This window comes from Castor canadensis, chromosome 1 (assembly GCF_047511655.1).
Source record: "Castor canadensis chromosome 1, mCasCan1.hap1v2, whole genome shotgun sequence".
NCBI classification, from domain to species: domain Eukaryota; kingdom Metazoa; phylum Chordata; class Mammalia; order Rodentia; family Castoridae; genus Castor; species Castor canadensis.
The window spans coordinates 144,554,568-144,626,656 of record NC_133386.1 but is presented as its reverse complement, the minus strand read 5'-3'; the positions used below and the strand labels follow the sequence as shown (position 1 = coordinate 144,626,656).

Below are 72,089 nucleotides of genomic sequence, written 5' to 3'. Positions count from 1 at the left end.
TTCCTCATGATATCAGTCAAAGCAAAAGTCCTCTAGAAAAGTTGAGAGCTTTGTCCCTTACCAAACTCAGCACAAGAACAGTGTGTAAAAAAAAATCTATAGATGTGATTTCTGTCTGGTAGACTAAGAACCCAGTGAAATACATAGAAGACCCACAAGTTCTTGAGAAAATTAGTTCAGCAGAAATACTGCTACTTTGAACTGCAAGAGATACAGAGAGTACAAAATAAAGTAAGGCTCCTACACATACACACACACACACACACACACACACACACACACACACACAAATATATACTGCCAGGAACCACCAAATAAAACTGCTCACCTGTAAATATTTCATACATTTAATGAAAAAGAAAATAGGGCTCCAGGCAGAAATAAGGATCAGGAAATAGAACTATGACACATCAAATATTAAGCTCAGATCTTTAAATTCAATCAAGGAAGTTGAACCATAGTTTTTCCAGCTGTATTTCAAGGCTGTCATGGACAAGTGCTTTTTTTAATCTTCCATTTTCCCCCTTTTAGAATCAGAATCCCTGTAGTTGTTATACTATTTCTGTCCCATCACAATATATTTGATTTTGTGAAGATGCATAATTTGTATCCTCAGTTTCACAACTTTTGTGGCCATGATGTTCTGCCTTGTCTTAGGCACAAACCAAGGTGAAAACTCACCATGGACCAAAACTTCTCTAACCATGAGCCAAAATGATCATTATTAGTTTAAGTTGTTTATATCAGGTATTTTGTCATAATGACTAAGAAGCTGACTAACACAAAAATTTTCCAGTGTTCAAAAGTATGGGCAAATAATCTACATACAAAATTCAAGTCCTGGACATAGATTCTTAACCTGGAGACGTTTTTGCTCCATTTTTTCCTTCCCTTCCATCTATTTATCACTGGCATCTGTAATTCCTAATTAAACAACCTAAGCACCTTATCTGAAGCATATAAAGGCTCTAAAAACTTGCTTTCTACCTCTAAAAACTATGAGCAAAATGGCAATATACACATCTTAAATGCACACTCTAATTTTATGAATTATTCTTAGACAATCAGAATATAAAAGGAACACATTGTATTCAGTGAGAATATTATCTGTGATTCATCAGATCCTTCCTTTAACTGACAGTTTACTTCTTATGAGATTGCATAGGATTTCCTCAAAATCACACTGGCCAAGGGAAGAGGGCTCTAGCACATTCCTTAGCTCTAAAGTTAACTACCATCTAGAAAAAAATACTAAATTATGTTCTGGAGCAACATAGAAAATGTTTTCATTAATCCTCAGTAGAATCATTTTAGTAGGCTCCATAATCACAAGGAACTTAGTCTTTGGAAAAAACTAAATATATGAATTAATTTGTAAGTTGCTCTTTAATCTAGTCAATATAATAGCTTCCTGTTTCCATCTTGCTTAGTAATCAAAAGCAGTATCCTTTAGGGTACAAGCTAATGCTCTCAAATCATTTCTACATCATAGATTCCCTTGAAAACTATCAAAGGACTACTAGCTTACTTAAGGGAAGCTCCCCTCATCTTAAAGAAAGTCTTTGGAACCATTTCACCCTTACACAGTGTCCAGTGCCGCTTGCTAAGGTGAGCCTGAAAGTGTAATGAAAACACACTGAATCCCCTCACCCCAACAATGTTTTCTAAGGTATAAAACAAATTGTCCAGAAGAGACAAGTATCATTGAGATTCTGCCATTTTCTCTACATACTAGGGTCTATCACTTAAGGTAATAGAGCTCTAAGAATTCTAGCTCAAAAGAAAGCTTAGGAGGAAAAATTGGGTATAGCTTCTATAATACTCCCTTGATTCCTTCCTATTCTAAGGAATAAAATATAACAAAACGAAGAGGACAGTAGGTATAGTAGGGCATGGAGTATTGCATCATCAGGGTAGAGTGAATTTTCAGGTGGGGGAGATATATGAGTTAAGATTTTAGGAAAGTAAGTGAGTGAGCCACAGGAATACCTTTGAAAAGAGTTTTTCAAACAGGGGGAGCAATAACAATGGCCCCCAAAATAGAATTATGCCTTGAGTGATTGAGAACAGCAAGGAACCTACTGTGACCTGAAGCATAAGAAAGGGATGTTGGTGATCAAGTTACTGAGGAAGCAAGTTGTGATGCCACAGGTCCATCTATAACAAGTATTGTTACTTTAGCTAAGAGTGTAAGGATTATAGGATTATCACTTTAGCTAAGAGTGAATTGGGAACACTTGGAGGTATGTCTTCACAGAGCAATAACATGCTAACTTTCCATTTAAAATGATTACTCTGGCTATTGTATGATGAATAGACAGAGAATAGCAAGGGTTGAACAGAATGGAAAAACAAAGAATTGAACAGGAAACTATTGCCACAGGCCAGGAACAAGATTATGAGAGCTTGGGTGAGGGTGGTGGCTAGTGCTCTGCATGGTACTAATAGTTGGATCGTGGTATATTTTGATATAGAATATACAATATATACCAACTGATAAAGCATCAGGATTTATTAGAATTGAATACATAAGCAATCTGATCCTCCCAAGTAGCTGCCCTGCTAGTAGCTGAGACTATAAACATGAACATCGTGCTCAGCATCACAGGTTCTAATTCAACCCTGAGATTATTACAGCTGGAAAGATTCCCCATGTGCCTCTTGTTTTAGTTTGGATATGCCATGTCAGATGTGTGCTGGATAGAAGAAAAATTATTATTTGAAGATCTACTTTAGGCCAAACACTAGGTGAGATGAGCCTACATCAAATCATGTTATCCTCATGGCTGTTACTGAGGTCAATAACACTGTTGCCAATTATAAATTCATCCACCATATAGCTGCTTCTCATTGATTAGGTTGCTCTTCTTAAACCCAAGACTTAGGTAGAGATAGATACATAGATAGAATAGGAAGTTTTAAAGTTACTCTTTTCCCACTGAAGTTTTGATCATTTTAGTATATGAAATTAGTTGACACACTAACAGGGAAAATAATCATACAAATTCATTAAAGTGCCTGAGAATGGAAGCCATAAACAAAATGATAGGGGGTTGGACTTCTGGGAGAAAGTGAGTGGTGAGGCTCTGGAAGGTCGAGGGGATGACCTGCACCGTGAGCAAGGGATAACTTGTTATGCAGAGGCAGTTTCTCACATGGCAGTCACCAGTGATAGTTATTGTCTGGGACATACCCCTAATCTCTTTCTTCTGTGAAAAAATCTTTTCTAGATAAAAAAGAGTGTATTAGATAGAAAAACCTCTATTTGTGTCCACTGACTATAATATATATAAGTAAAAATTTTCTGTTTACAAAGGTGCAGCTTTTTGGAGCCATTCCTGCATCTGAAAGGTCTGAAGTTTCTCTGAATAGTCAACTCAAAGTATGCCTAAAAAGTAAATTTCAAATGGGAGATTTTCATCTCCCTTAGTAATACCATTTGGATCCTAGACTCAAGCCAATCTCTGACTGACATTAAAATCTTGCTCATTAGAAGATATGTATGGTTCCACTTGTTGTCAGAACATAAATCTTATTGGTAAGACAAGATGTCAGAGGCCTTATCATCCTCTGTTGCCCATGACAATTCACTGAAATATCTATTAGCATCATCACCCATACTTGAGTAAACCACTCAAACAGATGTGCTAATTCCTAATTCAATCATCACACATTTCTTGAACATCAATATATTTCATTCACTTTGTGTAAAACTGAGGAAATAAACAAGAACAACACAAACTTCCCCTCACAGGGAGGAGAAATGGGAGGTGCACTGCTCTGAAGATAAATTCAAGCCTCTCTCTCACATAAGTAGCCAAACCTAAGGAGTAGCTAACAATCAGCAAACTACCAACCTTGAAGAAGCCATCTCTTCTCTACGCACTTCCCTCTGGAGCAAGCAACATGAAGAAAAAAATCCTGACCTCAAGGAAATAAGGAAGTGAAATAAAAGGTGGAAAATAGGGTAGACAGCTAAGTACAACCAAAATCCAAAAATAAAATAGAAATAAATTGTAAGTACTCATTGGGAACATTCAGAGACACACAGAATTTATGAAATGCTAAAATCTTAAATATGAATTTGGTATCACCATTGTTCCAAAAGCGAGTTACAAATCTGAGACAAGAGAGAAACCATACATTTATAAACAATAAACAATTTGGCCAATTTTGATTATCAAATAAAAGCAAATCAGTCTTAGGTAGACAGGCTATTTGAAAAGGTTATGGCAATCATTAAAAAGGGACTACTGGAACAGGGAGAACAGTATAAGCATCTCAAGCATCAGGAAGAAGGGATCTACTTTTTTTATTGAGAAGAGTAACCAAGGCTAGAAAGGTCTTAATTAGGGGAGCATAGAATAATTAAAGAATGTCGTTCCTGAGGCCAGCAGATTCTTAGGAGGGGTCAAGAAGGGGGTGCATGCTAGTTCAGGTGCAAGGTCAGGTAGAGTTCTTAAGCCTTGAATAAGGAAAAACTTAACTATTGGTTGATAAAGTTAATAAGAATTTTATTTCTAACAGATCACTGGGGAAAAATTCACTTAATTCTTTATGAGGCCATGAATGGGAATTTTAATGGTCTGTGGTCTGTCAGAAGTAAAAAACAGATATACTGCTCTCTTCTAAATTATATCAGAAAAACTGCTTCTTTATTCAGTGTTTTGTAGTTTTAATCCTGCTGATCCACAAAACATGGGATCAGGACTTTCCATCAGGACTGATTCATTTTACAAAACTTTCTCAGAAAATGTGTTTCTTTAACCATAGCTATTTTCCAGGATTAAAGGACTCAAGCAAATTTAACATTGTTAATATGACTTGTGTAACTAGGAAAAGACAGTTACTCACATGACCTGGGAGATTAACAGAAGGCTTCACAGATAAAGAGAAACTTTCACTAGTTCAAGGCAGAAATGATGGAGAAGTTTTCATATAATGTAATATGCAGTATAAAAAATTACTTTAAGATGGAGAGAGAATAGCAGAGTGTAGCTTCTAAAGGAAAGGAGAGAGGGAGATGGGTAGGAAAAGGAAAAAAGGGTAGATATGAAAGGAATTATAAAAGGTGAATGTTGACAGATTATGAGGGGTCTTGAATGCCAGGGCAACATAGTTCTTGTTGTATCATAAATAATGGATCAAAATATTTGATGTGTATTCAAACATTTAAAATCAAGAAAGCAAATTATTTAAATATGATTTTCAAGATTTGATGTGAAAGAGGGACCACAGGCAGAAGAGAAAATAAATTCAAAAGCTACCATTACAGAGCAGTGTAATAGGCAAAAACACTGTCCAATATTTAATAGGTATTTGATAGGGAGCACAGTTAGAGGGGAAGAACTAGAGAACAGGGTTTTAAGAAATAAAAGTAAATATTTCACCCTTTCCTCATAAAAGCTGGATGAATCACCCCATCCTAATTTTCCTAGAAGAAAATTTGGACAAATGCTTAATGCTGGAAATTCGGATTGAGTTTCAGACTAAATAGGCTATTCTACATGGTTAATTGAACTTATACAAGAACAATTCCAAATCCACAGAAATAGTATCTAAAATAGGAGGCAGAGAATTACAGGCAGGTTAAAACTGAATAGAAACTAGAAAAGGCCAAAAGATCTTAAAGCATCTTGTGATTAGCAGCAGACTCACTACTCCTCAAAGATGTGTTCTCTAAACTCGTCATTGAAAGCTGGGTCAAGCTACTTTCTACCTCATATCCTGCTTCTTAACTTTCTTAGCACTTAAAATATTCTGAAATAATTTCACTTGTTCTCTTGTTTACAAGTTCATGGTCTTCCTCTATTAGAATGTAAACTCTTGAAGCCAACTGTGGTGTCTCACATCTGTAATCCCAGCTACTCCACAGGTGGATATCAGAGGCTAGCACTAACAAAAATTAGCCCTTATCTCAACTGATAAGCTGGATGAGGTGGCATTCACCCGCCATCCCAGCTAGCCACTCGGCACAAATGTGAGACCCAATCCAGACAAAAAATAAAGCAAAAAGGACAAAGGTTTAGCTCAGTGGTAGAGTGCATACTTAGCAAGCAGAAGGCCCTGCATTCAAACCCCAGTATCACAATTAATTGATCAAAATTAAAAGAGAATGTAACACCCTGTATAGCTATCTTAAACAAACAAAAATGACTTTTTTCAAAAAAGGAAAACAGGAAGGCAAAACAGGTCCTGTCTGTGGGTTGGTACCAATAGGAGGGAAGAAGATATAAGGAAAGGATGAAGGAGGGTGAATATGGTAGAAATATTATGTACTCATGTATGAAAATGAAAAAGTAAGACCTGTTGAAACTATTCCAGGAATGGGGGGAAGGGAGATAAAGGTGAATTATGGAGAGATGAATTCAACTATGATACATTTTAAGACTTTTGTAAATGTCACTATGTACCTCCAGTACGACAATAAAAGGATTTAAAAAAAAAAAGAATGTAAACTCTCAAAGAGCAGAGATCTAGTGTGCTTTATTCATTCATTAACCCAAAACACCTAGAACCTATCCTAGCACACTGAAAGCCCTCAATAAATATATGTGGAATTAAGTCTGGGCTTTTAGAGTGTCCTTAACTAAATCTCTAATACGTATTCCTTGTATAATCAGGTTTGCTTAAAGGCTCATTATGATGAAGATATAGTTGACAAAGAAAGGAACTCAGGATGAATATGATAGAAGAGTTGGAGTGACATCTTACTATATTCATACATTATAGTATTATGAATGTGTTGGCATGAGAACTTTGTTTTGGAAAAAGTTAACAACAGAAGCGAGACAACACAATGAGACGTCACTGACATGCATTCAATTCATTTTATCAACAAAGTTTTATTGAGTCATATATGCTGAGTTCATAACTTTTTTGAGGAACTTAGCAATAAAATAAATGCAAAGATGGTAAAAACTTATAGAGGAAGCAGGAGCCAATCTGCATTTAAATAGAATGGCAAGACTTGAGTATGTTTTCTTCTCCAAAGTGAAGCAACCAAGAAAGTAAAATGCTCAGAGTATAGGAAAGAAGATGTAAAAGGAGAGAAATAGGACAACAACTATATTTTATTGCACAGATTCAATGTAAAACTGTGAATATGTGATTCTGATTTGGAAGTGAAGAAAGAAAGGAGTAAAAGATGTCACTCTTTGGGGCCCCAGAGACTGAGAAAATAGGACTATTATAAGTTATTTTTGTCTGTTCTTTTCCTTTTCTTATTTGTTTTACATTTTCATTAGCATATAATAGTTGTATAGGGGTTTTCATTGTGACATTATTTCCATATGTGCATAGAATGTACCCCGGTCTGGTTCATGCCCTTCATTATTCTCTCTCTTAGCACACAGTATGTATTCTTTTGTATTTGGCTTCTTTCTCACTACTTAATATTGTGATATTAAATCATATTGTTATGTGTGAGTATGCTCCATGTTCTCATTATTGCATAATATTCTACTGCATAAATATGCAAGTTTTATTCAAGCATTGGATGTTCAATTAAATTAATGAATGCAGATGGACATTTGAGTTGTTTCCATTTTGTGACTTTCATGAATAGTGCTGCCATAATATTTTCCTAGATGTGTCTTGACGCATACAGGCACACATTGGCATATACCTAAAGATGAAAATCTTGGCATATTTTTCATTTCATGTTTTGGATACCAATGATATTTTGTGTTATTTGGTTTATTTCATTTCATTATCCCATCAGTTGCAATGTAATCACTTTATTTTATGTGTGTCATAAGTACACTCCATTGTCCAATAAATTAAAAAATAATTTTCCATAAACTTTGTATATATTCACTTTGACTTCTACCATCACACACACAGACCACTCCATCCCTTCTATCCCCCCACCCCCAAACCCACACACACACAACCTTCATCCATATAACACCATCTCCGATACTGAATCAGCAGGAATTTGAATTAAAGACTATTTTTTGTCTTTAGCATGATATAACAATTGTCTACACTATGTGTTTTTCTTGTTCCCTTACAAATATAATGTCTATATAATCTTAGTTTCCAAATCACATTCCTTAAAAATAGTGTTGTAATATCATGTAGTATTGAATGTTTCTCTTGAGACCCTCAATACTCTTTAATTCTGTCTATAAATAATATAGTTTCTTCTTGCATTTACCTATTATACTCCATACTCTTTATTCTAAGACTATGGAAAATTGCTCAGGATATATCTAAAAAGATAACAATAAGATTATTATTTGTTATGCTGAACATTTGATTATATTTCCAATATGAAGAATCAGATCATTTTGCAGCTGTAGGAAAGGTTCTTAAACTACTCTTTCAATGACCATTTATCTCCCATATTCTTTCTGATCTCTCTTTCTCAAAATCACACTGGAGTCAGTCAGAGTTGTCAGCATTTCTGGATTTGTGCTTTATGCCTCTTTATAATTAATCTTTTCCAGTTTTTAAAAAGTAATATTTTAGCTATGTATTATTTATTTATTGGCAATAAATAAATAAATAAGTTGGGGATTGAACTCAGAGCCATTTTTTGTAACGGGCCCTACCACATGTTCCTAAGCATTTCCATTTCTTATCCTTGGAGGCTAGATTATAAATACCACTCAGTCAAAATATTTAGCATAGTCTTTGAAGTTTCAGATTATTTGTGCACATATTCTCTGGAAAGAATAATTCAGTTGGAAATTGGGATGGGAATTGTCACAAATGAGAAGTTTCATGTCTAGACTGTCCAGAATGGCAAATTTATATTTTATACAGACATATTTCCTCCATTGAAAATATTATAGTACATTTCTAAAATGTAATTGATCACTTAGAATCATTTGTCAAATCAAATTTGTAGTATATACAAAAATAATGAAGTTTGTGAACAATATCTTCTAGACCTTCCTTATCTGAATGTCTGTGGGTAGGGCTTGGAATTTACATTTCTAAAAGTATCCCCACATGAAAATTATCCAAAATAAAGAGTGACAACAAATTCTTTGAAACACTGTCTCATATTTTAACTCTGTATTAGCTTCAAACCAAATGTGTTTCATATACAAATCGACTGGTTAAATAAAAGAATTGAGGACAATACAATCTCAAACACCACCATTAATTTCCTGAAATTTTTTTCCTTTCCACTAATGAATCTTGCATGTTCTGAATCTATATCCATAATAGACCAAAGATCTTTGATAAAGTAGGTGGCACTTGCCTTGCATGTGGAAGGCACAGAAACAACAAATAAGCAAACAACAAAAAACAGGAGTAGAAGTCCAGATCAGTTTTAAAGTGCTGGCTTACAAGGAACAACCATGGTCTAAATCATTATATAAAATTATTATGGGTTGGATCTTAAATATCCCCCAAAGGTCACATGTTGAAGGCTTAGTCAAAAGTTGATGGTTCTATGGGAGATAGTGGAAGCCATAGGAAATAGGTCCAATTTGGAGAGAGTGAGAGCATTGGGGCATACTGTTGAAGGCTATAGTGGGAACCCTACCCCTTTTTCTCTTGCTCGCTTTGTTTGCTGACCATCACAAGGTGAGCAGAACAAGTTGCCTGCAATGTTGTTTTGCTTTGCCACAGGCTCAAACCAAGGTGGCAAAGTGAACATGGACTACATCTCTGTAACCATAAACTAAAATAACCATTATTATTTTAAGTTATTTATATCATGTATTTTTGTCACAGTAATGAAAAAGCTGACTAATTCTAAAATAATACAGTGTTCAAAAGTATGGACAAATAATCTGTCTGCAAAATTCAATTCCTTTTTTTGCAGGCCACATTAGTGTTCGCATTTTTTTTCCTTCCCTAACATCTATCACAAGGCATCTATGCTTTCTGATTTAACAGTGCCAGCACCTACTCTGAGACATACAAGACTACAAAGAAAGGCTTGTTGCCTCTGGAAACTATCAGAACAAATGAATATGTATAGTTCTTAAATGTACACATTAATTTATATGCATTTTTCTTAGAGTAAAAAGAGAACACACGATCTTCAACAAGATCATGTGACTCATCAGATCATTCCTCAAACTGATGAAGTGCATTTCTTCAGAGATTGCAGAGAATTTATTCCCATAAACACTGCCCAAGGAAGAAGATTCCTGGTACATTCCTTAACTCTAAAGTTTTTCCTTCTTGGAAAAAATACTAAAGGGTGTTCTGAAGCTACCTAGAAAATATTTTACTTTAACCCTCAGTAGGATCATCTTGGTGGGCTCCATAACTATAAGGAAATCAGTCTTTGGAAAGGACTAAATATGTGAATTAATTTGTATGTTCCTCTTTTCTCTAGTCAATATAAGCTTACACTTAGCCAGGTGCTTGTGGCTCATGCCTGGGATCCTAGTTACTTTGGAGACTGAGATCATGAGGGTAACAGTTCAAGACCAGCCTGGGCAAGAAGTATGCAAGATTCCATATTGAGTAACAGCTGAGCATAGTGACCTGCCATTCCAGCTAGGGCCTAAAATAGGTGGATCATGGTCCAGTCCAACCTGGGCAAAAAGTTAGACCCTATCTCCAAAATAAGCAGAGCAAAAAGGGCTGGAGGATGTGCTCAAGTGGTAAACTGTCTGCACAGAAAATACAAAACTCTGGTTTTAAAAAAAGAACAGTACCACCAAAGCAACAACAAAAAACTCTGTTTATCTCTTGGTGATCAGAAGTGGTATCTTATCATTTAAGGTATGAGCTGATGTTCCCAAATGTTTTTACATTATAGATTCCCCTGGAAACATATCTTAAAGGGCTGCCAGTTTAATAGGAAGTTCCCTTCATATTAAATAAAGTCTTTGGAACTATTGCAGTCTTACAGTTTCCAACACAGCTTGCTAAATACAAAGTGCAGTGAGGAGGCAGGAATCCTCACCAGGTCCTAGAGAAAGAACAGTTAATCTAAATATGAGCCAGATTGTCCATGAGGGGATAAGTGTCATTGAGATTCTGCCTTATTCTCTGCATATCCTGGTCTATCATGTGAGGTAAGAGCTCTGAGAATTCAAGTTCAATAGAAGGATTATGAAGAAAAATTAGGCATAGTTGATATCCTACTCTATTGGTTCCTTCTTAATCTAAAGAGAAAAATAGAGCATAGCATAGGTAAAGGATGTGGAACATTGGTACTTAATAATGCATCATCAAGACAGGATGAATTTTCAGGTAAAAGGGATGTATGAGAAGAGTTCTGAATCACTGTGAAGAGATTTTCAAACAGAAGAAACAATAAAAATGACCCCAAAATGGGAATGAAACTAGGATAACTTAGGAGAGAAAGCAAGCACAAGAAGGGAGAAAGAGGTCAAAAGTAAAGTTGTAGAAAGAGCAGGGTGGGATAGCACTGGGCCTCTGGGATCTTGTAAAAATTACTACTTTAGTTAAGTATAATGTCTTGGCAGAGGAAGGACATCCTACTTCCAGTTTTAAAGGATGACTCTGGCTATTTATGAAGAATAGTCATGGAGGAGTGGGGAATAGAACAGAATGGAAAAACACAGAAAAGAGCAGGAAACTATTGCTATAGGCCAGGAAAAGATTATGAGATCTTGGATGGCGGTTGTGGTCAGTGCTCTATAGTGCTATACCAGAAGTCTTGATCAGATTATATTTTGATAAAGAATATACACAAGTTGATGGTAGTACCAACAGAATTTGCTTGAAATGACTATGTAAATAATATATCTCATTTCCTAAGTTTGAGAATTCAGAAACATTCTTCCAAAATAGTATCCCAGATTACTTAAACTACCAGTCTGATTTCAACAAACAACAACAAAAAACCCTGAAATTATCATCATCCTCAAATTTTCTTTATTATTCATTTATTCTCATGCACATATATTGTTTAGGTCATTTCTCTCCCCTCCCCCACCACCCTCTCCTCTCACCCCCTCCCCTCTTAACTTCCAGGCAGAACTTGTTCTGCCCTTATCTCTAATTTTGTTGAAGAAAAGACATAAGCATAATAAGGAAGACAAAGCATTTTTGCTAGTTGAGTTAAGGATAGCTATACAGAAATATTCCTAGCATTGCTTTCATATACAAATGTGTTACAACCCATGTTGATTCATCTCTAACTGATCTTTGCACTGGTTCCTGATCTCCTCATGTTAACTTCTGTCACTTTAAGGTTTCTGTATTAGTTCCTCTGGAGTGGGGACATCAAATGCTTTCATGTTTTGGGTTTTCTACCTATTCTTATATTTCCGGTATGGGCTCTCCCCTTGTCATGTGATCCAAGTCCAACCACATTGCTGTATTTGTCCTAGATCTAAAGTCCGCATATGAGGGAGAACATACAATTTTTGGTCTTCTGAGCCTGGCTAACCTTGCTCAGAATGATGTTCTCCAATTCCATCCATTTTACCTGCAAATGATAAGATTTCATTTTTCTTCATGGCTGAGTAAAATTCCATTGTGTATAAGTACCACATTTTCTTGATCCACTCATCAGTAGTGGGGCATCTTGGTTGCTTCCATAACTTGGCTATTGTAAATAACGCTACAATAAACATAGGTGTGCAGGTGCTTCTGGAGTAACCTGTGTTGCATTCCTTTGGGTATATCCCCAGGAGTGGGATTGCTGGATCATATGGTAGGTCTATGTTTATATTTTTAAGAAGCCTCCAAATTTTTTTCCAGAGTGGTTGCACCAGCTTGCATTTCCACCAACAGTATCTGAGGGTTCCTTTTTCCCCACATCTTCACTAACACATGTTGTTGGTCATGCTTTTGATCATGGCTATTCTAACAGGGGTGAGGTGGAATCTTAGTGTGGTTTTGATTTGCATTTCCTTTATGGCTAGAGATGGTGAGCATTTTTTCACATGTTTTTTGGCCATTTGAATTTCTTCCTTTGAGAAAGTTCTTTTTAGTTCAGTTCCCCATTTCTTATATGGTTCATTGATTTTGGGAGAGTTTAGTTTCTTTAGTTCCCTGTATATTCTGGTTATCAGTCCTTTGTCTGATGTATAGCTGGCAAATATTTTCTCCCACTCTGTGGGTGGTCTCTTCAGTTTAGAGACCATTTCTTTTGCTGTGCAGAAGCTTTTTAGTTTTATGAAGTCCCATTTGTCCAGACTTTCTCTTAGTTGTTGAGCTGCTGGGGTTCTATTGAGGAAGTCCTTGCCTATACTTATTAGGTTCAGAGTGTTCCCTGCTCCTTCCTGTACTAACTTCAGAGTTTCGGGTCTGATATTAAGGTCCTTGATCTATTTTGAGTTGATACTAGTACAGGGTGATAGACATGGATCTAGTTTCAGTTTCTTGCAGATGGATAACCACTTTTCCCAGCAACATTTGTTGAAGAGGCTGTCTTTTTTCCATCGTATATTTTTGGTCCCTTTGTCAAAAATGAGGTGGGTATAGTTGTATGGCAAATACAGCAACGTTGTAGGGCTTGGGTCACATGACAAGGGGAGAACACGTATGGGAGGTATGAGGTTAGATAGAAAACCCAAAACATGAAAGCATTTGATGTCCCCACTCCAGAGGAATTAATACAGAAACTTTAAAGTAATAGAGGTCAACATGAGAAGGAAATCAGGAACCAGTGTAAAGATCAGTTAGAGATGAATCAACATGGGTTGTAACACATTGGTACATGAAAGCAATGCTGGGAATCTCTCTGTATAGCTGTCCTTATCTCAACTAGCAAAAACACTATGACTTTCTTATTATTGCTTATTTCTACTCTTCAATGGAACTGGAGAAAAGCACAGAACCGGTTCTGCCTGGAAGCAAGGGGGGAGGGAGGGAGAGTGTGGGGCAGGGGATAGGGGGAGAAATGACCCAAACAATGTATGCACATATGAATAAATGAATAATTTTAAAAATCATCAATCTTGATTCATCAAATGCACATTGATGTAAAACCTTTGTACTTTCTTCTTCCTCCCTGAGGCAGCAAAAATATAATGTGTCATGCTCAGAGAAGTGATTTTATCATTCCATTTTCAAAGGGCACTATTTCAATTATGAATTTAACAAAGGTTATCTGCAAAATGCATTATTTACTACCTCTGCTTTTAACACTCTTTGTGCATTTCTGAACATCTAAAAAAGACTAGATGTTTCAAATAAGGACTTAAGTTTGTTCATTATATACATAGTAATGTTGAATAACTACACATATGTAACAGGGGTTACATCTGAAACTGTCTTCTAAGTAAGAACATTCTGTCCTAGAACTCTTCATTTCTACTAATCCTCTCCTATATCATATGTGATACAGATAACAGTCACTTATTAATGTTACAATTTCACTTCCAAAACTCCATTTCAGTCATTCTCATTCTCTCTCTTGAGATGACTATCAGTCTATTGAAAGTGTATGCCTTTCCTAATAAATTTTACTTTCACTAAAAAGAAAACTCCTTTTCAGAAGACAACCTATACATGAATTTTAAAACAAAGTAAACAAAATGTGTTAGTTTACTAACTGTACTTTTGTCATACAGTGGAAACCTCTTTAATATCTGGAAAGATATTATAAAATTAGGACTCATTTGTCAACTATATACACAATATATAGAGTAGAGCAAAATTAAATAAAATGTGCATAACAAACAAGGTTATGGATGTGCTGAAATTTTCTAGCACATACTAACAAAACCTCCCTCAAACCAATGAACAAGTCCAGACATTACACTGTTCAGAAGTGGTTTAACAATTCTATTTCCAAACAGAAATAGAAAAGCTAATTGCACATACTACTTGTACTTTTTAAGTACAGGTACTTCTAAATGTATAATACTACATATTTCGTACATAAACTTGTCTGTTATGCACATAGCACTGGTAAATAAAATTGCACACATAGCAATGGTTATGGTCTGAGGTATCTTCTGAATGTAACATGCTGGCCTTGAACCATTCCCTCCTCAGTCCTTTTCTCTGCCTTCAAACCAGCAGACATGTACAGGCATTTATAATGCTTAGAGATAATTAATCAAATTCAATCCCACAGTCTTATCCATTTCAATATTGCTCAAAAGTTCAATTCCAAAGACACTTCTGAGCTCAAGGCAAACTCTTTCTGTTTGGGTTAATTCATGGACAGTTTGGACATAATGGTCTGGATTATCAGTGTAGCTCCCAGATCCTTTCTAATTTCCTTAAGTTTACCCAATCTAAAGAAGATGTACAATATTGGGACCATGCTTCCCAACTGGCATGGCCCACAAGGGAAATATGCCTGAGTGAGACTGCAAAGGCCCTTGTTGTGGAAACTGAGTAGGACCTGGATAGAGAGGCAGAGGTGCAATCAGGGTAGGAGTCATTTTTAAGCTTCCCAAATGTGGATGTAGGTCGAGATTTTCCTGAACAATTGGGACTTTCATGGGAGGTGATATGAGCTGACTCTGAGCCCCAGGAAATGGCTTCCCCAAGGTGTTGGCTTGGGATCCAGAGGAACTTCTGGATCCTGCCATTCTAGGAGTCTAAGGGAATCAAGATTTGTCCCACAAAGAGTAGCAAATGTGTGGGTATCTAATTTTCATTCTTGTATCTCTCAGATAAAAGAAAAACTGCACATAGGGAACCACTGCCCATTTTCTCTCCTTTCTACAGAACAAATCTAGCTGTAAAATGGTATTGTGATTAATGCTTCCTCCTTCTGGTCAGTGCTCCTGGTGTAGGAGAAATCATCTGGTAAAAACTTTCTTAAGTCAAGTATTTTCACTTTCTAATTTAAGACTACAATATCCAAACTTATCTTATTTACTCTAGTCCCTGAAAGAGTAAAAGTTGTGTCATCTATAATATGCTGAGTTGGTGCACTGATTATTTAAAGTCACCTGGGAAAAAAGCCAGCTTACAAAGAACTTTCATTAATCAACAAATATCGTTGATATGTTTATTGGAAATAAGCATTTCTGGGAACTTGGCTAAGACAGAAATAAAACTGAAAGTCTATGTTTGGTATTGGGTTGGCTTGAGTTATAGGAGGACTCTAGATAGTACAAGAAAGTGCTTTAGTCACATTATTAGATTACAAACCATTTCCTAAGATTCCATCTGTAATTTTTCCTAGCTAGCTTTCAGAATGGATGTGGAAAAGTGATTTCTCTTTACCATTCATTTCCCCCCTTTTGAATGAGAATGCCTATAGCTATTATACTATGTCTTTCTGATCATTATGTGTAAGATTTGCTGGACACATATAACTTATATTGTTATTTTCTCAGTTCTGTAGATGCAGATTAACAGAGCTCCAGGAGATATAAACAGATTCCACACAGAATACATATTTGGTCTTGATTTAGACAATGAGATGCTGTAGTTGAAGCTGAGAAAGTAAATAATTTAGTATGATTTTCAGGATGTATGTGAAAATTAGAGGACAGGGAGGAGGAAAAATTGATTCAAGTCCTACTGGTCCTGAGCAGTTAAATATGAAAAAATAATGTTCAATATATAGTGAGTGTCCATCAGTGAGCACAGTTATAGGGGAAGAACCAGGAAAGCAGGATTTCAAATCTTTAAAAATACTCCATTCAGCATTACCCAATCAAACTGAATTGATTCTCCAGTCAACAATTTTCCTTGGCTGGGCATGGTGGTACACTGCAGTATTCCCAACACTCAGAATGCTGAGGCAATATCTATGGAGACAAATGGAAGTTCCTTGGTCTCACAAAAGAAAGAATTCAAGGACTAACAGAGGTGTCAGGGGTAGACAGAAGATTTTTTTAGGATCAAAGCAAGTGAAAAGTGAGATTTCCTGGAGCAAAAGCAAAAGGACACCCTCAAAGGATTGAGGAATAGACACCTTTATCAAGCAAAGTATAACTACCTCTTGGTTCTTAGGTACTTTTATGGATAGAGTTCAATGACTATGTTAGGGATAAATGTACCTTGATGTGGTGCTGTACTTGCCCTCTGGCTTCTTTGTATTATTGTTCCTTTTTTTTACTTCCTACCCCATATCAGCAAGAGGATTGTGAGTTCAAGGCCAGACTGCACTTCATAGTGAGTTTGAGGCCAGTCTGGACTGCATAGAAAGACCCTGATTCTCTTCCCCCAAAAAAATTCCTCTAAGAAAATTTAGACAAATGCCTAGTGAGGGAAAATTAAATTTGCATTCTAACTAAATAAGTATTCCACATAGTTAATCCAAAAAGTAGCTCCTTATCCAAAAAATAATACTAGGATAGGAGGAAGAGAATAAGAGGCCAGCTATAATTTAATACAAACCAGAAAAGGCAAGATCTTAAAGCATCTCATGATTCATAGCAGCCAGCACTCCTTAAAAATGTATTCTCTAACCACAAAAAGCAAAGTTGCCTCCAGCTACTTTGGACCCCATTCCTTGCTATTACTTTCTTAACACTTAAAAAGTTCTGAAATTATGTCAGTTAATCATGTGTTTACAAGTTCATGTTATCCCTCTTCTATTAGAATGTAAACTGTCTAAGGAATGGGTCTAGTGTGTCTTACTAGATCAACTCAAACCATCCTGATCAACTCAAACCATCCTGAACATTTCCCAACACACTGGAAACCCTTCATAAATATGCAATAAAGTCTGGGATTTTTAGTATGTTTTCACTGAAACTCTAATACATATTACTTTTGTGGTCAAGTTTGTTTAAATGCACATTATCATGATTCATAGAAAAAAGAAGAGAGAAATGACAAATCAAGTTATCAGGGAAGCATATGCTAAAAGAGTTGGAGAGATATCCTGATGTTAGTATGAGTATATGATAATAATAGAAAACTTTAAAAGAAAAGATGAGGGCAGAAGTGAGGTTACAAATGAGAAGTGAAGCCAGATATGCTGATTTCAATATTTTTGAGAAATCCAGCAATAAAGGAAATACAAAGAAGGTAATAATTGCAGCTAGCACTGCCCTGAGAAGTAAGGAGAAAAGCCCACTGAAAGAGGAACTCATTCTCTGTGTCCTTCCCTGATTTAACAGATTTTTTTTCTTTCTCTTCTTCTTTCTTTCTTTGTTGGCACTAGATTTCAGAAGACATTAACAGAGACCCTATAAAGAAATATTTTCTTAGCCAAACTTTGTGCCTGCTTAAAGCAAAGGTTTAAGGGGAAAAAATCCAGCAAGAGTGATAGTGATCTCAGCTGCCCTAACTCTAAATAAGTGATTGAAGATGTTTTGGCCCAATGCACAAAACTTTCAGTTAAAACTGGGCTAGGGTGGGAAATAAGGGTAGCTAGAAATAAGGTGGAGCTGAGGCACATAGAGTACAAATTTCTGCAAATACTCTTAGGTTTCCCTGAGCCTTAGGTACCTCTCTTACCACATCCTAGTCCTAAACTTGGGTGGTCCTTGGTTTTTTGGACTCTTACTAGGTATTCTGGAGGGAAATCAGGGTGAATTCTTTTTTCCTCAATGTATCATTATATAAGGCCTGATTTTTCAAATGGACCTTACATTAGGAAACTGACAGGAAAAAAAAAAAAAACAAAACATTGGAATGCCTAGATAAAAGAACTTACACAGAATATTCATGAAACATCAATCTCTTATTAAGGCTAAGCATTTCTGGGAATTTCGTTGAGAATGAGAAATGGAATTGAAATTCTGTATTCATGACTGGGGGTGGGCTTGACTTAGAGGATGAAACTGTATGGTGAAAGTAAGTGGTTTACCAACTTTACAAACTTATGCAACATTTACTGAGGTTCCACTGTAACAGGTCCTTATAAAGTGCTTTTATTGAAAAGCACTTAACCTGGGCTTACAAAATCCAAAGGGTGTCTAAAAACAGGATAAAATTTTGGTTTATGTGTTCATGTTCCATCTGTCTCCTGTGTTCTGAGTCATTCTCCTTTGCAGTGACCTTGGATTCTGTGAACTACAGGACTGAATGATAAACATTCTGTGACAACTGTGGGTTTACCACCCAGACAGTAATGCCTTATGGTGACAAGTCCCTGACTTGCCACTCTGGAGATAATGATCAACAAGGATCACACTTTTGACCAAGATTGCTTAACTAGGCATAACTATAGTCCTTCTGCCACCAGTACTTCCTCTACTTAAAGTTCATGTCAGGAACTCAAAGATGTGCTGACATGATTACTTTTCTCCCTCCTAGAGCTGAGTAACATTGAAAAAACAAGTTTCCCTTCCCTGCTCTTCAACACTACTCATCTCTTTAATTGACATATTGGTGTGGATGACTGAACCTAGCCTGTTGGTAGTCTCTGATCTGGGGGTTGTGCCTTAAACTCTGGTAAGACCATCACATATAGGCAATGTCCTCTCACTGTGAAAACTTTTTAGGTAGACCAGACATAGACTCTTCTATCTGTGGATTTCAAAGCATACAAATAGAAAACACAGGCACTAATCAAAGGCTCAGCATGAGAGTGCAAAAAAATGCCCCCAAACAATTTGTAGGGCAAAGGAAATTTCATCTCTTCCCTCTCAAGTCTCACAGGAATGAGCTAACAAAGAGTATTAAATAGAAGAAAAGGCATATGAATTTATTAACCTGAAAATGGAACAAACCACAGTGTGAGGGAAAATCTCAGGAGTAAATGTACTCAACTTACTTATATTATTCATGCACATCATATATGGAAAGAGGAGGTGGGGGCATGAAGACAGTTTGAGGACTTATGCATTACTATTAGGTAAATGAATTATATCAGGCAAAGTTTCTTTGGACTATGAATTACCCAAGGGACAGAATCATTGTAAGGGATGTCAATGCAAGTGTTGTTACATGTCTCTGTCCTCTTTTCTGAGATGATAATGTTATTTTAGGATATTCCCTATTGCAGTCTGGTCTAAATGTTAATACAAGGAATTCCAAACTTCTCAGGGTACATAAAACAGTCCATATTTTGGGGATGTTATTCTCTGAGCCCCAAGATCTGTAAGGTGGTGGCAGTTATAGGGTATTTCTCAGAGGTTCTTTTTGTTTTCAGACTATGATTCTCATATTCTTGCCTCTTGCCTCGCTGGCATTATAGTATACACTACCATATCCAGCTTCTTTGTTAAGATTGAGTCTTCCTAACTTTTGCCCAGGTCAGGCTTGTACTATGACCTTCTCAATGGCTGCCCTTCTAGTAGCTGAGATTATAGGCGTGAACATTGTGCTCAGCATCAGAGGTTCTAATTCAACCCTGAAACTATCACAGCTGGAGAGATTCTTCATGGTGCCTCTTGTTTGACAGTTTGGATATGCAAAGTCAGTTGTGTGCTGGGCAGAAGAAAAATTCTTATTCAAAGACCTGCTTTAGGCCAAACACTAGGTGAGATTAGCCTAAATCAACTCATTTTGTCCTCATGACTGGGACTGAAGCAGATTATACTGTTGCCAATCACAAATTAATTCATCATTCAGCTTGTTATTGACTACATTTCCCTTCCTGAACCCAAGACTTAAACATGTATAGATAGTATAGGGAAGTTTTAAGTCACTCTATTGCCACTGAAGTTTTGATCATTGCAGTCCACGAAATGAATTAGCACACTAACTGGGAAAATAATCATACAAATTCATTAAAGTGCCTGAGCATGGAAGTCATAAACAAAATGACAAGGATAGGACTTCTGATGAGAAGGTGAATGGTACAGGCTCTGGAAGGTCGAGGGGAGGATGTGTACAGTGAGCAAGGGATGACTTGTAATGGTAGTCACCTGCAATAGTCATTGTCTGACCACACTTCTCATCTCTTCCTCCAGTGAAAAGATCTTTCCTAGATTGAAAAGGGCGTATCAGTACCTTGTCCACTGATTACAATATAAAGAAATAAAAATTTCTGTTTACAAAGGGGCAATTTTCCAGAGCTATTCCTGCATCTAAAAGGTCTAAAGTTTCTCTGAATAACCAATTAAAATTATGCTAACGACAGATATTTTCATCTCACTCACTAATACCATTTGGATCCTGGACTCAAGCCTATCTCTGACTAACATTAAATATACTGCTCATTAAAAATATATATTGTTGTCAGAACATAAATTTTATTGGTAAGATATGATGTCAGAAGCCTTATATCAACTGTTGCTCATGATAGTTCACTGAAATAGCTACTAGCATCATCATACATACTTGAGTAAACCGTTCAGACAGATATGCTAATTTCCTAATTAAATCATCACACATTTCTTGAACATCAATATATTTCATGCACTTTGTCTAAAACTGAGGAAATAAACATGAACAACAGAGAACATATTGGGTCTGCGGGATCAGATCGGAAGACAAAAAAACCCAGTGCTCCCATCCCCCATGAGAGTACTGTGGGTGCCATATCCTGTAAAGGCACAGGTGGCTTCACAAGTCTTGGCCCTCTGGGGATATCTCAAAATGCCTCAAGGCTGATAAACAGGAGACTTTCACAGAACTGTGCATATGTTCCTGCATAGACATGATAAGAGACCACTCCTAACTCCTGACTGTCCTCCCCAACAGTGTTCTCACAGAAATATGTCAAAGGACCACTCCACCCCTGACTTTAACTCCCCTCCCAACAAAATGGATCAAATAACCCTCCTCCCCACTGCCTTGTGAATGACAGATAGCTACCAATCTTCCAGGATCCCTGTCTGTCTCTAAGGGCAGCTTTTCCTTCCTCTCTAACAAATCTTACTTGTGTGCTGACCTTGTCATCCCAAAATCAAGCAAATTGAGTCAATTTGCTTGCTGCCTCACAAGCCAAATTCTTTGGCTGGTGAAGGCAAGGATTCTCAACACCAGCCTGTAACAAACTCCCTCCCCCCACAGGAAGTAGAAATAGGCAGTGTACTGCTCTGAGGGTAAATTCAGGTCCCTCCCTCAAATAAGAAGCCAAATCTGAGCTGCAGCTGACAGTCAGCAGCCTCGCAAACTTGGAGAAGACATCTTTTCTCCATGCAGTTCCCTCTGGAGCAAACAACATGAAGACAAAAACTTGACCTTAAGGAGACAAGTAAGTGAAATTCAAAAATGAAGTATAAACAAATTGGTACAAATAGTCATAGGGAACATTCAGAGACACATGGAGATTATGAAATGCTAAAAATACAAATAGGAAATTAGTTACACCATTGCTCCAAAAATGCGTTACAAATCTGGGACAAGAGACAAGACATAGTGTAAATAGACAATAAACCATTTGGCAATTTGATTTTTATCAAATAAAAACAAACTCAGTCCCAGTCTTAGGTAGACATGCTATTTGAAAGGATTAGCACAATCACTAGAAAGGGAACAGGGAGAACAGTACAAGCGTCTCAAGCAACAGGCAGAAGGGATCTACTCTTTTATTAAGAAAAGTAACAAGGCTAGAAAGGGCTTACTAGGGGAGCATGGGATAGTTAAAGAATGTTTTTCCTGAGGCCAGCAGATTCTTAGGAGGGATCAAGGAGGAGCTGCATGCTGGTTTGGGTGCAAGTCAGACAGAGTTCTTGAGTCTTGAGGAAGGAGACACTTAACTATTGATTGACAGAGTTAATAAGAATTTTATGTCTAACAGACCAGTGGGGGAAAACAAGTCAATTCAGGTATTCTTCTAGGAGGCCAAGAATGGGAATTTTAAGGGCCCGTGTCTGGTCTGTCATAACTAAAAAAAGAGACATTGGTCTTATGGGAAAGACTGCTTCCTTGTTCAGTGTTTTATAGTTTTAATTCTGCTGATCCACAAACATGGGAGTTCTTTCCATCAACTGATTCATTTTACAAAGCTCTTTCTCAGAAAACATGTTTCTTTAAGAGTAGCTACTTTCTAGGAGTAAAGGACTCAGGTAAGTTTAATACTGTTAACATGACTCATATAACTAGGAAAGAGAGCTACTTACATGACCTGGAAGATTAACAGAAGGCTTCACAAATAAAGAGAAAATTTTCACCAGTTCAAGAGCATACAACCCAGGCAGAAATGATGGGGAAGGGCTCATGTAATGTAAGATGCAGTATAAAAACAAATTACCTTAAGATGGAGGGTGGATGGCTCCTAAGGGAAGAGAAGGGAGGTGTCTAAGGGACAGGTAGGAAAGGGAAAAAAGGATAGCTATGAAAGAAATTAAAAGGGTAAATGTTACCAGATTGTGAGGGGTCTTGAATGCCAGGGTCAAGTAGTTTTGATTGTATCACAAATGATAGATCATAATGTTTGAAGTGTGTTCAAACATTTAAGATCAGAAAGAAAATGATTTAAATATTGTTTTCAAGATTTGATGTGAAAGATTTACCACAGGCAGAAGAAAAAATAAATTCAAAAGCTGCCAGTACAGAACAGTGCAATAGGCAAAACAAATCCCAATATTTAACAGGTATCTGACAGGTAGCCCAGTTTTAGGGTAAGAAGTAGAAAAACAGCCTTGTAAGAAATTAAAAGTATATATTTTACTCTTTCCTCACAAAAGGTGGATGGATCAACCCATTCAAATTTTCCTAGAAGAAAATTTGGGCAAATGCGTAATTCTGGGAATTTAGATTGACTTTCAAACTAAATAGGCTATTCTACATGATTAAACGAACATGTGCAAAGAACAACTCCAAATCCACAGAAATAATAATATCTAGAATAGGAGGCAGAGAATAATAGGCCGGTTAAAACTGAATATAAACTAGAAAAGGCCTGAGGATCTTAAAGAATCTTATAATTAGTAGCAGACTTACAACTCTTCAAAGATGTATTCTCTAAACTCAAGTCATAAGCTGTGTCAAGCTAGTTTCTACTCCAGACCCTGCTTCTTCCATTCTTAACACTTAAAACATTCTGAAATCATTTTGCTTATTCACTTGTTAATAAGTTCCTCTATTAGAATGTAAACTCTTGAAGCAAATCACGGTGTTTCACGTTTGTAATCCCATGTACTCTACAGGCAGAGATCAGAGGCTAGCAGTGACAAAAATCATTGAGCCCCTATCTCAACCAATAAACTGGATGTGGTGGCACGCACCTGTCATCCCCACTACCCACATGGCACAAATACAAGTCCCAATCCAGGAAAAAGACAAATCAAAAAGGATAAAGTGTTGTAGAAATGTTACAGACAGTATGACTGACCAGCAAGAATAAGATTCCAGCCCAGGTAGTTGGAGGAAAGGAAGGTTTATTATGCTAGTGGGCCAGCACCTGGATATCTCCAAAATGGCGCAGGCCCCGAGCTTGGGGTGGTTGAGGTTTTTATACTAAGAAAAGCAGCAGCAAGCAAGCAGGGAGTGCCAACGCAGACTTGGCAGTTAGCTGTTCAAGGTTACAGTATATCATGTCAGCACAGCTGTGGACGAAGGCCATCCATAGTTTCTAAGGAGATAGCTGGATGCAGGGGCCCCAGCTAAGGGGAAGGGCTTTACTCATCTTTGGCTCTTTTTCCAGCTTTGATCTTTCTCTGGATGTTCCTTCCTCTTTTACATCATAATCCCTTATGACTGTTTCTGGGAAGTTATTTAAGGACAGTCTTTGGTACTCTCTCACTAACTGTAATTTAACAGCGTTTATCCAGTTGCAAATGAACCTGGTGAGGAGATTTATCATACAAGGCCCTAGGAGCAGTGGTAAGAGTAATACAGTGAGTGGGCCCGCCAGGAGGTATACCCACAGAGTCCAGTTTTTATCCTGTAAAAGACTTTGTCTAGAATCTCTTGCAGGAGTGGAGGAGTTTTCTTTCCTCTTCTGGCAAGTATGTATCACCCAGGTTACTTTGGGAAAGTTGGCATGAGGCATTACCATTTGAAATGGGAACTCAGGATAGAAACAACCAAAAACAGTATCACATTCTGTTAGTAGGAAAGAAAGATTGTCAGAAAGAGCCTCTTGATTTAGGCTGTGTCCTGCTGGGGCAGTTACTGTCCAAAACAAGGTTATAATACCAAAAGAGAGATAGGCAAGGGATGGCAGAATTTAAACATCACCATAGAACATTGTCTGTGACAAACAACAGTCCATTAACTGTCTGTCCAGTTGACTCCTCAAGCTTCTGCCATGTGTAGACTAGTCAGCTTCCGGTTTGTGACTAGGGCAAGGCTAAGGTCCCCTCCTCAGGGTCAGTTTGAGCGTATGCTGGAGTCCTGGTTTTGGGAGGAGTCCCTGTTTGGGGTTATTTTTGGCACATGTTTTATACATTGTTTATAAATATTGTTGGCTAGGCTGGTGAAGTGCCTGGTTACCAAGACCAGGGCGGCTTAAGAAGACCTCATTAATCACCTTAACACAGCCATGGTCTGGAGGCCCCACAGCCGACAGGAGGAGGGTTGCTGGGTTTAAAGTCTAGGCAACTTTTAGCTTTGCTTGTGGATTTTTATAGAGCATACCCTGGTATCTGACTATCTGGTATCTGACAGTATTGTCAGCCAATACTGTCCCTTGTATTTTATTAGAGTCATTACAGAATGTGGGACCCTTAGCAGTTATTTTTCCCCCCAGTGTTAACTTTTTGTCTCTGATACGAAGAAGGCTGTGCCTGTGAGAGCTTGCAAGCAGGAAGGTCATCCCTTTGCCATTGAATCCAACTGTTTGGAGAGATAAGCCATTGGCTGATGTCATGAGCCTAGGAATTGGGTCAAACTCCAATTGTTACGTTGTTTCTCTCATGTACATGGAGGAAGAAAGGTTTTTTTCCACCTGGGAGTCCCAGAGCAGGAGCACTAACTAATGTCTCCTTGATGGCACGAAAAGCCTGTTGTTGTTTAGATTTCCAGATTAGGAGCTTCCTTTTGTATCCCACCTTTGTGGCTTTATATAAAGGCTTTGTTAGCAGTGAGAAATTACATATCCAAATTTGGCAGAACCCAGCCATTTTTAAGAACTCACAGATTTGTCTTTTTGAAGTTGGAATGGAGATTGAACAAACAGCTTGTTGTGTGTGTGTGTGTGTGTGTGTGTGTGTGTGTATCAAGGTTGACTTGGTCTTGACAGATCTGAACCTTTTTTAAGATATTTTGTATCCAGCTTTTATAAAAAACAGAGTGGGATCTCTGTCTCTTTAAGAAAGTCTTGGTGGTTAGTCGCTGCAAGGAAGAGGTAAGAGTGTGTAGTCAGCTTTCTTTTTGCTGGGTATGCTCGTAAATCTGATGTCAGAGCAGTTCCAAAGATGGTTGGGGAGTTCTTGAAACCCTGTGAGAGATGGTTCCAGGTTAACTGTTCTTATCTCCCTGACTGGGGGGGGGGGTCTTCCCATTGGAGAGCAAAGATGGGTTGGCTCACAGGTGCCAACAGGACGCAGAAGAAGGCATCTTTTGAGTCTCGGCGTGAGAAGCAGGTTGTCTCTACTGGTATCAGGGCCAGCAAGGTGTATGGGTTAGGATCCACAGGGTGCAGAGCCACTGTTGTTTGATTGACTGCCCGGAAATCCTGCACTGGGCAATAATCATCTTGTCTGCTTCTGAACTGGCAGTAAGGAAGTGTGCCAGGCAGATTGACAGGGTCTCAGGATTCCATATTTTAAGGTCTCTGGAGATGATGAGATATCTTTGATCACCTGACAGACAAAAGCAGGCCCCATGTCTGACCCGATGCTGCTAGGTACCCTAAATTATTGAATAATTTTTTTTTGCTAGTGCCCTTGATATCTCTGCAGCCTTTTCTGTGTGGGTGGGGTATGCTTCCATTCAGCCTATAAAAGTGCAGACCACCACCAGAAGGTACTGATAAGTTTTGCTTGGTTGGATTTTAGTGAAGTCTATTTCCAGGTGTTGGAATTGGTAGACTCCTTTTTTTCTGGATGAGTAGTGGAGGCTTGGGCCCCTGTCCTGGGTTGTGTTGGGCACAGTTCAGGCAAGCCTTGCTGGCCAACTGAGTTAGAGTTGCCAATCGAGGAATGACGAGATGTTTTTTAACAGTCCTTGTAGGGAGGTTTTGCCCAAATGAGTGATGTCATGTGCCAGCCTTACCAGGCCTGTGGCTGCTTTTTCTGATATCAGGATCCTTCCTTCTAGGGTGATGAACCAGCCTTTTGAGTTTTCTTTAGCCCCTGTTTTATGGGCCTGTTCTCTTTCTTGTGGGCTCTGGCTTCCATCAGTGAAGAGCTCCAGGTCAGCATTGGAAATAGCAGTGTCCACTAAATTGGGCCGAGAAGAGAAGACTTCGTCTAAACCTCTTCACAAGAATGGAGGGGTTCCCCCTCCTCTTCTGGTAAATATGTGGCTGAATTGAGAGTCCTCATCGCTTTGACTTTTATCTGGGGGTTTTCACCAATAAAGCCTGATATCTGGCCACTCGTTCCCCAGTCATCCACCAACTGGCAGTGCTGTTGAGCAGAGAAGTTACTTGGTGGGGACCCGGAGTGTGATGTTTTGTCCCAGACTCAGTTTATCTGCTTCTTGCATTAAGAGGACTATTACTGCCAGTGCCTGGAGGCGTGGGGTGAACCTGAGGCCGCATGGTCTAACTTCTTGGACAAGTAGGCTACCGGTCGGTTCCATGGCCCCAGTGGTTGGGTCAGGACACCTAATCCTATGCCACCCTTTTTTAAGACTGACCTCTAAGGTTAACACCGGCAAGGCGTTGTCCCAAGTCCATAGCTACTGTGTGCCCAGTTTAGAAAGTAAGTCTCTTCCCAGAAGGGGGTCTGGAGCCTCTGGTACATACAGAAATCAGTGTCTGACCTGGTGTCCACCAACTGTGCATTCTCGGGGCTTGCAGAACCGGTACTTCCTGGTGTTCCCAGCGGCCCCTATAATGGTAATTAAGTCCTTAGTGAGTCAGCCAATTGGAATGGCCATGGTGGAAATGGCCACCCCAGTGTCCAGAATGAAGTCTACTTGGCAGCCCTCTATATCAATCTCGAATCTGGACTCCTGAGGGCCAATCAGAAAGGAACCTGGTCTCCCTGAGTCAGACTCATTTCCCAGGCTGCGTTTGTCTCTAGTTGCAGGTTTCCTTGGATTTGGCGGCAGCCACTGTCACCTTTTCTTTTTTTCTCTTGTTAGGGTACTCATCTTTTTAATGTCTTTTTTTCTTATAGTATATGCATTGGTTTTTCACAAGAGGATTTTTCCATCCTTTCTTTTTGGGCCCCCCTCCAGCCTTCAGTCCCTTTGCCTCCCTCCTTGAAGGCCATGGCCAGGATATTTGCCTTTTTCTCCAAATACATATATTTTTTCTCTTTTTTTAGCCATTTCTTTTTGGTTTACCACCACCTTGACTGCTATGCTGAGTTGGTCAATGTTGGCACCTGCAAAGCCCTCCATCTTTGCAGCTTTAGATGAACATCAGGGGCAGACTGCTGGATGAAGGTGGTGTTCATCATGGATCGGTTTGCAGGGGTCTTGGGGTCGAATGGGGTGTACTGACGGTAGGCATCATATAACCGGTCATAGAACTGGCTAGGCAGCTCATCAGGCTTCTGTGTGACTTCACTGACCCTGGCAAGGTTGGTATCCCCTCTTGCCCCTTGGTGGGCTCCCTCCAGGATAGCTTGTCTCATGCGTTGGATGGACTGGAGCCCATCTGGAGTGTTGGGGTCCCATTCTGGTCTGGTGTCTGGGATTCTCTCATCTGCCCATTGCTCTGGATGTGCAGTCTGCGGTGGTGCTTGTGTGACTAGTCAAGCTCTGGCTGCCTGGTATACTGGTCTGTGCTCATCAGAAGTGAAGAAGGTAGACATGAGTGGACGACAATCATCCCAGTTGGGCTGGTGGCTGTGCATGATATTGACTAGGAGCTCTATCACAGCTTGTGGCTCCTCTCAGTATGCTGGGGTGGGCTGCCGCCAGTTCAGGAGGTTAGTGGTGGTGAATGGCTGATACACATATTGCATGGGTCCAGCCGTGTATGACCCATCTGCCTAGAGTAGTGGTGGCCCGGGAGCCTGACGGAGGGGGCATGGGACTCCTGCTGGGGCCTCTTCTTTCTTACTCATCAGCCTCCCAGAGTTTGGTGACCTTCCCCAGTGGCTCTCTTCCTTTGTGGCCGTTGGAGGCAAGGGGGGAATATAATGAGGAAGCCTCTGGGTGGCATGGTTGGGAGCCCAGTGTTTCTTCCTTTCCACTGGGGTTCCCTGCACTGAACTCAAATCTTGGGGAGGCCAGAGCAGCTGAGTGCACTGAAAGGACATATGGTGGCAGATCTGATGACTCAGGTTCTGAGTTGTGGACCTCAAATTTCTTTTGCTTTGCTATTAACCAAAACGGCTGCATGCCTCTGGGGGGCATGAAAATGGAGCCATTCAAGCGAGTGGGCAGCCAGGATGTACCAGGTGTTGATGTAAGGAAACTGGTCTGGATGGCCTGAGTCCCATTCAACTTTGTCTCTGATGTGGGTGATAATAGTCAGGTCTAGAGTGCCCTCTGCTGGCCATCCTGCGTCATAGGTGGGCCATTTCCAATTCACAGAATCTCTGAAGCTTAGCTGGTTTCATTTTAACCCCATAGTCACCAGGAAAGCCTTCACTAAAGTTAGCAAGTATAGTCTAGAGCACCTTCTGGGTGCTTTGGCCCAGAGAAGTCCATTTTATATGTGCCTGACAGTGGCCGGTGTCGCAAGACAGACCAGGGAGGGGTGCCCCTCAGTGAGGGGCCACACAGATGCGCCTGTCTGCAACTCCAGACAATGGATCCCTGTGACTTAGCCAGAGTGGGTTCAGCACAACAGAGTGACTTATGCACAGATTCAATGTAAAGCTGTGAATATTGATTCTGAATACCAATGATATCTTGTTTTATTTGCTTTTTTTCCTTTTCTACCTTTGTGGCATTGATTGAGATTTATTTCATTTTATTATTCCATCAGTTATGTTGTAATCACCCCATTTTATATGTGTCATGATATACTCCACAGTCCAATAAATTAAAAAATAAGTTTCCATTAACTTTGTATGTATTAACTCTGACCTTTGCCATCAAACACACACACACACACACACACACACACACACAAACAACTTTTTTTTTTTTTGGGTAAAAAAAGATTTATTATATATTTTATATCAACCAGAGAATTTAACATAATCATGATAAAATTTTTACAACCTTGAATAACTAACTAAATGCACTTTGCTTTTTGTTATCATAATTTTCTTTTTTTTTCTTCATTTTTCTTTTATTATTCATATGTGCATACAAGGATTGGTTCATTTCTCCCCACTGCCCCCACCCCCTCCCTTACCACCCACTCCACCCCCTCCCTCTCCCCCCCAATACCCAGCAGAAACTATTTTGCCCTTATTTCTAATTTTGTTGTAGAGAGAGTATAAGCAATAATAGGAAGGAACAAGAGTTTTTGCTGGTTGAGATAAGGATAGCTATACAGGGCATTGACTCACATTGATTTCCTGTGCGTGGGTGTTACCTTCTAGGTTAATTCTTTTTAATCTCACCTTTTCTCTAGTACCTGTTCCCCTTTTCCTATTGGCCTCAGTTGCTTTAAGGTATCTGCTTTAGTTTCTCTGCGTTAAGGGCAACAAATGCTAGCTAGTTTTTTAGGTGTCTTACCTATACACACAAACAACTTTTGTCCATACAACATCATCTCCTATGCTGAACCAGCTGGAATTTGAATTAAAACTATTTTTTAATTTTAACATGATATAACAATTATTTACCCTTCCTGTTGTTTCTTGTTCCTTTACAAATCTAATGTCTACGCAATCTTAGCTTCCAAATCATATTCTTTAAAAGTATTTAAAATAGTGTTGTAATATGATGTAGTATTGAGACCTCCACTACTCTTCAATCTTATCTGTAAATCACATAGTTTCTTCCTATATTTACCTATCATATTTTGTGGTCTTTATTCTAAGACTTGTTTTTTATGCTGAACATTTGATTATGTTTTCAATATGAAGAATCAGGTCATTTTGCAGCTGTAGGAAAGGTTCTTAAACTACTCTTTCAAGATCATTCCTCTCCCATGTTCTTTCTGAACTCTTATTTTCAAAATCACACTGCAATCAGTCAGAGTTGGCAGCATTTCTGGATTTATGCTCTATGCTTTTGTATAATTAATCTTTTCCATTTTTTTAAAAAAGTAACATTTTTAGCTATGCTTTATTTATTTATTAACATGTTTATTTATTGGCAGTACTGGGGATTGATGTCAGGGCCTTTGCTAAGCGAGGGCTATGGCACATGCCCCCAGACCCTGAGCATTCCTATTTCTTATCCTTTGAGGCCAAATTGTGGAGCACCACTGTCAAAATTTTTAGTACAGGTTTTAATGCTTCAAATAGTTGTGCAAATATTCACAAATATAAAGAATAATTCAATTGGAAATCAGGGTGCAAATTGTCATAAAGGAGAAATTTCATGTCTTCACTATTCAGAATGGCAAATTGACTTATATACAGCCACATTTTCTCTACTGAAAGTCTCTGCTTAGTATAAAACATTTCCAAAATGTACATGATCACTTGAACTCATTTGTCAAATCAAATTTGTGGTGAATACAAAATGACGAAGTGGTGGACAATATCTTCTAGACATTCCTTATCTAAATGTCTATAAGTCGTGGTAGAAATCTACATTTCTAAAAGTATGCCCATGTGATAATTATCCAAAATAAACATTGACAACAAATTCTTTGAAATACTGTCACATATTTTTAACTCTATATTAGCTTCAAACCAAATCTGTTTTATAACAAATAGACTGGTTAAATCAAACAGAGAAGTGAAAACAATACAATCCCAAATACCACCACTAATTGCCTGCAATTTTTGCCTTTCCTTGAATGAATCGGTCATGTTCTGAATCCATCTCCATAACAGACCAAAGATCTTTGGTAAAGTAGGTGACCCTTGCCTAGCATGTGGAAGGCAATGAATTTGGTCCTCACAACCACAAAAGCAAATAAGCAAACAACAACCCAGGCCAGCTGGGTCATAGAGTGCTGATTTAGGAGGAACAAACATGGTCTAAATCACTGTCTTAATTTATTATGGGTTATATCTCAAATGTCCCCCAAAGGTCACATGTTGAAGGCTTAACCAAAAATTGTTGTTTCTATGGGAGATGCTGGAAGACTTAGGAGGTAAGGCCAATTTGGACAGAGTGAGAGATTGGGACACACTGTTGAAGGCTATAATTTTTTATAGTTGTGCTGGGTGGAGGTACATTGTAGCATTTACAAAGTTTCTTACAGTGTTTCAAATACATGGAATTAGAATTCATCCCCCCATTCCTTTCCTTTATCCTCCCTCCCCCTGTTCCTAAAATGGCTTCAACAAGTATCATTTTTGCATTTACATACATGTGTATGCATTATTTTCACCATATTCATCCTCCTATCCCCTTTCCCCACCACCTCACCCCCTCCCACTAGGAAGTTCCCTTGTGTTGTTTGCATGCAAATACATATTATGACACCAATTGGTTCATCTCTTCCAGTCCTCTTCATTCCACTCTAGTCCCCCACCCATGGTGGCCCTGGCCAGTTGAAGATTTCTATATTCATTCCTGTACAGTGAGCACATCAACCACATTCAAGGTTTTGGTTTCCTTCCCTTGTCCTCTCCCTCCCGTGAGTGACCTCAGCTTAGTGTGACGCATGTTCCATAATATTGCTGCATTTGTTTTAGGTCTATAATCCACATAGGAGGGAGAACATGCATCTTTTGGCCTTCTGAGTCTAACTTCCCTTGAGATGATGTTCTCCAGTTCCATCCATTTACCTGCAAATAATGAAATTTCATTCTTGTTTGTGGCTGAATGAAATTCTATTGTTCATAAATACCACATTTTCTTAATCCATTCATTAATAGTGGGGCATCTTGGCTGTTTCCATAGCTTTCCTATTGTGAATAGTGCAATAAACGGATGTGCAGGTGTCTTCGTTGTAACCTGATTCACATTCCATCAGGTATATCCCTAGGAGTGGTATTGCTGGATCGTATGACAGATGTCTTTTTAGTTTTTTAGGAAACTCCATATTGTTTTCCATAATGGTTGGACTATGTGCATTCCCACCAGAAGTATATGAGGGCTCCTTTTATCCCCCACATTCTCACCAACATTTGTTGTTGGTGGTTTTTTTTTTATCATTTTTAAATTTACTCACATGTGTATATGTTGTTTGGGCCACCTCCCCACCTCCCCACTTTCTGGGCAGAACCTGTTCCACCCTCTTGTTCTCCAATGTTGTTGAAGAGAAAACACGAGATAATAAGAAAGACAGAGCATTTTTTTTTTGCTAGTTTTAGATAAAGAGAGCTATACAGAGAGATTCCTAGCATTGCTTCCACGCACATGTGTATTACAACCCACACTGGTTCTCTACCAGACCTCTTCATTACTTCCTAGTCTGTTTCCAATAGTGGCCTTTGCCAGTTCAAGATTAATATATTCACTCATCTACAGTAAGCACATCATCCATATTCAAGTTTTAAGTTTCCTACCCTTTCCCTGTTTCTCCTGTGCTCATTCTCCCCTTAGTATGTGACCCATGTCCAGTAATATCACTGGATTTATTATAGGGCTATAATCTGCATATGAGGGAGAACATGATTTTGGCCTTCTGAACCTGACTAACTTTACTTAAGGTGATGTTCTCCACTTCCATCCATTTACTTGTAAATGATAAGATTTCATTCTTCTGCATGGCTGCATAAAATTCCACTGTGTATAAATACCACATTTTCCTTAATCCATTTGTCAGTAGTGGGGCATCTTGGCTATTTCCATAGCTTTCCTATTGTGAATAGTGCTGCAATATACATGGGTGTGCATGTGACTTTGCAATAACCTCAGTTACATTCCTTTGGGTATATCCCTAAAAGTGGTATTGCTGGATCATATGGCAGGTCTATGTTTAGCTTTTAACAAGCCTCCATATTGTTTTCCAAAGTGGTTGTACTAGCTTACATTCCTACCAGCAGTGTCTGAGGGTTCATTTTTCCCCCACAACCTGGCCAACATTTGTTGTTGGTGGTGGTCTTCATGATAGCTATTCTAACAGGAGTGAAGTGGAATCTTAGTGTGGTTTTGATTGTCATTTCCTTTATGGCTAGGGATGGTGAACACTTTTTCATGTGTTTTTCGGCCATTTGGACTTCTTCCTTTGAAAAAGTTCTGTTGAGTTCAGTTGACCACTTCTTTATTGGTTCATTGATTTTTGGGGAGTTTAGTTTTTTGAGCTCCCTGTATATTTGCTTGCCAGTCCTTTGTCTGGTGTATAACTAGCAAATATTTTCTCCCACTCTGTTGGTGGGCTCTTCAATTTAGAGACAACTCCTTTTGGTGTGCAGAAGCTTTTTAATTTCATGTAGTCCCATTTATCAATCCTTTCTCTTATTTGCTGGGCTGTTTGAGTTCTACTGAGGAAGTCCTTGCCTATACCTATTGCTTCCAGAGTATTCCCTGCTCTTTCCTGTATTAACTGCAAGGTTAGGGTCTGTTATTAAGGTCCTTAATCCACTTTGAGTTGGTACTTGTGCAGGGTGATAAACACATATCTAGTTTCAGTTTTCTGTAGACAGATATCCAGTTTTCCCAGCAGCATTTGTTGAAGAGGCTATCATTTCTCCATCATATGTTTTTTGGCACCTTTGTCAAAAATAAGGTGGACATAGCTGTGTGGATTCATATTGGATCCTCTATTCTGTTCCACTGGTCTTCATATCTGTTTTTGTGCCAGCATCATGCTGGTTTTTTTCCTCTTTTTGCTCATTATTGCCTTGGCAATTCACTGGATTTTGTGTTTCTAAATGAACTTTGGGGTTGATTTTTCAATCTCTCTAATGAATGTCATTGGAATTTTAATGGGGATTGTGTTGAACATGTACATTGCTTTTAGTAGTATAGCCATTTTTACTATGTTGAGTCTGCCAATCCTTGAACATGGGAGATTTTTCCACCTTCTGTAGTCTTCTTCAATATCTTTCTTGAATGGTTTGTAGTTTTCCTTGTAGAGGTCATTCCCATCCTTCATTAAGTTTATTGGTAGGTAGTTGATTTTTTGTGGCTATTGTAAGTGGAATTGTTTTCCTATATTCTTTCTCAATCTGTTCATTGTTGATATATAGAAAAGCTATTGAGTTTTGTAAGTTGATTTCATATCCTGCTACTTTGCTAAAGCTGTTTGTGCTGTCTAAGAGGTTTTGGTGAAGTTTTTCAGGTCTTTTAGGTGTAAGATCATGTCTTCTACAAATAGGTATAGTTTGACTTCTACTAACCCTATTGTATTCCTTTTATTTTTTCTTCCTACTTTTTTAATAGTTCTGGCTAGGAATTTCAAGACTATGTTGAATAGGTGTGGAGAAAGTGGGCACCCTGGTCTCATTCCTGACTTTAGGGAAAATGATTTCAGTTTTTCCCCATTAAGTATGATGGTGGCTATAGGTTTGTCATACACAGCCTTTATTATGTTGAGGTACATTCCTTCTATTCCTAGTTGCATCAGAGCTTTTATTATGAAATGATGTTGAATTCTATCAAAGGCTTTTTCTGCATCTATTGAGATGATCAAGTGATTTTTGTCTTTGCTTCTGGTAATATGGTGTATTACATTTAGTGATTTGCATTTGTTGAACCACCCCTGCATCCCTGGGATGAAGTCAATCTGGTCATGGTGTATGATCTTCCCGATATGTTGCTGGATTTGGTTTGCCATTAATTTATTGAGGATATTTTGCATCAATGTTCATTAAGAAGATTGGACTGTAGTTCTCTTTTTTTGGATATGTCCTTGTCCAGTTTGGGAATGAGTGTAATACTGGTTCCATAAAATGAGTTGGGCAGTGTTTCCTCCCTTTCTGTCATGGAAAAGTTTAAAGAGTGCTAGTATTAGTACTTTAAGGGTCTGGTACAATTCAGTGGAGAATCTGTCAGTTCCTGAACTTTTCTTTTTTGGTAGACTCTTTATTGCTGCTTCAATTTCATTGTGTGTTATAGATTTGTTCAGGAGATTAATATCATCTTGGTTCAATTTTTCATGGTCATATGTATCTAGAAATTTGTCATTTCTTTTAGATTTTCCAATTTATGTGAATATAGGTTCTCAAAGTAGTCCCTGATGATTCCCTGGATTTCCTTGGTGTTTTTTGTTATCTCCCTTTTTCTTTTCAGATTTTACGGATTTTGGTCTTTTCCCTCTTCATTTTAGTCAGATTTGCCAGGGGTCTGTCAATCTTGTTTTCTTTTTTTCCCCAAAGAACTAGCTTTTTGTTTCATTGATTCTTTGGGGTTTTTTGGTCTTTATTTCATTGATTTCATCCCTTAGTTTTTATTTCTCTTCTTCTGCTTCTTTTGGATTTAGCTTGTTCTTATTTTTCTAGGAGTTTGAGATGTAGCATTAGGTCATTTATTTGTACACTCATGGCTATTTTAGTCCTCTTTAAGACTGCATGATGTATCTCATAGGTTCTACTAGGTTGTGTTTTAATTTTCATTAAATTCCAGGAACTTTTTATTTCCTCCCTTGTATCTTCTATTACCCACTAATCATTGAGCAACATGTTGTTCAGCTTCCAATTGTTTGCATATTTTCTTCTGCTGCTTTTGTGGTTGAGTTCTAGTTTTATTGCATTGTGATCAGATAGTGTGCAGGAGGGGGTTATTTCAATTTTCTTATATTTGTTGAGCTTGCTTTTTGACCCTAAGATATGGTTTATTTTGGAGAAAGTTCCATGGGATGCTGAGAAGAATGTATATTGTGCTGTTGCAAGGAGGAATAGTCTATTGACATCTGTCAGGTCCATTAGATGTATGGTGTCATTTAGTTCTAGGATTTCTTTGTTGCCTTTTTTTATGGATGACCTATCTATTGGTGATAGAAGAGTATAACAGTCTTCCACTACCACTGTGTTGGGGATCTATCTGTGATTTAAGTCCATAATTATATGTTTAATGAAGGTGGGCTCACCAGCACATGTTCATTAGCACATGTAAGTTGATAATTGTTATTTCTGTTTGATGTATTGCTCCTTTTATTAGTATCATGTGACTTTCTTTGTCTCTTCTGACTAATTTAGGAAAAAATTCCACTTTAATTGATATAGGTATTGCTATTCCTGCCTGTTTTTAGGAAACTTTAGCTATAAATATTCTACTTTTCACCCAAAGACACTGTTTCTGTCAATTTGGTGGGTTTCTTGTAAACAAGAAATTGTCAGGTCTTCCTTCTTAATAGAGTTTGCCAGTGTCTTTTGATGGAGGAATTGTTTCCATTAACATTAGTGTTAATATTGAAGGTATGTGGTGATTTCTGCCATTTAGTTTTTTTGTTTGTTTGTTTAAGGATTTGAGTGTGTGCAGCCAATTCAAGGATACTCTCTAAGTTCATGTTTGTTCTTCTCATGAGGTTTAATGCTTCCAATCCTTTCATGGTTTTGTATGTTTTTGTTTTCTGTGTTTGAATCTTTTCAGAATCTTCTGTAGTGGTGGTTTGTTGGTCATATATTGTTTTAGTTTCTATATATCAAGGAAGACTTTTATTCCTCCATCAATTCTGAATAATAGTTTTGCTGGGTAGAGTATTCTAGGACTAAAATTATTTTATTTCAGTGCTCAAAATACTTCACTCCATGCCCTTCTTGCTTTTAAGGTTTCTTTTGAGAAATCTGCTGTCAATTTAATTGGTTTACTTTTATATGTCATTTTTTCTTAATCTCTTACAGCCTTCAGTGTTCTTTCTCTCTTCTCTGTGCTAGTCATTTTAATGATAATATGCTGTTGAGAGGTTCTATTTTCATCAAGTCTGTTTGGTATACTGGAAGCTTCCTGTAACTGAATTGTCACCTCTTTCTGAATATTTTGGAAATTTTCTGTTATTATATTGTTGAATATATTATGTATCCCTTTGTCTTCCACCTCTCACATTTCTTCCTCTTCTTCAGTGGCTGTAAATATCAGGTTTGGCCTTTTGATGGAGTCCCTGAGTTCTTTCATATTCCTTTCACAGCTCTCAAGTTTTTTGTCTAAGAGTTCTTCTGGTTTTTATTTAATATTATTTTGTCTTTGAGACCTGAGATTTTGTCTTCCACTTGTTCTAGTCTGTTGGACTGGCTTTCTACTCTTTTTTTTAAATTCTTCTTATTATTTATCTAATTTAAGGAACTTTTTTTTCAGGATTTCTGTTTGATTAGTTTTTCTGAGGTTTCCACATCTTTGCTCAATTCCTCCTTCATACCTTGTCCTGTCTGCTTTATTTCATAATACCTCTTTTGTTATAGTCTCCTTTCTTTCACTTCAGAGTTTGTTGAAGTCATCTCTGAGTTCTTTTAGTTGTTTCTGTGTCTTCTCAAGTTTTTTATTTGAGTTCATGACACTTTTGAGTTCACCTACACATCCTGTTTGGCCATCTCTTATAGCTTCTCCATGAGTATCTCAATGAGCTCATTCATGATTTCCTCTTTGACAAATTTTTGTGGACATCATTGAACTCAACATCATATTTATCATTGTTCTGTTGGGGTCAGGAACTGGGTATTCATTTTCTTCATTTCCCCTAAATCTGCTATTGAATTGTTGGTCTTTTGAGGGGTGGAATTTCCTTACCTTCCCTCCATGCTTCTATTTTGTTCTGTGCTTCTATGTTATTTATTGGCTAGTTGGCAGTTTTAATCACCGGTTTTCTTTCCCTTAACTTAAATACTGTGCTGTGACAGGGTTAGTCATTAGCAAGGTTGATGTGGTATTTCTGTACCTACCAAAAATGTAGCTACCACACCCCCAAGTATTTTCTGAAATCACACAGTTTAGAAATTCTTATTTCCTCTCCTATCCATCATCTTGGATCTCTTTATTGAAGGTTATATTGGAAACCCTGCCACATACTCTCTTGCTCACTTTGTTTTCTGGCCATCACAAGGTGAACAGAAAAAATCAACTGCCATGTTGTTTTCCTTTGCCATAGACTCAAAACAAGGTGGCAAATGGAAACAGACTATATCTCTATAGCCGTAAGTTGAAATAACAATTATTACTTTAAGTACTTGGTATCATGAGGAAAAAGCTAACTCAGAAATATTAGTGTTCAAAAGTATAGGAAAATAATTTATCTCCAAAATCAAGCTTTTCTTGCAGACAACATTAGCATTCACAATCTATGGACATTTTTCTTCTTCCCTATCATCTCTCAATGGCATTTTTACTTTATGATTTAACAGCCCCAACACCTACTCTGAGATGTTCAACACTAGAAAGAAAGGATTGTTACACATGGAAACTATCAGCATGACACATGTGAAAATCTTCTTTCCTCTAGGACCTATCAGAGGAGCTGCATGATATATAGTTTTTAAATGTACATACTAATTTGTATCTAATTTAAATGCTTTTTTTCTTAGACAGTAAGAGTGAAAAGAAAACATATGATCTTCAATAAGAATGTTATCCTGTGACTCATCAGCTCATTCCTCAAACTGATGAAGTAGACTCCTTAAGAGATTGCAAAGAATTTACTTCCATAGACAGTGGCCAAGGAAGACAGTCCTGGTACATTCCTTAACTCTAAAGGTAACTACCTTCATGGAAATAATACTAAATGGTGTTTTCAAACTACTTAGAAGATATTTTGTTTTAACCCTCTGTAGGATCACCTTTGTATATCCCCAACTACAAGGAAATCAGTCTTGGAAAGGAGTAAATAAGTGAATTAATTTGCATGTTGCTCTTTTCTCTAGTCAATATAAAAGCTTACTCGTAACTGGGTGCTCATGGCTTGTGCCTGGGATTAGAGCTACTTTGGATACTGAGATTAGGAGGGTTATGCTAAGTGTAATGTGTTGGCAATGTCCTTGAGTGTTGTCTTTGCCAAGGAATGACATCCTACTTCTATTTTTAAGGAATGACTCTGGCTGCATGTGAAGAATAGAGAGGAAGGAGTGGGGAGTAGAACAGAATAGAAAACACAGAAATGACTAGGTAAATATTACTATAAGCCAGGAAGTAATTATGAGAGCTTGGATGAGGGTTGTGGACAAGAGAAAGGGAACACTTTCCTTTATGCCTCTTCTAGAAAGCAATACCTACAAATTGCACCTAGCACTGCCCACAGAAAAAGGAACTCATTCTCTGTGACTTTCCTTGAGTAAAGTTTTTTTTTTCTCTTCTGCTTTCTTTTTTTGTTAGAAGTAGATTTCAGAAGACATTAAAAGAGTCCCTTAATAACCTTATCATTTTAGCCAACATTTGAGCTACTTGAAGGAAAGGATTAAGAGAAAAATTGTGGGCAAGAGAGAACCAGTGATCTCAGCTCTTTAAAGATCCCTTGAACAGGATCCCTTTTAAAGTGATCCTTAAAAAGTGACTCCTTATTCTTTAAGGAAGGAATAGAGGAGGTTTTGGCTTGATGCACAAAACTTTGAGTCAAAGCTGAGCTAGGACTAGAGCAAGGTGAGCCAAGTGAGGCACCTAGAATGCAAATTTCAGCAAATACTCTTAGATTTCCTTGAGCCATAGTACCTCTCTTGTCCTATTCTATTGCCAACCCTGGTTGGTGTCTGGGCTTTTCACTTTCTCTCAGTATTCTTGAGTAAGTCTTTTTCTTCAATGTATTATATATGGTCAGATTGTTTCAAGTGGTACTAAGTTAGGAAACTGGAAATTTTTTTGCTGTTTCCAAATTTTTTAATTTTTATTTTATAATCTGGGAAAAAATGCTAAGGATGATCATACAGCCCAACTTTTTAGTTTTACCAAGGGAGCACATTGAAAATAGCATCAGTTATCAAAATGGTTTCTTTAGTGACAAAACAGACTAGTAAAAAGAAAATATAGACATGATATAAAAGACATAGATAATATTTTAAATTAAAGAAACATTGGCATACAAAATCACAGTGTTTATCTTTATTAGTTTATTTTAAGTAAATATGCCCATACTCCATTAAGAATTTTTAGTGGTCTAGTGTTTGGGAAGTCCTGCTGAATGATGTCAGTTTCCCTGAGAGCCTCAGACCAGCCTCATTATGCTCCACTTATATACAATGCCATTCACCTGTCACCTCTGTGGTACAGTCCTCAGAAATTCACAGACCCCTTAGTTTTAATCATTACTGTCTCTTCCTTTTATTCTTTCATTCCTGAAGTAGATGGAGTTTATCTGATACATTGGGGTTTTTTTCTGTCTTTTCTATTAGCTGGTTAATAGTAGCTGCTGCTGGCACCAGGAACAAAGCCTGCTGGTCTGTGCCTTCTGTTACCCTTGGAGCAGCGGGAGCACTGGGTCCTGCTTATACAGGTTTGCCAGTTTCCCTGGCGTTGGGGTGAAGGTAGCAGGTCATGTATTTGGTTGGAGCGTGGAGCCCTGAGTTCCCACGTGTGCCTTCAGGCACAGGGGATCGGGAGTGTTGAGCTGCAAGTAGCTCTTGCCATTCTTTTTGTGTTTAGTTTGTTCTCTATTTATGGATTTGAATAGGGTTTTATTTCTTGCTGGTTATGGGACCCCATTGGTGCCTTTTGGGATCCTCTGATCTTCCTTCTTCAGGGAAGTTAGGCACCACTGGGGTACAAGGATGTCAACAATTTGCCATCTTGCTTCTTCTCTGAAATTTTTAAAAAAGAAACTGAATGTCTAGAAAAAAACAGCTTACAAAGAACTTTCATTAATCAACAAATATCTCTGTTATGTTTTCAGGAAATAAGCAATGCTAGGAACTTTATTGAGACAGAAATGAAACTGAAAGTCTGTGTTTGGTATTGCCCTGGCCTGAGTTATAAGAAACCACTAGAGAGTAGAAGAAAGTGCTTTACTCACATCATTAGATTATGCACCATTTCCTCAGATCCCATCTGTAGTTTTTCTTAGCTAGATTTCAGAACTGATATGGAAAAGTGACTTCTCTTTACCGTTCATTTCCCCCCTTTTGAATGAGGAAAAGGTGAGATCAAAAAGAATTAACCTAGAAGGTAACACCCACGCACAGGAAATCAATGTGAGTCAATGCCCTGTATAGCTATCCTTATCTCAACCAGCAAAAACCCTTGTTCCTTCCTATTATTGCTTATACTCTCTCTACAACAAAATTAGAAATAAGGGCAAAATAGTTTCTGCTGGGTATTAAGGGGGGAGAGAGGGAGGGGGCGGAGTGGGTGGTAAGGGAGGGGGTGGGGGCAGGGGGGAGAAATGAACCAAGCCTTGTATGCACATATGAATAATAAAAGAAAAATGAAAAGAAAAAAAAAAGAGTTAAGTCAGGAACGGTGATGAGGAGCTTTGCCTGTCAAGCCAGAGATGTCAGACTTGACTCAACTGGCAATAGTTGAACATCAAGGTTTTGGTGCAAGATGGTGATCTGTGTCTTAGAAAAAATGTAGAGACATGGAAAACTGAATTGCAAAAACAGACCAATGGTGTAAGTCCAAGATAAAGTATTGATGAAAAATGAATGGCAAACAGCACAATAGTCCATCCCCCACACTGATGGATCCCCTGCCTATCTTTGGATGCCCCTAACACTTCCAGCTCTCAGAAGTACTTTCTCTAGCATTTCTCCAGGCAGAATAACAGCAGTCACTGACTCTGGTTGCCTCTGGTCTCACCGGTCTCTCTTTCAATTTCATGTTTTGAGAAAAATTTGAAGGACTAAGTTCCAGATTTGTCAGAGTAATGCTTTTTTTTCTAGGAGAGGTTTACAGAAACTGTATGGTTATGATAAAAAGCCCATAATTAAAACATAACAATAGCATTAAAAAAAAAAAGAATGAGAATGCCTGTAGCTATTACACTATGTCTGTCCCATCATTATGTGTTAGATTTGCTGGACACAGGACACAAATAACTTATATTGTTATTTTCTCAGTTCTGTAGATGCAGATTAACAGTGCTCCAGGAGAATATAAACAGATTCTACAAAGAAGTTCAATACATACTTAGTACTGATTTGAACAATGAGATTCTGGAGTTGAAGCTGAGGCATAATGGGAAGACACCTTGGAATTGTGTGTGGGGGGGGTTGTTTCTCATGAGAGGAACATGAATCATTGGAGGGTAGAGAGCATTGGCAACACCCAAACCAAATGTAAACAATAGCATTCTGCTGACAGCTAAAATGTTCATGCCCACCACATAATGTAAAATGCATTTTTCCATCCCAATAGTCCTATAGTCTTTTTCTCCCAATTTTAAAAAATAACCTTTTTTAAAAATTAAGGTATGCATTAACAGGAAACAAACACAGGTAGCAAATAAGAAGTCATCCATGGCCACAAGCCATTCAGCTGGACATGTCCCAGATCCCGTATGTACACAGCAACCCATTTTAGGTAATTGAGATTATATGGTATGTGTCATGCTTTTGCACAGGTTGTAAATATTTACCAATGCAAAATCCCAAAGCTGCAAGATTATTTTGATAACAAAGGATACACTGTACCAACTCAATCTACCCTAAAATTTGTAATTTTTCCTTCTTTGGGAACAAAATTTCCCTGAAGGCAGAAAGGGCAAAGGCCTCTGGACAGAAGTATTGACAGAGTTACAATTAAAGTACTGCATTCCCTTAATGCTCAATTTAAAATGAGACATAAAGCAACAGAGTATACTAAGCTTAGTTTTCTAAACATTTCATCTTCATCTCTATACTATTACAATATTAGCATGAAGGCATGTTCCCACTGAATCATTGTATCTCTAGAATATACTCACAAGATGCACATCTATCAATGGCTCTCATTGAATGTAAATCTGAGCACACCTTCACACATCTCTCCCTGCAGGTTTTTTTTGCCCAGAGGTGGCCTAACAATTCTTTGTCCAAGATGCATGTTTTCTGTTGAGTATAACTGATATTACAAGTTGGCTAATTCTCTAGCTCTACTCTTTATCATACAGTGTCACCTCAGGACACCTACAAAGCTTAGCTGCTATACAATAATGAATTTTGTGCATAATTAACACAGGTACTTTACCAAAAATGTGCATATACCTTTATGGCTATAATTGAAATAAGTCTTTTAGAAGTAGAGACACAAACCAAGTGCCCTTCCCTCACTGTTCCTCTTCTCCCTCTTTACCACGCTAGTGACTAAGTTCATGAAGTAAATAGCTCCAATGGGTAGATTAATGAAGGTCACTCCCAGAAGACAGCTTTTTATAAAAACTAACAAAGTGGCATTTTTTTTGGCAGTACTATGGTTTGAATTCAGGGCTTTGCACTTGCCTGGCAGGTATTCTTCCACTTGAGCCAAAACTCCATTATAAAAAGACATTAATATATGATCAATTCCTACTTCTAACATACACTAGGCATTAAGTCTTATACTTTAGTACCCAGTACTATTAATTAAAATATACATATAGAAGAAAGGCTAGAGAGCATGAAACAACCCAACAAGCACAGAACAACATCCCCTCTGCATACTTCCTTTCCCCATCTTTCCCCTGCTACCACGCACTAAACAGTCAGTACACTCTCCAAGAGCCACATTTAACAGTTCCATTCCCCAAATGCAACCATTGCTATGAAGTCACCAAAAATACTTCAAGGCATTAAGTTAGCCCTCTGTTTTTACCACATGTAGAATGACTAGATGTTTCCAATACGGACTTAAGTTTCCTACTATACACACAGTAGCATTGAATAAACTGCACATGCCTAAAAAAACAGCTACAATTTGAAAGGAACATTCTAGCCTAGAACTCTTCATATCTCTAACAAGTCAGTGGTCAGCTTTATGCATCTGCAATATTTCCCAGGGATTTTTAACAACTTCACTTCCTGACTGGTTTTAACAGTCTTTCCTATGAATTTCAATGTAAAGTGTACTAAATGTGTTAGTTTACTAACTCTGCTTTTGTCATACACTGGTAATCTTTTTAGCAATTGGAAGTCAGACTAAGTGTTGTAAATAGGACATGTCTGTCCTTTATATACACTATATACATAAAAATTGAAATGAAATGCATAGACAAAAGGATCAATCATCAATCTTCCTTTATCAAATGCACATTGATATAAAATCTTTGCATTTTCTCCTCCTTCCCTGAGCCAGCACAAATATAATGTGTACTGCTCAGAGAAGTTGTTTCATCATTTCATTTTCAAAAGACACTATTTCATTATGAATTTTTTAAAAAAGGTCCTCTGCAAACTGCATTATTTACTACCTCTACTTTTAACATTCTTTGTGCACTTCTGAACATCTAAAAAACTAGATGTTTCAAATAAGGACTTAAGTTTGTTCATTACATACATAGTAATGTTGAATAACTACACATATGTAACAGGATTTACATCTGAAACTGTCTTCTAAGTAGGAACATTCTATCCTAGAACCCTTCATTTCTACCAATCCTCTCCTATATCATATGTGATACAGATAATGGTCACTTATTAATGTTACAGTTTCACTTCAAAAACTACATTTCAGTCATTCTCATTCTCTCCTGAGATGACAGCTTTCCATCTATTGAAAATATATTCCTTTCCTAATAAATCTGACTTTCACTGTCTTTTCAAAAGACAGCCTTTACATGAATTTTAAAACAAAGCATACAAAATGTGCTAGTTTGTATACTATACTTTTGTCACACATTGGAAACCTCTTTAATATCTTGAAACAAGATATTATAAAATTAGGACTTATTTGCCCACTGTGCACACAATACACAAGTAGTTAAATAAAATGTGCATAGCATATAAGGTTATGGATGTGCTGAAATTTTCTAGTACATACTAACACAATACCTTTTACAGTTTCTTTCCTCCCACCTCCCTCAAACCAAAGAACAAGCCCGGACAAAATACTGCTCAGAGGTGGTTTAACAACTCTATTTACAAACACAGTGTTTCCAAGTTTTTAAAAAGCTATTTGCACATACTACTTATACTTTTAAGTATATCAAGCACTTCTAATTATCTAGGACTACATATTTCAAATATGAACTTGTCTGTTATGCACATATTACTGGTAAATAAAATTGCACACATAGAAATGATTATGGTCTGAAGTATCTTCTAAATGTGACCTTTTGGCCTTGAGCCATTCATTCCTCACTCCTTCTCTCTGCTTTCAAACCAGAGATAAGTACAGGCATTTGTAATGCTTAGAGATAATTTAACAAATTCAGTCCCACAGTCATATCCATTTCAATATTGCTCAAAAAGTTCAATTCCAAAGACACTCTGAGCTCAAGACAAACTCTTTCTTCTGTAAGCCCTATAAAAATCAAGATACAAGTTACATACTTCCAAGATTTAATGGCAAGATCGGCATAGGATAAATATTCTATTCCAAAAGGGAGAACGAGGCCACTAGAAAGGAGTGATGAGCCTTTTTCACTGTCATATAAATATTAGGAATTTTTTTCTAGGTCTATGAAGAATGTAATATAATTATTTTTATAATATTAGCTTTGCTAATCAGTGAACACAGGAAGTCCTTCAATCTTCCAATATCTTTGAATTTCTTTGACACTATAAATTTCATTACAGATGTTTTCAACATCTTCACTTTGAATTGCTATGTCAGCTTTTAAAATCCAGATTCAAGTTTCATTGACATTGAGAAAGATGGAGAACACAAGGTGAAAGTTGTTACCATGTGGGTTACTAGATAATCTTACTACATTGGCATTGGTATAAGAGATTTCTGAGATGAGGTAGCTTATAACAAACAGAAACTTAATGGCTCACAATTTTGCAGATGGTAAGTCCAAGATCAAAGTGTTGGCACCTGACAAGGACCTTCTTGCTAGGTCATCACATGGTTGAAAGTAGAAAGGAAAAGAGGCAAAAAGGGACTAGCTTTACTCTTTCATAAAGACTATTGACCATACCTGTAAGAGTATAGCCATAGATGCCTAATCACTTCTCAAGCCTATACTTCTTAATAATGCTAAGATCACATTTGAATTCAAGCATGAGTTCTGGAGCGGACAAATGTTCAAACCACAGCATTCCATCCCTAGCCTCTCAAAACTCATATCTTTCTCACATACAAAATATATAATTCCATCAGTAGCTCAAAATGTCTTAACTAATTCCATCATCAACTGAGTCTCATCTTAACCAAATGTGGGAAAGACTAAAAATACATTTTATTCTGATACAAACTCCCAAACATCTGTAAGCCTGCGAAATCAAGCAAGGCAGCAACCGGAAAGAGTAAAGGATTAACAGTCCCTAAGTCATTCCTGTTGAATAGTATTATTCAATATCCTGCACAACACTAAATCCTAAGGATTGAAAATGATCTCTTATGACTCCATGACCCACCACCTGAATATACTGGATGACACTGTGCACTTACAGCCTCAGGCAGCCCTGCCCCTCAGGCCTTTCTGGGATCATCCAACACATCAGCTCTCATTGGCTTAAGTCTCATGCTGGAAGCTCCCCCAGACTGGCATTATTCTGTGGTGGCTCTACAGTTCCAGGATTTTAGGCTAAGTCCTGCCCCCAAGGCACTTCTAAAACCAGTGGAGATTCTTTGCAACAGCCCTGCTCCTGTGGCATCCTTTAAGACCTAGATGGAGGCAGAAATACCTCAACAGTTCATGCAATCCACGTTCTGGAGGTAAACAGGGTCTATGGATTCTACCTACCAGTTTGGTGACCAAAACCATACCTGGGTCTACTTGAGCCATAGCCAGGGTAGTCAAGAAGTGCTATAACAGAATGTGGGATGTGAGGCAATATTTGGCTGCAAATGCTTGGTTTTGTAATGCTTTGACCCCTTTTAAGACAGTCAAGAACCTAGCATTCTGGGTCAGTGACAGGAAGGCCATCTCAAATGTCCCTGAAATGCCTTTGGGATCATTCTCTCATTGTCTTTATGAATAACACCTGGGTTTCTTCTAGCCACACACATCTTTTTAACAAATGATCATTTGGCTACCTCCATGGTTTTTCTCCTAAAAACACTTGTTTTTTTTTCCCCTCACATGGCCTGATCAAGATGCTTCAGAATCTTTCTATTCTACTTCCTTTTTAATTATAAATTCTGTCTTCATTTGTCTGTTTTATATTTTACTCTATGCAGATAAAACTTGTAACATCCTGTGTGCTTTGCTACCTAGAGATTTCTTCTGCTAAATATAAAATTTCATCACTCCTAAATTCTGTGTTCCATAAAGCCCTCACACATAAACATAATTCACACAAGTCCTTTGCCTCTTTAGAACAAGAATGGCCTTTCCTCTGCTTTCTAATACCTTATTCCTCATTTCTACCTGAGACTTTGCAGAATTACCTTTACCATTCATATTTCTATCACATTCTGATCATGACCACTTAAATAACCTCTTAAAAGTTTCAGATGTTTGCAATAGTTCTCTATGTCTGAACTTTCAGCAGAATTGCTCACACTACTATATTTGTGGAAATACAGACTCTTAGCTGGATGCTGGTGGTTCATGCCTGTAATCCTAGGTACAAAGGAGGCAGAGATAAGGAAGATCACAGTTCAAAGCCAGCCCAGGCAAACAGTGTGTGAGACCCTATCTCAAAAAATAAATCACAAAAAATGGCTTGTGGAGTGGCTCAAGGTGTAGGCCCTGAGTTCAAACCCCTGTACCACAGAAAAGAGAAAGAAATACAGACTCTTTCTAACCTGAACTTCAATGTTTTACACCTTCTATGCAATAACCAGTTCCAATGCAGCTTCCACATCTCTAGGTATTTGTCCTACCAACATTCTACTTCTCTATGAATTTCTATCTTAGTCCCATTGTGTGTTGTTACAACAGAATACTTGAGACTGAAAACTTTATTGGCTTACAGTTACAGAAGGTGAGAAGTCCATGATCAAGGTACAGGCATTAGAGACAGCCTTCTTGTATGAATACAAAAACCAGAAGGAAAATGTACTGAGAATCTCCAAAATATGCTCATAGCTATAGTTTTTGCCTAATAACTTGCTTTACCAGCCAGCCTGCTTTGCTTGATTATTCAGGTTTAAATCAAACAATTGAAAAGTGTTTGTCTTTCTTTCTCCTTCTCATCCCCCAATTGGGGTGGGGGGGCTCAAAACTAACATACTTTCAGTGTGACTAAAGTCAGGAAGACATACAACTTCAAAAAACTGGCACCAGTAAATTGGGATTTAAGTTATCCTAAGGTCACCATCCAGAACTATGTTATGCTTTGTAGCACACAAACATTGAACCAGGTTTGGGGAGTTTCCTTTTAAATTCCTTAATTCCCCCTTGAGAATTAAACAGCAGCCCTTGAGACGTTTGTCTCCTGTACTCCTTCTGTGCTTAACAAATCAATAATCCTTATATTTCTTTTCCTCAAAACTCTAGTCTCATTACTTATGAATCAGCCCTGAGTTCAAGGATGGAATTTTCAAGCGAGCAGGAGGTAAACCCATCCTTTTATAATGGCACAAAACCCATCCATTAAGATAGGAACTGACCAGAGAACAAGAAGATGATTAAGTAAAGAACTTAAGACAAAACAAGGAGGATGAAAGAACATAACTTAAAGCTTATTAACCATATAATATTTAAGAATATCATCAATAATCACCAAATGGAGCAGGGAGTTGAAGAAAAACTAGTTAAATGACCAACAATATACATAATCTATTAACCCACATCCTGATATGATAAAGAAATGATGTATTCCTGATCAAATAGCACTAGTCAAAAATAACCTTTACTGAAAATATGCAACATACCCTAGAATTAGTATAAAAATTACAACTCTCTAGCGAAGTCCACACTCACTTTTCAGTGTGTGCTTTCATGAATAAACACTATTTTGCTTGTTGCTCTGATTTTGTATCATTTGTCTCTGATGGTGATAAGAATCAGGAAAAACTGGATAGAGGTCTCTCTATCGATCCTTGAGACCTTCCCAGCCCTCACCACCAGCAACACCATGAAGGTGCAATCTTCATGTCCTAATCACCTTTCCAAGGTACCAGCCCCTTAATAGTGTTTACATGACAAAGAATTTGAACAAGAACATTGAGGGAACAAACATTCAAACAATACCAAATAGGATGACAGTTCAGCAATACAATAAAAACATGTAAAGGCAAACCTAAGGACCAGCAGGTAGTGGGTGAAAAAGAAATGATACAAAAGAGAGACTAAAGAGAGTAAATTGAAAAGACATTGTATAGTAAATCTATATTAAGAGAAAGATGGATACTTGGCCCAATACTTATGACCACGTACAGTAGTGCCATTGAAGGGGAGAAGAACTAGAGGAATTAAAATCTAGATAATATATGAAACTGAAATAGGTGAAATTTCATCTCATTTGTGTTCAAGAATATGCCCTGAAGACAATGTAAAGACAGTGGGATAAATATGCTCAAACTTTGGGTGTAGGAGAATATTAGGGAAAACAGACCCAGATATGGATAACATCAGTATACAGACAGGTGTTCATTATAGAAAGTTGAAAAGTAAGCAGTGAAGGACAATCATAAAGCAGGGCAGAAGGGCAAAGAACAGGAGAACAAATGAATAAATGAATTAAGATGAAGGCAGAGATAAGAATGGACCAGAGAAATGAAAATCAATTGGTTGATTTTGTTGAATTACTTGTGTTAAAAATAAACATTTAATGATCCTATACCTTAAAGACCAAAAAAAAAAAACTCTACCCAAAAACTCCTAGACACCATAAACAGCTACAATAAGGTGGAAGGATACAAAATCAACTTACAAAAATCATTAGCTTTTCTATATACCAATAATGAAAAAACTGAAAAGGGATATATGAAACCAATTCCATTTACAATAGTCTCAAAAAAAATCAAGTAAACTTAACAAAGGATGTGAATGACCTCTACAAGGAGAAGAAAGAGACTGAGGAAGACTACAGAAGATGGAAAGATCTCCCATGCTCATGGATTAGTAGAATCAACATAGTAAAAATGTCTATACTACCAAAATCAATCTACATGCTTAATGCAATTCCCATCAAAATCCCAATGACTTTCATCACAGAGATTGAAAAATCTACCCTAAAGTTCATTTGGAAACACAAGAGACTGTGAATAGCCAAGGCAATACTCAGCAAAAAGAGCAATGCTGAAGGTATCACAATACCCAACTTCAAACTATTTTAAAAAGCAATAGCAATAAAAATAGCATGGTACTGGCACAAAAACAGACATGGAGACCAGTGGAACAGAATAGAGGACCCAGATATGAATCTACACAACTATACCCACCTTATTTTTGACGAAGGTGCCAAAAATATAAGATAGAGAAAAGACAGCCTCTTCAACAAATGTTGCTGGGAAAAGTGGTTATTCGTCTGCAAGAAACTGAAACTAGATCCATATTTATCACCCAGTACTAGTATCAACTCAAAATGGATCAAAGACCTTAATATCAGACCTGAAACTCTGAAGTTAATACAGGAAGGAGCAGGAAACACTCTGGAAGTAATAGATACAGGCAAGGACTTCCTCAATAGAACCCCAACAGCCCAGCAAGTAAGAGAAAGAATGGACAAATTCCATTCTTCTGCATAACAAAAGAAATGGTCTCTAAACTGAAGAGACCACCCAGAGAGTGGGAGAAAATATTTGCCAGCTATACATCAGACAAGGGACTGATAAACAGAATATACAAAGAACTTAAGAAACTAAACTCTTCCCAAATCATTGAACCAATAAAGAAATGGGCAACTGAACTTAACAGAACATTCTCAAAAGAAGAAATTCAAATGTCCAAAAAACACATGAAAAAATGCTCACCATCTCTAGCCATAAAGGAAATGCAAATCAAAACCACACTAAGATTCCACCTCACCCCTGTTAGAATAGCCATCATCAAAAACCTACCAACAACAGGTGCTGGTGAGGATGTGGGGAAAAAGGAACCCTCATACACTGCTGGTGGGAATGCAACTAGTACAACCACTCTGGAAAAAAATTTGGAGGCTTCTTAAAAATCTAAACATAAATCTGCCATATGATCCAGCAATCCCACTCCTGGGGATATACCCTAAGGAATGCGACACAGGCTACTCCAAAGGCACCTGCACATCCATGTTTATTGCAGTACTATACACAATAGCCAAGTTATGGAAACAACCAAGATGCCCCAGTACTGACCAATAGATCAAGAAAATGTGGTATTTATACACAGTAGAACTTTACTCAGCCATAAAGAAGAATGAAATCTTATCATTCACAAGTAAATGGATGGAACTAGAGAATATCATTCTGAGTGAGGTTAGGCAGGCTCAGAAGACCAAAAATCGTATGTTCTCCCTCATATGCGAACTTTAGATCTAGGGCAAATACAGCAATGTTGTTGGTCTTGGGTGACATGACAAGGGGAGAACACATATGAGAGGTATGGGGATAGGTAGAAAACACAAAACATGAAAGCATTTGATGTCCCCACTCCAGAGGAACTAATATAGAAACCTTAAAGCAACAGAGGTCAACACAAGAAGTGGATCAGGAACCAGTGTAAAGATCAGTGAGAGATGAATCAACTTGCGTTGTAACACATTTATTTGTACATGGAAGCAATGCTAGGAATCTCCTGTATAGCTACCCTTAACTCAACTAGTAAAAACACTTTGTCTTTCTTATTATGCTTGTGTCTTCTCTTCAATAAAATTAGAGATAAGGGCAGAACAGATTCTGCCTGGAAGTGAGGGGGGTAGTGGGGAGAGAGTGGGGGTGAGGGGCAGGTAGGAGAAATGACCCAATGTATGCATGTATGAATAGAGAAATAAAAAAAATAAAAAGTAAACATTTAGCTGTCAAACTCAATCCCTTGGGTTAATGCTTTCAATGTAGTTGAGTCTGTGTAATAAAAACAACCCAAGTCAGATTAAGAGTCAACTCACCAGAAAAACTAAAAAAAAAAAATCAATGTATTTTGAAATCTTGCACAAACAGAAAACAGTTTTGACAAAAATGTATGTTGGAACAATTAAAGAAGTGAATGAAAAGGTCTTGGAGACTTGCGTCATTATTTGAACATTTATGCATTTGAACATGTGGGTGACACTTCATAAGGTCAGCACACAGTCATACTAACTGAGTGTCTGTTTTCCACACAGCTATGGCCACAGCAGAGTATACCACAGATGAACCTCTAATCAGAGGCAAAAGGAAGCAAGATCTCCAAGAGATGCTGAGAGAAGTGGGACTGGATATTGAACACTGGTTGCCAAAGCTAAAGGAACACCTCAGCGTGACTTGTGCTCAGGCCTTACAATATTTAAAAGAAAAAGACCTCCAGAAGCTGAAATCCCATGCACAATATCCATGGGAGAAAAGAGCCTTGGAGAAGCTGTTTGAACTGTCACACTCAAAAACTATTTCAGAACTACAGGAGTCACCATTGGAGATGATAAAGAAAAGACAGAAGCAAGCAGATGAGGCACTGCAGGAGTTGAAAGAGTTGCTGTCAGAAGGGAGGCAGAGACAGGAAGAGGCAGTGAGAAGAAAAGAAGCAGAGCTGAGGCAAGTGATGGAGATCCCTGAAGAGCACTGGCCACTGCCTGAAAAGCCCCTACAGGAAGTCATAGGAAACATACAAAGACAGCTCAGTCTCACGGTACAGACACTGTCCCACAGGAAAAACCTACCAGATAGAGATGTGATAGAAAGGGCATCTGGAGGGCTTGCCCTGCAGGGAATTTACAAAACCAGCCACAAAAAAGACCTGATGGAGAAGAGACAAGAGTTACTCAGTGTCCCTAAGGAGTTTTTACTATTTGGCCCTGAGCAGGGCACACGGATGGAAACAAAAGAATTTACATCTACTCAAGTAGAATCTATATTCACCCAGATGACAGAGAAGCTGGGCTTCAGTGTGACTTCCTCAGTCAAGGGTAGAGGTTGGGGATTTAGTTTAGAAGCTGGTATGGAACAAAGCAAACACTCAGAATCAGAGGAAAGCCAACAATCACATTCTAAGTGCTCTTATTTCTGCTCAACCAAGTTTAGCTATATCCCGCTGGCCTCCTGCCACTTTCCCATTGATCAGCTCCAGCTCTCCAAGGCTGCTCTCAAGGAATTGAAAAGCACTGAAGAACTCCTGGGTCAGGCTGCAGTCTCAGACAGATTACCCTTATTAAGGCAAAGGACAGAAAACTTCTTCCACAGGTTTGGCTCTCATGCTAACCAAGGCCCTCTGCACCTGGGAGGAATATATTGGTGGAAGGCCACTGCAGAGGGTTTCCAAAGTGAGCAGCTGGCGGATGTGAAGCAGCAGGCAGCAGAGTACCTGGATGAGTACATAAGGTGCAGCTACAGCGGATTTGGAGTCAACATTGCAGCTGGTATGAATGTGTCAGACATACATTCAAAAATAGCCTGTCAGAGGAAAACTTTCCAAAACCTCGAAACAAAAATCCAGTTATCTGTGGCACAAACAGGTGGTCCACCAGAAGCAGATGGACTTGTCCAGTGGAAAGCTGGCCTTGTTGCCAGCAATCAAACCTGGTGTGTCATTGACCGGGGTCTTAAACTGGTGCCCATTTGGGACATCATCCTCTCCAGTCACAGAAGTGATTTTAAGGACCCTCTTCAGCTGGCTAACTGTCTAAAGGACAACTACACTGCTCTGACTGGCCTCACTGCCCAGATCCAGGATGGAGAGGAATTACTGAGTGCTGGGAAGGAAGCTAGGGATTTCCTACAAGAAGTGAAATCCTGGGAGGTATCTGATCCTGAAGAGCAGCTAAAAAAACTGATAGGTTTTATGCAAATGTTGAATCATAAAATAAAAGATTATGACATTTGGATAAATATATGCCTCACAGATTTGGATCTGCAGAATTTTCTAGTAAACACTGTGAACTTTTGCAAGAAGTTACCAACTTATAAAACTAAATTTATTAAATCTCAATTGTGCAGTCTTCTGGATCCTCATGTCTACAAAGTAACAAATTTTCCTCAGGCTCATTCCATCATGCAGTGGATCTACCAGTCAGAGTCAAAGCAAGAGCAGGTGAATATCTCTGAGTTTTCTGAATTCATTATGACCTTAAAAGAAATACAAAATAACCTCATGGAACGGACTGACAAATCTGAGTTCCTAAAAAAAAGAGAAGAAACTCAACGAAAAGCTACTTATGAGATCAGCTTGGCTCTCAGCAGCTTCTTGGAATCCCTCAAAGAAACAGAGCAGCATGACACACACTTCTTGGTTCTTTCCATTGCAGTTGGTGCAGGTTATCAGGTGGTAAACAATACTTTTCACCATCTTCTGGGGTGTGATGAGTTAAACTTCCTGTTAGAAGAAACACAAAGTGCCGTAAATAAATATCAGGAGCTCAAATGTATTTGCAACTACAGCGCTCAGGCTTTCCTGGTGCTCACAGTTTTGACTGCCACAGTTGGAGTCACAGTTATTTCTCCAGAGGAGAAAACTCAACGCCTGGCATTAATAAGACAGCACATGGGACAATCACTGTCTAAGGAAGTTGCTCAAGTCCTCGCCAAACTAGAAGTAGATCATGATTGGATAAACCTAGAAAAAGATTTGAGAAAGCTTGTTGATGGAGATTATGAAGCCACCATCTCTTCTTTGCAAATGAATGAGGTCAAAAGACAATTGCAAAGTATTCTCCGTGAAAAGAAACAGCCCTATAAACGACATGATAGTGAAAATAATGAAATGGGTGTGATGGAGAATGCAGCTTTCCTAGACTTACTCCAGCGTTTAGGCCTAGAACTTTACTACCCAAAAAGGATGACCAGAGCTAACTTCCATCTAATCTACAAGACCTCTGTGTACAACAACCAGCCCAAATCTGAACAGGACATTCCCTTCTATTTCCTACAGAAGCTACTCATGCTAGACTATGGGTTGAGACATCTGGAGGTCAAGGATGATGGAAATATAGAAAAACAAGTCAGTACAAGTCCCTCCAATAAAGAATATGAAGATTTTGATCCATATGAAGACTTACCTGAAGACAGTGAAAGTCTCACTAATCCTGCAGCCAGTAAGACTAAGCTTCATATTCACCCAATGGATATTCAGATGGCGATATTTCACTGTGCAGATGATCTTGCCAGGCAATATATTTTGGCAAAACTTTCTTTGTGTCAATTTGCCCTCCCCCTGGTGGTGCCTAATCCCTGTTCTTCTCAACTTGAATTCTCTCTCTGGTCGCTAAGACAAATTAGGAAAAGTTGGCAGAATGCAAAGAAATCACCACAAGGAAAAAATAGTTACAAAAACCAGCAGATGTGTCAGGTCTCTACCCACATTGTGTCCTTCATTAGAGTTGGAAATGGCTTCTCGGCTTCCAAATCAAAGATCATGAACTGTTTTCTCAGTAAGCGTAAACATGATGTGTTTTTTCATCGACACTGCAGAGGAAGCAGCAAAGACTGTCTCTTGATGGGGGGCGTGGTTGAAATCTGCTGGTTCTGTCCAGGTGGGGGAGAGGAAGACAGATTTGATGACTGTGTGACCTTCACCAATCTTCATGGAGATGCAAAGGAACATAAGAGGCAGCTCACCTTCCTGCAGAAGGTCTCTTCTCTCATAGTCGTCCTCATGTCAGTGTCTGATGACAATAAAGAAAATCAAAAAATTGTCCGTGATCTGTGCCACTCATCCAGACCTTTGATATTCTTGGTGGATGATAAAGAAAAAAACATTGTCAGTAAATCAGAGACCAGAGTGAAAATTGGCCTCAAGAATAGAAATGAGGCAGAATTAACAGAGGAACTGACAATTACAATTAAACATTTGCTACAGGACATTGACACAGGTCTCACTTTGGAAAACTGTTCCCAGATTGCTCACAAACAAGGATTCCTTATTGATGAAGACCACAGTGACTGCAAGTTAGCAAAAGACAAAGCACAGATTATTCTGGCCCTTCTAGGAGAAACAAAATTATCTCAGATAAAAGAAACCTTACTACCACTCCAGGGACAACTGTGGCACCTCTGGTGTAAGAAGGACAAAGAACTCTATCATTTGAGAGAAAAGGGGAACAGAAGCATCGAGCATCACAAAAGTGAGGTTGAGTGTGAAAAACGAAAAATACGCCACCAGCAGTTCAAAAGAGCCTTTCCTCTCAATGATTTAATGCGATCTGTCCTTGAAATTCTCCAAGAACATTCAGAAACACACACTAAACTCTACTTCTTGCAGTGGTTGAGTGTGTTTTTGGACAACATGACTGCAGAACACTTGGAAAAACTACGAGAAAAACAAAGATCTTTGTGGTCACGAGTACAAACAGAAAAGCAAAAGACAAAACCAGGAAAGTCCCTGAAACTCTGGCAAAATCAGATAGAAGCCATCTCTAAAGAGATTTGCAACTGCACCCTGGGAATTGAGCAACTTCTTAGAGAAGTCGGCCAGATCTATGAAGCTCTGGAAGAAATTTCCTCCACAAGAGATACCATTTTTCTTTCCCTTCCCCAAATTGCTGCAGACCTTATGTTATCTGGTGTTCCCATTGAGCTGATGGATGGGGATGCTTCTTATGTCCCTCTAAAGTGGGTAGCAGCTGTGTTTGACAAGATCTCTGAGAAACTTGGAAATAAACGGCTGTTTGTTCTCTCTGTCCTTGGCCTGCAGAGCTCAGGGAAGTCCACCCTGCTGAATGCCCTTTTTGGGCTACAGTTCACTGTCAGTGCAGGCAGATGTACCAGGGGGGCCTACATGCAGCTCCTGGAGGTGGAGGAGTCATCCAGAGAGGAACTTGGCTTTGACTTTGTGCTGGTTGTAGACACAGAAGGACTTCGTGCCCCAGAACTCAACAACAAATCCCAGAATTGGGACAATGAACTGGCTACCTTTGTCATCGGCCTTGGAAACTTGACTGTGATCAATATTTTTGGAGAGAATCCATCAGAGATGCAAGACATACTACAAATAGTTGTGCAAGCCTTTCTGAGGATGAAACAAGTCAAAATCTCCCCCAGCTGTCTCTTTGTCCACCAGAATGTGGGGGAAGTTACAGCCAAAGACCAAACCATGGAAGGACGGCAGCGGCTAGAACAGAGACTGGATGAAATGACAGCGTTAGCTGCTGAACAAGAAGAGTGCTCAGATGTAACTCGCTTCAGTGATGTCATTAAGTTTGATGTAAATACTCACGTCTACTACTTTGCTCACCTCTGGGATGGCAATCCCCCAATGGCCCCTCCCAATCCTCGCTATAGCCACAATGTGCAGGAACTGAAAAGCAGAATCCTTTCAACTGCAGAACAGGAATCCAGGGGAAGCATCATGAAAATATCAGATGTAAAATTCAGAATTCAAGATTTGTGGAGAGCATTGGTCAGTGAGAACTTCATTTTCAATTTCAGGAACACCCGAGAGGTCATAGCTATGAGCAAACTGGAAACCATGTACAACCACTGGACCTGGGAACTGAGGAGTCACATGCTGGACTTGCAAAATAGGCTGAACAATCAGATTCAGAATGGAAAATTACTGACACTCAAAGGAGGAACAATTGAGGCTCCAATTACAGAGAAATATGAAACTATCAAAAAAGGATTTGAAAAATATTTTAAGGAAGACACAGAGAGTGAAATATTGATTCAATGGAAAGCAAATTTTGAAAATAAGCTACTACTGCTTAAAGAGGCACTTATTTTAGACACCAAAAGTAAAGTTAATGAACTTATTAGTTTAAAAAAAAGTCAAGAAATGCTGAATGAGAAAAAGACTGATTATGAAACTGAATTGTTAGAGAGGAGCCGAGAGTTGGCTTTAAGTGTAAAGGACAAAGAATTGAGTGATGAAGAGTTACATGACAAATTCAATAAACTTTGGAAAAAATGGGTCTATGATGTATCCTCAACTATCCCTCCAGTCACAGACCCTAAAATTGATGTGGATTCTGAAGACATCCTTTGGAAATATTTCCAAAAAGAAAAAAATATCAAGGAAAAATTAGAGAAAAGTCACGGAGAGAAATTTCAGATTGATCACAACAAACACATCCAAATGAGTAAGAAATATGGTTTCATCACAAACACTTTAGAGGACTATGATAAAGAGTCCATTGAAATGACTACTAATCGCATTTTTTCAAGATTTAAGGAAACTATTAACAACATTCAGAAACAACAGCGTGATTACAGTGCCAATGATTTCCATGAAATACTGAGAATAATAGAAGAGGAAGTGAAATCTGCACCCACTGAGAAAAGATACACATTTACAAGCAATTACAACATTGAGTTATCTTTGTGTCTATTCCAAAAAGCATCAAAATATTTCAAGGAAATGCACAGGGCATTCAAGAGAACAAATGATCCTGTAAACTATCTGGAAAGCAAGAAAGATGATTTCTTCATGAGTTTTAAGATCTCCTGCCAAGGAGCCACTTCCATCAAAACATTTGTTGATTTTCTATGGCACAAGCTCACTCATGCTGCATCTGACACTATAAGGAGGAAAATGGCCCCTACTATAGCTGGGGAAATGCGAGCTACTTGCCCTGCATTCAATGGAAATAGGTCTAACCTGGAGAAACACATTCTCATCTCTCTGGCAGAAGAAGAAAACTTTGATAATTATTGGCAATACATTCACAATCCAAAATCTTTTTCTAGGAGCTATATTGAAAACCATGTTAGAAGATATTGTTCAAATGAAGGAGGGAAAAGAATAAAGACTTTTGTAAAAACAAGTTTAGATGACATCAGGAATGCCATCCTTTCTGCCATTTATGAGTCAACAGCAGTAGCTAAAGATAAAAGCAGCACTGCATCTGAGTGGTTGGATTTGTTCTGTGATCACTTGGGCAGTAATTTGGTCTTTCCACGAAGAGAATTAACAAACATTGAACACCAGGAGATAAATTATGTTGAGTTTCTCAAAGAAGCCATGAGTGCAGCTTTGGATCCTGCAATGAAGAAAGTAGAAGAGAATTGTTCAAGTATGCCTACAGATGAAATGATTCCTGAAATTGAGAAAATCCTCTCTGAACATCTCTGTGGATGCTGGAAACAATGTCCCTTATGTAAAGCAATTTGTACAAACACAATTCCTACTCATGAAGGTGACCACAGTGTTCCATTTCACCGTCCTCAGGCTGTCAATGGATCTATTTGGTATAAAACAGACCACTTTGTCATTGATTGCTGCTGTACTTCAGTAGCCAGTGATGATTATTTTGTTTTTAGTGATAATAAGCAAATCCCATGTAAGAAATACCGGCAAGCAGGAGGTGATTATGCCACATGGAGAATCACTCCAGATTCATCCACCCAGCCATATTGGAAATGGTTTGTCTCACATTTCAGAGCAAAACTAGAAGAAAACTATCAGAAAAAATTTACAGGTAAAGGTGAAATTCCTATTTCATGGACACAAATCACAAAACAGGATGTGCTTGATGACTTGAAGAAATAATAGTTAGTACACAAGAGACCTATACCTGAACTCAGAGGTCAAAGTACCTAAACAATCTTAAAGCAACACCTTGCAATGAGAACCTTCAACATCTCCAGTTTTGAAAAAACTGTTTAAAGATATCCTAATAAAGGACTTAACTAAGTTCTCTCTGCCTCAACTATATCTGGTTTAAAAACAAATTAGAAACAATAAAAACAGCAGGGTACTGGCACAAAAACAGACATGAAGACCAGTGGGGCAGAATAGAGGACCCAGATATGAAGCCACACAACTATAACTAACTTGTCTTTGACAAAGGCGCTAAAAATATACGATGGAGAAATAGCAGCCTCTTCAACAAAAAATGCTGGGAAAACTGGTTAGCAGTCTGCAAAAAACTGAAACTAGATCCATGTATATCGCCCTATACCAATATTAACTCAAAATGGATCAAGGATCTTAATATCAGACCACAAACTCTAAAGTTGATACAGGAAAGAGTAGGAAATACTCTGGAATTAGTAGGTATAGGTAAGAACTTTCTCAATGGAACCCCAACAACACAGCAACTAAGAGATAGCATAGAAAAATGAGACCTCATAAACCTAAAAAGCTTCTGCTCAACAAAAGAAATGGTCTCTAAACTGAAGAGAACACCCACAGAGTGGGAGAAAATATTTGCCAGCTACACATCAGACAAAGGACTGATAACCAGAATACATAGGGAACTTAAAAAACTAAATTCTCCCAAAATTAAAGAACCAATAAAGAAATGGGCAAGTGAACTAAACAAAACTTTTCAAATGGCCAAAAAACACATGAAAAAATGCTCACCATCTCTAGCAATAAAGGAAATGCAAATTAAAACCATACTAAGATTCCACCTCACCCCTGTTAGAATAGCCATCATTAGCAACACCACTAACAACAGGTGTTGGGGAGGATGCAGGAAAAAAGGAACCCTCCTACACTGCTGGTGGGAATGGGAACTAGTACAACTACTCTGGAAAAAAATTTGGAGGCTACTTAAAAAGCTAAACATTGATCTACCATATGATCCAGCAATACCACTCTTGGGGATATACCCAAAAGACTGTGACACAGGTTACTCCAGAGGCACTTGCACACCCATGTTTATTGTAGCATTATTCACAATAGCCAAGTGATGGAAACAGCCAAGATGCCCCACTACTGACCAAATGGATCAAGAAAATGTGGTATCTATACACAATGGAATTTTATGCAGCCATGAAGAAGAACGAAATGTTATCATTCGCTGGTAAATGGATGGAATTGGAGAACATCATTCTGAGTGAGGTTAGCCTGCCCCAAAAGACCAAAAATCGTATGTTCTCCCTCAGATGCAGACATTAGATCAAGGGCAAACACAACAAGGGGATTGGACTTTGATCATATGATAAAGGAAGAACACACAAGGGAGGTATGAGGATAGGTAAGACACCTAAAAAAACAGATAGCATTTGTTGCCCTCAACACAGAAAAACTAAAGGAGATACTTTAAAGCAACTGAGTCCAATAGGAGAAGGGGACCAGGAACTAGAGAAAAGGTTAGATCAAGAATTAACCTAGAAGGAATCACACTTGCACAGGAAATCAATGTGAGTCAACTCCCTGTATAGCTATCCTTATCTCAACTGGCAAAAACCCTTGTTCCTTCCTATTATTGCTTATACTCTCTCTTCAATAAAATTAGAGATAAGGGCAAAATAGTTTCTGCTGGGTATTGAGGGGGGGAGAGGGAGGGGGCAGAGTGGGTGGTAAGGGAGGGGGTGGGGGCAGGGGGGAGAAATGATCCAAGCATTGTATGCACATATGAATAATAAAACAATAAAAATTTAAAAAAAATTTTAAAGGTCAAATCTGAGTTACTAAAAAGAAGATGCAATATTGAACTGAGAAATATTGAAGGGTATCTCTTTTTCTTACAAAATGTAGGAGTACAACAATGTCGAAGGAATGGAATGCATATAAAAATTGACCCCTTTAAGTTTGGGATACTTTTTTTTTTGGAGGACGTCACATGAAACAAATAATTTTCATTTTCCATTCCATAAAAATTGGAATTCTCGTCACTCTAACCTTTGAATAAAGTCTATAGGAAAATAAGAAAAAACACACTCAGTTTTTTATGTTAGTGCTCTGGTGTACCAATAGACAAGGTAGTGTAGGAAAGTGTGATTACCACTGACACTCTCATGATGATTACTAACACTGCTACCTTGTAGTAATAGTGTCTGTGAGACCTTGACATATAATTTAATCTCTGTGAGCTCTGGTACTGAAACAGTAAAATATAGATTTCTCATGCTCCTTTGGAGCTGAATAAAGGAATTGATACATGTAACACATTTAGGCCAGTGCTATACAATGAGTAAGTACTCTGCAATTATAAATTACTAGTTTATACTACCATATTCCTTACTCCATTGACAGTGAATAATATTTTATTGGAAATACATTGGTGTGTTGAGAAACTCTCATCTGAGTAATTGGCAGAAATTTTCAGCTTGGAATCCCAATTTGACAATTACATTTGAGAATATAGTTAATATTCAATAAATGTGACTATAACTCAATTGCTCAAAAGTGCATTACAAATTATTGGAGACCCTTGGCAATTCATTAGCAGTTGCAGCTATTCCAAATGCTAATCAGCCAGCTGAGAAATGCCACTACCACAAATCTCAATCATTGTGGAAGATACTATGTGTTGGGTTCCTCAGAAACAGGCCTGAGGCCTAGAAATGCAAACAAGTGATATATTAGAGAAGTTATTCCAGTGAAATTAAATGAAGGAGAGGGGAAGCAAGAAGTAGAATGCATTCATGATAAAGAAGCAAAATTAGTAGGTATAAATCAAGTGTTGAGAAATAGGGAAAACTACCCTGTAGTTGTAGTTAAGAGCAGAAACTCGGAACTTAGACCGATCAGCTGTGATTTCAGCTTTTACAGTGTGACCCTGGATAAACTGACCTCCTCATCTTCATTTTCTTCATCTATATGGTGATATATGAGGATGTGGGAAATAATCTAAATTCCTGGCATGTAGCATGTATTCTAGTGATAGGTAGTAGTAGTATCAGGCAGCAAAGTTTTGTGAGTAGAAGCAATTATATTAGCTATTAACATCCACAGCGTGGTTATTAAATCAAATGTTATTATGCCTACACTCCATACTCAATTATAATTTCATGAACAAGCAGATTCCAATCCTTTATTTTGACCCAAGTAGTGATTATAAATGTGGTTCCCTTATCATTTTCTCTGTGTTATATTTTCTGTACATGTAATTTTTATTATTTTACTTATTTATCTATTTTATTAAATAGAATTAAAACTGTAAACCTAATAAAGGGGATGAAGAATGGAGGAACTGAGTAAGGGAATTGTTAGGTTCCTTTGACAGGAGCTTATATAATAGCCCCAAATGTCATTATTCTTTTAGAGAAACCAAGGAATCTTTATTTATTCTAAAAATGGAAAACATATGAACCAGGCATGTCCTCTGGGGAAGATATTCTCTAATACTTTTATTATTTTTGGTACTTTCCTTTAGAACAATAGTATTTGTCATGCATTTCACACTGTGACTCCTATCAACTCCTCACTGGTACAACAGAAGTGTGTCACCAAGATCCTCTTTCAGGAAGGACTTGCTGCACAGTTGATGGTAGGGCAGCCACTCTGAAGCTGTCAGATCGTTCAAACGTGCCTCAATTGCAGAGATCATCTTCACCCAAGACCATGTCCTTCCTAGGGTAACCTGCATCCATTGGTTGAGTGACACACAAAGTTCTACTCATGGTCCGTAATCATGGTCACATCTTCCTGGGGTAACCTGCATTCACTGGTTGAGTGACACACTGTCTTAGCCATGGTCCCTGACACAGGATACTTTGATAGTCTTCACTCCATCCCCCAAGGCTTTCACATCATTCAAAAAGCTTTGTTATTCCTGCATCACAGGTCAGTTTCTTCCTTTGCCAAATTCTCATTCATCCCTTCTTTCTCAGCTGTTGGCCCCTAATAAATATGTCACACATTGCATCAACATCTACTTCTGGAGAAACCCATATAGGAAATACTTCAAGGCACTGATGAAGATTGCTAAATCCAGATGGATTCAAACAGAAAATAAGAGATAATTAGAAATAATTTATTTCTAATAAAGAAAATTATTAGAACAAGAAAGAAAATAAGGACTATACAACATTCTCTTCCTAACACCAGTGGGAAGACAGGAGCATACTTTCAAGAGCTGAGAGAATTAAGGACTTCCAAAAGAGATCAGCAAGCAAGACAGTGAGAAATGGTCCTGTGTTAGTCATCTTTCCTTTGCTGTGACAAAAGTACCAACTTAAAAGGAGGAAAGATTTATTTTGGCTCATGGCTTCAGAGAATTCAGTCCATGGTTGTTTGGCTCCATTGATTTGGACATAGAATAAGGAAGAATATCATGCAGAGAGGGCCTGACTAATTAAAGTTGCTCACTTCATCACAGCCAGAAAGAAAAGTGAGAGATATAAGGGTCCAGGGACAAAAAATACCCTGCAAGCTCTAGCTCCACAATGAATCACTTCCAACATCTAAACCCCACTTCCTAATAGCCAATTAAATCATCTATGAACTCATAAGTGGAGTGATCCATTGATGAGGTTATCACAATCAAGATCCAAACACTTAACGGGCCACCACCTGGAGAGCAAGCCTTCAACACGTGAGATTTTAGGAACATTTTATATCCAAATCATAACAAGTTCCCAGCCCTATTGAGAGCAGTAGAAAGGCGCTTGATATATGGCTGCCAGGTACACAACTCATTGTAAGTGATAATTAAAAAGCAGAACACTGGTGGGGGAAAAAAGGAGACAGAAAACTGATATAGAGAACAAGAATATATTTTTCCACATGGCCTCGGAATTGGGAGTATGAGGGGAGAGAAGCCCAAGGCTTTGAATATGCATTCCTTAAGAGGAGTGACATGGAAGTAAGAGTTAACTTTAACTTAAAGAAGGACAATTCCTTGATCCTACATGCTACAGCCTGGAATTATTCCTGGTAGAGCTAAGACTTTATCATCGTATGCACTGAAGAGACAGATACAGGTGCAAGTAGAGAGCCCCTGCATCCACCAAGTTAATGTACAAAGTATTCCCAAAACCTTTCTTCTCTTAGCATCTGGTAACTCTAGATTACTGTAGACCCACTGAGAATGGACAATGGAAACTGTGATGTAGGATTTGCAAACACAGAATGGCAGCTCAGTAGAGCTGTGATATACTTAATAAGAATATCACAGACCCTACGCTATGAATTTCTCTTGCTTTTTCCTTCCTTCTCTTCTAAATACAGCTAGCCTTCTTATGGCCTCCCATCTTTGCTTTTTAAATGGTCATTTGATTTCTTTTTTAAAAATGTTTTACTATCATATTATTGTTGTGCTGGGGATATGTAGTGACATTTATAAAAGTGTTTACAACATATCTTAGTTAAATTCACTCCCTCCATCATTCTTCTTTCTTTCTCCTCTCCCCATTCTTAAAATAGTTTCAACAGGACTCATTTTTCCATTTTCATACATAGTAAATAATATTTGTACAATATTCACCCTCTGATACCCTTTCCTTATATCCTCAGCCCTCCCACTGGAAGCAAACACCAGACTCCCATCTTATTTCCTGAATTCTTATTTTAACTGTCTAGCTTCTGCCTGAGCTACTTGGAAGGTGCAAGCTCTTCTCTCACCAGCAGATGGTGGAAATGTTATTTATGAGGATCAACAATTCCAAGAATCTTCAACCTTAGTAATATTTACTTTTAAGGTTAGATGATTCATTGCTGTGGAGACTGTCAGGTGCATTATAGGATGAGTAACAGAATCCCTGTACTATCCAGTGGATACTGATAGCACTCCCTACAGTCATAACAAGAAAAAGTATCTCCAGACATTGCCAAATGTCTCTGAAACACTTACATTGCCCAGACTGAGAGCCACTATGCAATAACCATAAATTTTTTTGAATAGGAGAAAAAGAATCAAACTCTGATGGAGTACCTGAAAGGTGTTATTTTTAATATAAAATAATGCATTCATTGAAGTAAATTCAAATGTGGAAAATTATTAAAAATACAAAGTCTATCCCTCTGTGAAATTTTAATGACCATTATTCCAGGAGCACGGACACAGGATAAATACACACAACTTTGCATACAAGTCAATATCTACATACTGTCTCATAGTATCTACTTTTCCACTAATATTTGCTCTGGAGAGCTTTCTATGTCAACAGATATTGATCTAGCTTAATAATTAATTTTAATACTTACACAATATCCCTTATATGTAATTAACCAATTCTCTTCTGGTAGGCAACTGAAGTTCCCAATTCTCCCTACTATAAATAGCACTGCAATTTATATTTCTGAGAATAAATCTTTGCATAGTTTGAAACCGATACTCTTTCACATCCAATGTTTCCTATATATCTAGATTTATTCCAGGACTCAGAGTTTTAGAGCCTCCATTAGATACAGATCTTCTTCCAAAAATGTGCATAAAAAATGGAAAGAATATGAATGGATGTCGGAAAAAAAATTTGATGAGAAGCATGGAAAGGCATGGTGGAAATGTTACAAGATGAAGTACAACTAATTGGAAGTCAGGAATATTTTCACAGACATTGTCAAGAAAAAAACAAGTTGGAACATTGGGCTCAGCAGCTTTTCCTTCAACTATATTGCTTAAATAATTATTTATTTAAATTCTCTTTACCTATCTCCTTGCTCCCTGTGTACAGCACATGCTCAGATATTTTTGTCTGTATATATTGTATTTATTACACGACATCGCACTTAATGAACCTCCATGGTGCTATTTATTTAAAATGTTTTCACCTGGAGTACATTCTCTAAAAGAGAGAGAAAGGGAGCCTCCTGAGGAGCAAAGGGCTATGCACACAAATTCAAATACCCTCCAATTTCCTATACTCAAATACAGATCAGGAAACATAGACAGGAAAGTGCTGTCATCCAGAACTTAGGAAACTGAGGAAGGAGGATAAAGAATTCAAGGCCAGAGATTAAAATCAAGTCAACTCTAGACACAAACACATAGGAAAAACAGCAGGTGTCTCAGCAGAAACTTTTAAAGCAAGGTGGGCATGGAATGATATAATTCAAACCCTGAAAGAAAATATGTGCCAATCTAGATTATTGTGTCCAGTAATACTATCCTTTAAAACTGATGGAGAAATAAAACACTTCCATGACAAATTAAAAACTAAAGCAACTCTTGACCACTAAAAAATTACTGGAGAAGATACTTGAAGGAATTCTACAAAGAAGATGAAGATAAACACAATCATAAAAATTTGGAAAAAATAAGCTTGGCAGTGTTGGCCCATGCCTCTATTCCTAGCTACTCAGAAGACAGATCAAGAAGGTCATGATTCTAAGACAGCCCAGGCAAATAGTTCATGAGACCTTATCTGGAAAATAACTAACACAAAAAGAGGCAGGGGGAGTGGCTCAAGTGGTAGAACACCTGCTTGGAAGCATAGGCCCTGAGTCAAACCCTAGAACACAAAAAAAAAAAGGAAAAATAATTCTCAGTAGATGAGCAATTTATGAGTAATCAAGAATCAAACACTATGAAAATAATTTAAAAATATAAATCTTTCTATACTAACTCTGAATGTTAATGGTCTCACTTCTCTAATCCAAAGATTAAAAAATAAGGTCCAAATATTTGTTGCCTATTAGAAGTACATCTCACTGGAAATACAAAGCCAGGCTTAAGGTGAAAAGATAGGAAAAGATCTTTCAAGTAAATGGAGCCTAAAAGTAATCAGGAGTACCTACATTGATATCCTAGAAAGCAGAGTTCAAGCCAAATTTGTCAGAAGAGACAAACAAGATCTTCCATATTGATAAAGAAAACAACATATCAGGATGACATAACAATTGTAAATATATATGCAGTATACATCAGAGCACCGAATTATATAAAGCAAACATTATTAGAAATAAAAACACAGGAAGACCCAACAAAATAATTGTGAATAATTTTAATATCCCACTCTCACCAACAGATAGGTCTTTCAGACCAAAAACTCAACAACAAAACTTCAGAATTAGATGATACTAAAGATCAAATGAACTTAACAAACATCTAATGAACATTTCACCCATCAGCCACAGAAAACACATTCTTCTCAGCAGCCCACAGAACTTTCTCCAGAATAGATCATATCTTAGGACCTAAAGCAAGTCTTAACACACACAAGAAAATTGAGGTAACTTCCTGTATCTTATCAGACTTCAATGAGATAAAACTAGAAATCACTTAATGAGAGAAAGTACAGAAAATATTCAATTAAAAGGAGTCTGAACAATTCACTTTTGAGTGACCAATGAGTCATCACTTGCAAACCAAATTCAACAACATATTTAAAGGATCATAGTATGATCAAGTTGGTTTCATTCCAAAGATGGTTCAGCATATGCAAATCAATAAATTTAACAGAACCATAATCAGAATCAAGGATAAAAACCACATGATCCTCTCAATAGATGCAGAAAAGCCTTTGACTACATTCACCTCTTCATGATAAAATCCCTGAGGAAAATAGTAACAGAGGGAATGTACCACAACATCATAAAAGCTATTTGCAACAAACTTATAACCAACATTTAATTAAATGGGGAAATATGAAACCATTTACTCCAAATTCAGAAAAGAGATAAGAGTCTACTCTCTCCAGTCCTATTCAATACAGTGCTGAATTCTTCACCATAGCAATAAGGCACAATAAATGGATGCAAATGGAAAGAAAGTCCCTATTAGCAGATGATATCCTATAATTAAAAGATCCTAAATTCCACTGGAAATACTCTTAGATTAGATAAACATATTGGAAAAAATAGTAATATACAGAGTCAGCATATAAAAATCAGCTTGTCTATCTATCAACAATGAATAGCCAGGAGAGAATTCAGGAAAACAATCTCATTCACAATAGCATTAAAAAATAAATGCCTAAGAATAAGCCTCACTAAGGAGTTGAAGGAACTGTACCATGAAAACTACAAAACCTTAAAGAAAGAAATTAAAGAAGACACGAAAGGAGGCAAAAGTCACCTGTGTTAATATAATGACAGAATTAACGTAGTGAATAGGTCTAGACTGCCAAAAATAAAATAGATTCAATGCAATCCCCATGAAAATGCCAATGTCATTTTTACAGAATTAGAAAATTCAATCCCAAAATTCATACAGAAACATAAAATCTTTACAGCGAATAGAAGATCCAGAAATAAACCTATACAACTAAAGTTTGATTTTGACAAAGGAGCCCAAAACATACATTGAGGAAAAGACAACTTCTTCAGCAAGTGATGCTGGGAAAACCGAATATGTAGAAGAATGAAAATAGACCTCTATCTCTCATCCTGCATAAAAATTAGTTCAAGTCTATATTCAGAGCCTCATGCCTGCAGCTTAGGTACCCATGATATGGAGAGCTAGACCATGGTAGTTAGAGGCCACCTTGGCAAAAAAGTAGTGAAACCCAATCTCAGTAAACAAGTCAGGTATGGAAGTGCATATCCACTCTGCAGAATGCATATGTGGAAGGATCTCAGTTCATGGTTAGCCCCTGGCAAATAGTGTAAGTTCCCTTCTGACAAATAACTAAATTCAAAAGGGGCTGGGAACATGGGTCAAGTGATAAAGTGCTTGCCTAGCAAGCACAAAGCTCTGAGTTCAAACACCAGTTCCACCAAAAAAACTAATGCAAAATGGATCAAAGATCTAGGTGGATGACCTGAAACTTTGAAACTACTATAAGGAAACATGTGGAAAACTCTTGAACACGTAGGCGGAGGTAGCATTTCTGAATAGAACATGAATTGCTAAAGAAATAAGAACAGAATTGACAAATGGAATTGCATCAAATGAATAAGCTTTTTCATAGAAAAGAATACAATTACCAGAACCACAACAATATGCAGAATGATAGAAAATATTGACCAGGTGTTCATTGGATAAAGGATTGATATCAATAATATATAAAGGAATGTAAAAATTAAATCCCCAAAGAAAAAACAAGCCAATTAATAAATTGCCAAATGAATTGAACAGACAGTTCTCAAAAGAAGTGCAATAGTTAATAAATACATGAAGAAATGTTCAACATTCTTATCCATAAAAGAAATGCAAATTGAAATGATGTTGAGATTCTATCTCACCTTCGTCAGAATTTCTATCTGGCAAGGATGTAGGGGAAGGAGAAACCTTATACAATGTGGTTGGGAAAGTGAATTAGTGCAACTGCTATGGAAAGAAGTATGGAGGCTCCTGAAAAACTAAGAACAGATCATTATAATCCTGCTACACTACTCTTGGACATATAGCCAAAGGAATGTAAGTCAGCACACAAGAGAAATACCTCCACACCATGAAGCAGCACTCTCCCCAAAAGTCAAACTATGGAATCAGCCTATGTGTTCATCAACTGATGAATGGATATAGAAAATATGATATATTTATAAAATGAAATATTTTTCAGACATACAGATGAATGAAATCATGTTGTGTGCAGGAAAATGGTTAGAACTCAAAATCATCATGCTAAGTGAAATAAGCCAGGTAGAGAAACACAAATATTGTATATTCGCCTTTCTCTGCCCCTTACTACCATTAGTCTCTTTATTTGGTGTGCTAAGGTGAGTGGCAGGACCTGACATGTTGGAACCCTGGAGTTGGGCCTCTGGCCTAGGACTCTGGTTACATTCTTATAAATATTTTATTTCTAAAATTGGTAGCTCAATTTGAATACCAGCTGGGAATCCTCTGGGCCACATCCTAGCTAACTGACCAGATTATAGGTTTGGTTCTATAACTAAGAAGAGGTAGATTTATTATTGTAATACTGCATGGCATAAGAAAGTTAGGTTCTGGTGAAATAGGGATGCCTGATGGTTCTTTAAATTATCATAGTAGTTTACAATTGTAATCAATCCGTTGAAAATAAGGTAAATGGTATGAAGCTCCCTAAATGCAGGGTTTCAGGCTATTCTATAATCAGGACTCCAAGCAAGAGTGCACGAAATTCATGGTTCAGAGAAAAGGATTTTATCCCAAGTTTTGGACAGCAAAACTCAGTGGGTAAGGGAAAAAAGATGAAGTTGTGGTTTTTTTTAATGCTTTAAATCGACCTCTAGTTAGTGTTGAACTCTCAGTATCATCAGATTCCATAGGCAAAGAGGGTCCACTTGAGCTGTGTCTCCTCCACTATATGAAAGTGAGGCAGAAATGGTCTCCCCCTCTAAGACTACACAGGGCATTCAGTTTGATCAGGGAGCATCCCACTTCGGGGTAGGAAAATATACTTTAAGACTGTATCAGTCAGAGGTTTGACCAAGGATGGCCAGTCAGGAGATATTACTGGGTTTATAGTCCATTCTCAACTTCAGACTTGTAATTATGGAGAAGTTAATCTGCCATAGAGCTATTATCCACATAAGTAACTGATTTTTTGGCCTCTATTTTTGCCACTCACCATCTTACCTGAGCAGAGACTTAAGGTTTTTAAAATATTCTACTTACTGCAGAGGAGAAAAGGTCAGTGATAGTCAAGGCCACAGAGGAGGTGCAATACGTTTATCAAGAAAATCCTACGTGGATTCTCAATACTGCAGAGGCTGATCCATCAGTAGAGTCTAATTGGAATCCACAAAGTGGGGAAATGGCTAAATTAGGTCATTATAAGCAGTGCATCCTGGCAGGACAAAAGAAAGAGGTACCTAAAAAAAGGAATTAAAACAAAATATAAGAAATCCAACAGAAGTCAAGTGAGGAGCCCTCGGATTTTTTGCTTGCTTGTTCGCTTATTCATTGATTTTAGTTTTTAGGATAGAATCTTGTAACCCAGGCTGGCCTCAAACTCCCTATGTAGCTCAAGGTGGCCTTGAACTCACAATCCTCCTCTCCCAGCCTCCTGACTGC

The 72,089-nt window shown here is 37.9% G+C and overlaps 1 protein-coding gene across 7 annotated transcripts; it reads left to right on the top strand.

The window, feature by feature from the left end:
- The first annotated feature begins 21,698 nt into the window (after window positions 1–21,698).
- On the top strand, window positions 21,699–61,809 carry LOC109693777 (interferon-induced very large GTPase 1). Of its 7 annotated transcripts, XR_012451079.1 has the most exons (5): window positions 21,699–21,907; window positions 39,144–39,312; window positions 39,642–39,720; window positions 40,938–41,038; window positions 42,600–52,345. XR_012451079.1 is itself a non-coding variant. In XM_074084859.1 (3 exons), the coding sequence occupies exon 3, from the start codon at window positions 52,793–52,795 to the stop codon at window positions 60,077–60,079; it is 7,287 nt and encodes a 2,428-aa protein (XP_073940960.1). In that variant the 5' UTR covers window positions 21,750–21,907; window positions 39,144–39,312; window positions 52,791–52,792; the 3' UTR covers window positions 60,080–61,809. The 7 variants fall into 7 exon arrangements, 2 of the variants coding, with proteins under 2 accessions (XP_073940960.1, XP_073940962.1); XR_012451081.1 differs by lacking the exon at window positions 39,642–39,720 and having other exon boundaries at window positions 21,715–21,907; window positions 42,600–52,344; XR_012451078.1 differs by lacking the exon at window positions 42,600–52,345 and having other exon boundaries at window positions 21,721–21,907; window positions 40,938–41,857.
- Window positions 61,810–72,089: the final 10,280 nt, after the last annotated feature.

What these genes read in the sequence shown, in the direction of transcription:
- LOC109693777 (XM_074084861.1), top strand. Translation starts at nt 52,793, where the DNA reads ATGGCCACAGCAGAGTATACCACAGATGAACCTCTAATCAGAGGCAAA.